At 53.7% G+C, this 62,614-nt stretch overlaps 2 protein-coding genes across 2 annotated transcripts; one reads left to right on the top strand and one right to left on the bottom strand.

The window, feature by feature from the left end:
* Positions 1–3,514: 3,514 nt before the first annotated feature.
* Positions 3,515–32,931, top strand: ASPH (aspartate beta-hydroxylase). Its single transcript, XM_078862761.1, has 15 exons — positions 3,515–3,715; positions 10,579–10,608; positions 11,674–11,871; positions 15,492–15,644; positions 17,861–17,952; positions 18,164–18,250; positions 18,730–18,880; positions 24,427–24,563; positions 24,949–25,047; positions 25,653–25,745; positions 26,070–26,207; positions 27,944–28,079; positions 29,654–29,745; positions 29,966–30,099; positions 30,393–32,931. The coding sequence occupies exons 1-15, from the start codon at positions 3,646–3,648 to the stop codon at positions 30,541–30,543; spliced, it is 1,761 nt and encodes a 586-aa protein (XP_078718887.1). The 5' UTR covers positions 3,515–3,645; the 3' UTR covers positions 30,544–32,931.
* A 3,011-nt stretch (positions 32,932–35,942) lies between these two features.
* On the bottom strand, positions 35,943–45,525 carry LOC144935901 (chymotrypsinogen A-like). The gene is made up of 7 exons (XM_078862762.1): positions 45,224–45,525; positions 43,845–44,007; positions 42,431–42,469; positions 38,877–39,081; positions 38,264–38,520; positions 37,317–37,459; positions 35,943–36,307 (listed from the first exon to the last, which is right to left on the bottom strand). The coding sequence occupies exons 1-7, from the start codon at positions 45,284–45,286 to the stop codon at positions 36,083–36,085; spliced, it is 1,095 nt and encodes a 364-aa protein (XP_078718888.1). The 5' UTR covers positions 45,287–45,525; the 3' UTR covers positions 35,943–36,082.
* Between the last annotated feature and the right edge of the window lie 17,089 nt (positions 45,526–62,614).

Raw genomic sequence — 62,614 nt, 5'->3', positions numbered from 1 at the left:
TGTGACGTCATACTTGAGGGGGGGGTCTGACTTTTTGTGACGCCGTGTGACGAGGGGGGGGGTCAAAAATCGTCCAAAATCGCGTGACGTCATTTATGGACGGCCCCTAAACGCGTGACGTTGATTTTAAATTCGGAGGGGAAAAGCCGGAGGACCGGGAGAATAATCCACGCGACCATGGGGAGAACATGCACACTTCGAATACGAGGGCGTCAGGGTCGGGAACGACCCAACGACCTCCTGTGTACCAGGCGAGGTCGTCAACATCTCACGACCGTGGCGCCCCCTTGCGGTGAGTGTGGTTGGGGTGGTTGGTGTGGTTGAGATGTTAGTGTGTGGTTGGGGTGGTTGAAATGTTCGTGTGTGGTTGGGGTGGTTGAGATGACAACCTCTGCGTGATGAGTGTGGTTGTGTTGATAACCTGTGTGTTGAGTGTGGTTGTGGTGTCCACCTCTGTGTGTTGAGTGTGGTTGTGTTGATAACCTCTGTGTGTTGAGTGTGGTTGTGTGGTCAACCTCTGCGTGTTGAGTGTGGTTGTGTGGTCAACCTCTGCGTGTTGAGTGTGGTTGTGTTGACAACCTCTGTGTGTTGAGTGTGGTTGTGTTGACAACCTCTGTGTGTTGAGTGTGGTTGTGTAGTCAACCTCTGCGTGTTGAGTGTGGTTGTGTAGTCAACCTCTGTGTGTTGAGTGTGGTTGTGTAGTCAACCTCTGTGTGTTGAGTGTGGTTGTGTAGTCAACCTCTGTGTGTTGAGTGTGGTTGTGTGGTCAACCTCTGTGTGTTGAGTGTGGTTGTGTAGTCAACCTCTGTGTGTTGAGTGTGGTTGTGTAGTCAACCTCTGTGTGTTGAGTGTGGTTGTGGTGTCCACCTCTGTGTGTTGAGTGTGGTTGTGTAGTCAACCTCTGCGTGTTGAGTGTGGTTGTGTGGTCAACCTCTGCGTGTTGAGTGTGGTTGTGTTGACAACCTCTGTGTGTTGAGTGTGGTTGTGTAGTCAACCTCTGTGTGTTGAGTGTGGTTGTGTGGTCAGTCTCTGTGTGTTGAGTGTGGTTGTGTTGTCCACCTCTGTGTGTTGAGTGTGGTTGTGTAGTCAACCTCTGTGTGTTGAGTGTGGTTGTGTGGTCAGTCTCTGTGTGTTGAGTGTGGTTGTGTTGTCCACCTCTGTGTGTTGAGTGTGGTTGTGCTGTCAACCTCTGTGTGTTGAGTGTGGTTGTGTGGTGGACCTCTGTGTGTTGAGTGTGGTTGTGTGGTCAACCTCTGTGTGTTGAGTGTGGTTGTGTGGTCAACTTCTCGCCCCCTGCCGGCCGCTTCGCCCACTCTTTCAGTTCCCATTCCCTCACCCACAAAGACAAAGATCCCCCGTATAGCCTTAACACACTTTTGGGGCAAGTGCTGTTAAAGAGTAGCACTTATGAAAGCCAGCACGGCACGCGAGGCGATTGGTGGCCAGTAGCAAGCCCGGCCGCCTGTCTCCCCAGTCCCAATACCAATACCGTCCCAATACCAATACCGTACCAATAGCAATACGGTACCAATACCGTCCCAATACCAATACCGTACCCACCGCAGTGGATCGATCAAATCTTAAGTGTTCATATCGTGAAATCGATTGTTGAGTCATTCGTGAATGAATAGTTAATTATTATATTATTAATACATTTTGATTTGAACCTTTCGTCACTGCAGGAATCCATACTCTTTGGTTCTTTCGGTAAAGTCACGTGGGTATAAAATAAAATAATTGATCACTACGTTTCGAAGGCAACACAACCGCGTGGAACTTCATGCATCCAACACAACCGCGATGCGATCGAACCGTCGTGATCCATGATCTTTCTCCCAACGTGACTTTACTGAGCGAACCAAAGAGTATGGATTAACGATTGGATGACGATGGCGACGATGGTCATGCATCGTCACAATTCCTTCGAAAGGACGTCCATCGAAAGAGACGGAGCGATGACATCGGCTCCTGTGCAGTAGGAACGAATCGCTTCATCCAGCAGTGAACAGATCACGGCTGCTGCTGCTGCTACTGCTGATGATGATGAAAGCCAACCGGAACCCCTCCCGTTCCCGCACGAGGCGGGGGTTGTCGTCAGCCAATCGGATTGCGCGATTTGCTGAGCCGCCGGATGTGACGTCGAGGGAGGGACAATGGAAGGGGCGACGCATTCCTTCGCGGGGGGGGGGGCGGAGGATGACGGAGAGGGAGGGGCTAGGGGTAAGGGGAGGGGCTAGGGTGAGGGGGGGGCTCGGGGGGAGGGGAGGAAGGAAGTCGTTAGTATCGATTCACTGGATGCATGAAGTCCCGCGTGTTTAATCGATGAGTCACGATTATATTTTTGTGTCGGATGGAGAGCTGACGGAGGGGGAGGGGCGTCGTTATCGATTCGATTCCGCGCCGTCAAGTCGTATCGATTAATCGCTTCGTTAGTCGATTGGGTGGGAGTTTACCATAAACACAACACATAGAGGAGTCGTGACCGGATCGGCAGCGTTCCTGTTCTTTTGCAGCGCCCCGCGCTGTTTGGTTTAGAAAAATAAAAAAAAATCTGTTCCAAAGCTTCCCATCCCACCCACCCCACCCACTACCACCCACCCCATCCACTACCACCCACCCCACCCACTACCACCCACACCCCACCCACTACCACCCACCCCACCATCAGCCCCCCCACCATCCACCAGCACCACCCACCACGACCACCCCCCACCATCAGCCCCCCCACCCCATCCACCACCACCCGCACCACCCCTTCACCACCACCCGCATCACCACCACCCCCCGCCACCCGCACCACCCATCCCACCCATCCCTCCGCCCCTCGGGCTAATCATTACAAAAACGAGCAGGGTGTGCGAGTGACAGCCTCCGTTCTTCCGACACACCACGAGTCGTGGTGTTGGCCACGGTGGTTGTTGATGCGCCTGTAGTCGTGTGTGTGTGTAGTCGTGTGTGTAGTCGTGTGCGTGTAGTCGTGTGTTTGTGTGTGTGTTGGCCGTGCAGGAGAGTGTGAGTGTGTACAAGGACAAAGACACACACACAACTTATTGGCACGCAGACACACACAGACACGTGCACACACACACAGACACGCATCTACACAGACAGTAGATACACAGTGCTGTTAACACGCTCTGCTGCTTACACACCCACAGACAACAGGCAGTCAACAACAGCAACCGCCATTCACCACGAAGTGTCGGTGACGTCAGCACAGCCGCCTTGTGCCAGGCTAGGTGCACTGTGGGTCGCGTGTCAAGTCTCACGAACACACGCACACGGGATACACACACACACGCACACACACACACGGTACACACACGGGATACACACACACGCAGCACACACACACACGCACAGCACGCACACGCAGCACACACACGCAGCACACACGCACAGCACACACACACGCGCACGGGATACACACACAGCACACACACACGCACACACACAGCACACACACAGCACACACACACACAGCACACACGCACACACAGCACACACAGCACACACGCACACACAGCACACACACAGCACACACGCACACACAGCACACACGCACACACAGCACACACGCACACACAGCACACACGCACACACAGCACACACGCACACACGGCGAGGGAGCGGAGAGGAGCGGAGATGAACGCGGACAGGAGGCGAAAGAAGAGCAAACTTAGTCACGGAGGAGGAGGCGCAGTGACTCAGTCAGGTATCTCACTCAGTCACTCACTCGGTCACTCACTCAGTCACTCAGTCAGTCACTCAGTCGCTCACTCACTCAGTCAGTCACTCAGTCACTCATTCACTCAGTCACTCATTCGGTCACTCACTCGGTCACTCACTCAGTCACTCATTCAGTCACTCACTCGGTCACTCACTCAGTCAGTCACTCAGTCAGTCACTCAGTCACTCAGTCACTCATTCACTCAGTCACTCATTCGGCCACTCACTCGGTCACTCACTCAGTCACTCATTCAGTCACTCACTCGGTCACTCACTCAGTCACTCATTCAGTCACTCACTCAGTCACTCACTAAGTCACTCACTCGGTCACGAAGTCACTCGGTCACTCAATCCTCACACTCGGTCACTCGCTCTCACTCACTAACTCGCAATCTCAGTCACTCTCTCACTCCTCACACTCAGTAGTCAGTCACTCACTCAGTCACACGCTCACTCAGTCACTCACTCCTCACTCACATCTCGCTCACTCAGTCACTCGCTCACTCAGTCACTCAGTCACTCACTCAGTCACTCACTCACACTCAGTAGTCAATCGCTAGTACCGCTTCTGGGACCCAGGGTACCGGGTACTGGCACGAGTCTGGGTCTCTGTGTGAGTCTGTGGGTCTCTGTGTGAGTCTGTGGGTCTCTGTGTGAGTCTGTGGGTCTCTGTGTGAGTCTGTGGGTCGCTGTGTGAGTCTATGGGTCTCTGTGTGAGTCTGTGGGTCTCTGTGTGAGTCTGTGGGTCTCTGTGTGAGTCTGTGGGTCGCTGTGTGAGTCTGTGGGTCTCTGTGTGAGTCTGTGGGTCTCTGTGTGAGTCTGTGGGTCTCTGTGTGAGTCTGCGGGTCTCTGTGTGAGTCTGCGGGTCTCTGTGCGAGTCTGTGGGTCTCTGTGCGAGTCTGTGGGTATCTGTGCGATTCTGTGGGTCTCTGTGTGAGTCTGTGGGTCGCTGTGTGAGTCTGTGGGTCTCTGTGTGAGTGTGGGTATCTGTGTGAGTCTGTGGGTATCTGTGCGATTCTGTGGGTCTCTGTGTGAGTCTGTGGGTCTCTGTGTGAGTGTAGGTCTCTGCGTGAGTCTGTGGGTCTCTGTGTGAGTCTGTGGGTCTCTGTGTGAGTCTGTGGGTCTCTGTGTGAGTCTGTGGGTCTCTGTGTGAGTCTGTGGGTGGTCTGTGTGAGTCTATGGGTCTCTGTGTGAGTCTGTGGGTCTATGTGTGAGTCTGTGGGTCTATGTGTGAGTCTGTGGGTCTCTGTGTGAGTCTGTGGGTATCTGTGTGAGTCTCTGGGTCTCTGTGTGAGTCTGTGGGTCTTGGTGTGTGAGTCTATGGGTCTCTGTGAGTCTATGGATCTCTGTGATTCTATGGGTCTCTCTGTGAGTCTATGGGTCTTGGTGTGTGAATCTATGGGTCTCTGTGTGAGTCTATGGGTCTCGGTGTGTGAGTTTGTCTCGGGCCAGATGGAGGAGCATTCCCAGGCGAGTGTCACAGCGTGCCACTGTAAACACGTGACAACTGCCTTCAGGAGTACCTGCCATGTGCCGCTGCGGGGAGCGGTGGTGTAGTGGTTAGCGCGCTGCGCTATGAACCCGGCGACCCGAGTTCGATTCCCGCCCACGGCCAACACAAAGTGACGATTATCTGAGCTGTCGACTGGGCCTCAAAGGAGGTGTGATGTGTAAAACCATTGCCAACGTGAATCCAGTGTCGTGGATTTTCTCTCCAACACACCGGTGGGCTGAAGTAGCGACTTGTTAATCTTGATTTGAAGCTTTCGTGAATGTACTCTTTTGTTATTTCGATAAAGTCACGTGGGTAGTCAAATAAAAAAATAATATAACACGACGTTTCGATCGCAACGAAGCGGAAACCTTATTGAAGTAACTTATTAACACTATCTCACTCACCCACTCACTATCTCACTCACCCACTCATTCAGTCACTCACACACTATCTCACTCACCCACTCATTCAGTCATTCACACACTATCTCACTCACCCACTGATTCAGTCACTCACTCATTATCTCACTCACCAACTCATTCAGTCATTCACACACTATCTCACTCACCCACTGATTCAGTCACTCACTCACTATCTCACTCACCAACTCATTCAGTCACTCACTCACTATCTCACTCACCCACTCATTTAGTCACTCACTCACTATCTCACTCACCCACTCATTCAGTTACTCACTCACTACCTCACTCACACACTCATCAGTCACTCACCCACTATCTCACTCACCCACTCATCCAGTCACTCACTCACTATCTCACTCACCCACTCATTCAGTCACTCATTCACTATCTCACTCACCCACTCATTCAGTCACTCACTCACTATCTCACTCACCCACTCATTCAGTCACTCACTCACTATCTCACTCGCCCACTCATTCAGTCACTCACTCACTATCTCACTCACCCACTCATTCAGTCACTCACTCACTATCTCACTCACCCACTCATTCAGTCACTCACCCACTAGCTCACTCACCCATTCATTCAGTCACTCACCCACTATCTCACTCATTCAGTCACTCACACACTATCTCACTCACACACTCATTCAGTCACTCACCCACTAGCTCACTCACCCATTCATTCAGTCACTCACCCACTATCTCACTCATTCAGTCACTCACCCACTAGCTCACTCACCCACTCATTCAGTCACTCACCCACTAGCTCACTCACCCACTCATTCAGTCACTCACCCACTAGCTCACTCACCCATTCATTCAGTCACTCACCCACTATCTCACTCATTCAGTCACTCACACACTATCTCACTCACACACTCATTCAGTCACTCACCCACTATCTCACTCATTCAGTCACTCACACACTATCTCACTCACACACTCATTCAGTCACTCACCCACTATCTCACTCACCCACTCATTTAGTCACTCACTCACTATCTCACTCACCCACTCATTTAGTCACTCAATAAATAACTCCCCACCACCTCACTCATTCGCTCACCCACTCATTCACCCACGAATTAACTCACCTAAACACACGAATTCACTCACCCACCCACTTGCCTCACCAACCCACTTAACTCACTCACCCACTATCTCACCCACCCACCAATTCGCACACTAAATCACCCACTCAATCATTCACTCACCCACCATTTCACTCGTTCCACTCATTCATTCACTCGCTCTTGCAAATTAGACTATCCTGGTATTTGAAGTTGTCACATTGTTCGACAAATTACATAGGAAACTTAAACTCACTCAATTTACCCCCTGCAGTCTCACTCACCCACTCATTCACTTACTCAATGATTAATTCACCCACTCAATCCTTCACTCACCCACCATCTGACTAATTCACTCACGCACGTATTCAGTCACTCAACCACGATCACACTCATCCCCCTCATTCACCCACCCACCATCTGACTCATTCATTCATCCACTTATTCAGTCACTCAACCACTATCTCACTCACCCCCCTCATTCACCCACTCAATCAGTCACTCACCCACCATTTGACTAATTCACTCACGCACGTATTCAGTCACTCAACCACGATCACACTCATCCCCCTCATTCACCCACCCACCATCTGACTCATTCATTCATCCACTTATTCAGTCACTCAACCACTATCTCACTCACCCCCCTCATTCACCCACTCAATCAGTCACTCACCCACCATTTGACTAATTCACTCACGCACGTATTCAGTCACTCAACCACGATCACACTCATCCCCCTCATTCACCCACCCACCATCTGACTCATTCATTCATCCACTTATTCAGTCACTCAACCACTATCTCACTCACCCCCCTCATTCACCCACTCAATCAGTCACTCGCCCACGGTATCACTCATTCACTCACCCACCCACCATCTGACTCATTCACTCACCATCTTACTAATTCACTCATCCACCATCTCGCCCACTTATTCACGCTCTCACCCACTCACTCTTGCAATTGAAACTCTCCACCCTGGTCTCTTGAGATTATCAGTTGCAGCTTAAACCAAACAAACTCGAATCTCGATCTTTTTCACCACAATCCCCGATCGACAGAAATATCTAAAAATAGAAAAGAAATAACAAAAAACACTTTTACATAACCCAGGGTGTGGTGGTGGTGGCGGTGGTGAACTAAGCACGCTATGCCGTGAACCTGGCGACCTGAGTTCAATCCGCCCACACGACGACTAATGTCAGTGGCCGGTCATATCTGGACCTGTCCACATTCCTTCGCCGACCGACAATGAACGAATGAATGACCGGCGTGGTGAAGTATGGTCAAACAGGCGCCATGACGGACAACAGTGTGTGGGGGGAGTGGTGTGTAAGCCAGCGGTGAAAAACGGCTGAAATGTAACTTTTTAATATTGAGAGCAAAGAATTTGTTTTTTGCTTAAACGAGACTGCATAAAGGTGCAGCCCCGCAGCATCTTGATCACGTCACTGCTGGCGGAAGCACCTCCGCTGGGGAGGTAGCCCTGCAGTGGCTACGCACGCGGCTGGCCCCGTGACCCAGCGCGGTGTGGAGGCAGCAGCAGCTAGGGTTGGTGGATCACCGCGCAGATGATGTCGGAACAACACGGAACTGATACACGGCTATCGAAACCCGCAGGGATTCGCAGCTATACAGCCCCACCTCTCCGTCCTCTCTATGCAAGTGCTCCGAAGAAGGGCCATTCCCCGAAACGTCACCTATTACAGTGTCAATATTTTTCCAAATAAGGCCACAGGCACGCACTCGGCGTTGGTGTGCGTCCCGCTGACTGGGAGTTGCAAGTCGAGCGTGCTAACCATCGCGCCCACCGCTCCACCACCTTGGTGACACATTCGTGATTGTTGTTCTTGATAGCCGCATGATGTTTACGTTCGTTTTCGATGCCTCGGGGTGGCGGGGGGGCTTTGTTGCGGCGCGTTCTGAGAATCGTGGTGGTGGTGGCGGTTGCGGTATTTAGGTGCCGAGGCAGTGGCAAAACCTGCTTAGACCCACCACCACCACCATCCACCAACACAGACAAAGATCCCCCGGGTAGCTTTCACAGACTGGTGGGGCAAGTGCTGTTAGCGAGCACCTATGAAGGCCGGCACGGCACACGAGGGGTGGGTGGCCAGCGACCACGCACGGCCGCCTTTGTCTCCCTCGTTGCAAATGTTTTTACACATCGCACCAGGTACTCTATTGAGGCTGAGTCGACCTAGGGGAGGCGCAGGATGGGTTCCAATAATCGTCACTTGGTGTTGACCGTTGAGCGGGAATCGAACCCGGGTCACTGCCGGGTTCGTAGCGCTAACCGCTACTACACTAGCGCTCCCCCCCCCAAACACCACCACTACCACCACCACCACTACTACACTACCACCACCGCCACCACCACCACTACTACACTACCACTACCACCACTACCACCACTACCACTACCACCACCCACCCACCACTACCACCACTACCACTACCATCACCCACTACCACCACCCACACACCACTACCACCACCCACCCACCACTACCAACACCCACTACCACCACCCACACACCACTAACCACCACCCACCCACCACTACCACTACCACCACTATCCACACACCACTACCACCACTCACCACTACCCACACAACACTACCACCACCATCACCACCACCACCACCACTACCCACACAACACTACCACCACTACCACCACTACCACCACTACCACCACTACCCACACACCACTACCACCACCCACACACCACTAACCACCACCCACCACTACCACTACCACCACTACCACCACTATCCACACACCACTACCACCACTACCCACACACCACTAACCACCACCCACCACTACCACTACCACCACTACCACCACTATCCACACACCACTACCACCACTACCACCACTACCCACACACCACTAACCACCACCCACCACTACCACTACCACCACTACCACCACTATCCACACACCACTACCACCACTACCCACACACCACTAACCACCACCCACCACTACCACTACCACCACTACCACCACTATCCACACACCACTACCACCACTACCACCACTACCCACACACCACTAACCACCACCCACCACTACCACTACCACCACTACCACCACCCACACACCACTAACCACCACCCACCACTACCACTACCACCACTACCACCACTACCCACACACCACTACCACCACTACCCACACACCACTAACCACCACCCACCACTACCACTACCACCACTACCACCACTATCCACACACCACTACCACCACTACCACCACTACCCACACACCACTAACCACCACCCACCACTACCACTACCACCACTACCACCACCCACACACCACTAACCACCACCCACCACTACCACTACCACCACTACCACCACTACCCACACACCACTACCACCACTACCCACACACCACTAACCACCACCCACCACTACCACTACCACCACTACCACCACTACCACCACTACCACCACTATCCACACACCACTACCACCACTACCACCACTATCCACACAACACTACCACCACTACCACCACTACCACCACTATCCACACACCACTACCACCACTACCACCACTACCACCACTATCCACACACCACTACCACCACTACCACCACTACCCATACACCACTACCGATAACCACCAACTACCACGCCCCAGCACCACCCACTACCACCACCCACCCACCAATACCCACACACCACACACCAACCACCACCACCCACCACCGGCTGCCACCAGCCACCACCACCAACGTCGCAACATCGCCATTGTTTCGTGACTGCGATTGCTTGTTTTGTCGCGTGCGCTCATTGCAACGTTCTCTCTCGCCCTCCCCTCGGTGTCTCCCTTCAGGCACCCCGAAGCAGCTCCAACGGAAGCAAAGTACGCGTGTGACTCCCGCTCCCTCGCTCTCTCTGCCCGTGTTCACCACGCCACCGCTCACACGTCCTCTGCCGCACTCGAATATTAATAAGAGCCAGGAAGACGATCCGTGCGCGTGTGTGCGCTCTGTAAACGCTTTTTCTGTACCTGTCTGGGTCGGTGAGTGGGTGATTGAGTCGGTGGGTGATTGGGAGTGTGCGTGAGTAGGTGAGTGAGTGGGTGTGGGTGGGTGTGTAAGGGAGTGAGTGACGAGTGGGTGTATGGGTGGGTGGGTAAGTGAGTGAGCGAGTGGGTAAGTGAATGAGTGGACGAGTGGGGGTGGGTGGGTGGGTGAGTGAGTGAGCCAGTTGATGTGTGTATGCGTGGGTAAGTGAGTGAGCGAGTGGGTGTATGGGTAGGTGGGTGGATAAGTTAGTGAGCGAGTGCGTGGGTGGGTAAGCGAGTGAGTGAGCGAGTGGGTGTGTTAGTTGGGTAGGTAAGCGAGTGAGTGAGCGAGTGGGTGTGTTAGTTGGGTAGGTAAGCGAGTGAGTGAGCGAGTGGGTGGGTAAGCGATTGAGCGAGTGGGTGTGTGGGTGTATGGGTGTGTTAGTTGGGTGGATAAGCGAGTGAGTGAGCGAGTGGGTGGGTGGGTGAGTGGGTGTGTGGGTGGGTGGATAAGCGAGTGAGTGAGCGAGTGGGTGTGTGGGTGAGTGAGTGGGTGTGTGGGTGTGTGGGTGTGTGGGTGGGTGTGTGGGTGGGTGGATAAGCGAGTGAGTGAGCGAGTGGGTGGGTGTGTGGGTGAGTGAGTGGGTGTGTGGGTGTGTGGGTGGGTGTGTGGGTGTGTGGGTGTGTGGGTGGGTGTGTGGGTGGGTGAGTGAGTGGGTGTGTGGGTGTGTGGGTGTGTGGGTGGGTGTGTGGGTGGGTGAGTGAGTGGGTGTGTGGGTGTGTGGGTGTGTGGGTGTGTGGGTGTGTGGGTGGGTGTATAAGCGAGTGAGCGAGATTTAACCCATCATACTTCACTTACACGCGCCTATTTTTCCCGCGGGACTTTAACGCCGTCTCTCGTTCTCTCCGCGTCCCCACTAGATGGGAGCCAGCCGGGCACCTCCTCCACCTCGTCGGGGCTCCCCACGGCCTCGCGGCGAGCTGACAACGAGGAGGGGGCGGGGGTCGGGCGACGATGGCTCACCCTCACCGCCGTCGTCACCGTCGCAGCCGTGCTCGCTGCCGTCCTCGCCGTCGCGATTATCGTGCTGGGGTGGGCGGATTCCGGCACGCTCTCCGGTAGGCCTTGTGGGGGGCTGGGCTGGCGGGGGCGGGGGGGGGATCGAGTGTTGCCCCCTTGCACAAGACGGGGGTTTTGCCCCGGTGCTCCGGTTTCCTCCCACGTCGGTATAATAACAATAAAAACAACCGTACATCGTTAAATCTGCTGAAAGCCCCGTGACGAGTAAAGCCTCGATCCAGCAGCAGCAGGACCCTCCTGGCGTGGCTCTCCGGAGAGAATGGAACAAGCCGAGTGAACGAATGGCGGCCTGACCTCCACACGGCCTCCCCTCCTTTGACTGCAATTCTCTGTGACGGACCTCGCCCATCGGCCACCCTCCAGCGCACCACGGACCCCTTTGTCCTCGGAGCGCGGACGGAACCGGTGTCCGCTGATCGCGAGGGGGGCGGGTGGTGGCACGATGGTGGCGTGGCAGCCACGTACGCACACGCGCGCACAGGACAAAGATCCCCCATTTCGCTTCGAGAATTTTGGTGCAGGTGCCTTGATCGAGTAGCACCTATGAAGGCCGGCACGGCACACAAGGGGATGGATGGCCATCACCACGCCCGGCTGCCTTTGTTTCCCTAGTGGCGATTTTTTTAAACCACGCCAGGTGGTCATCTGACCCAGGGGAGGCCCGGGGCCGATTAAAACAAATTGTCACCGGTGTAGGCCGTGAGCAGGAATCAAACTCTGGTTGCAGGGTTCGTACGGCAGCTCTCTAACCGCTACGCTACCGCTTTCCACAAAGTGGGGTGATGTCACCACGGCGCCTGTGCCAGGCTATGTGCACTTTACGGCCACGTGAAGTGTCGAACGCCCGCTGGCAGGAGACCACGGGACGGGCCCAGGTGCCATTGGTTGACTGACACGCACACACGCACACACGCACACACGCTCACACGCACACACGCAGCCCCTTCCCACGCCCTTGCGCGCGTCGCGCTCCACCGACTAGCCGAACGCAAAACAAACTCTTTTTGTCACCCGCGTTCGGATATTTTTACGACCAGCATCGCAGATGCGGGAGTGTAGCCCCCCTTCCACCCCCTTCCCACGCACCCCGCTTGGACCGACGCAGTGACGCGCGGCGTCACGGGCCAGCGGTCGTTACAGTCGGCCTGCATGCGGGCGTGGGCGTGGGTGTGTCCGTGGGCGCGTGCGTTCATTGTCTTGGGGAAGCCGGGTGGTCGGCACGTCACCTGGACCAGCACGGCCGCCCGCACGGTTGCGCCACGCCGTCTTGTCGCCCTGCGTCACCGTCTCCGCCCCGGAGTGGAAGAGCGGCCTTGACGCGGCCACACTCTGCCGAGTGAGAGCTCGCGACGAACGCCATCAACGCGGCGAGCGAACATCGACCGTCGATCTCCTGGTCTCCAGAGCAACAGCACCGAGCCATGGCAATCGCCCTGCTCAAGGCCAAACGACGATGTGCCAGATAGGCCCTGGGGAAAGGATCCTCCAACTGAACATTGAGGGAATCTCCCGGGTGTCTAAGCCGTTGGTGACTTCGCGGGTCAAGCGCTGGTGGCTCGGACCCGGACATGACCCCCAGGATCTCGACATCTGTGACCCCCGCCTGAGCCACGCTGGCCACTTCTGGGAGGGCCCTCTTGTCAAGTGGCCTCGGGGTCAACGACTCTTGACCCCCTCTCCACATCTCCCTGAGCCGTGGAGATCATTGCCCTCTCTCACTCCCCCTCCCCAACCGCGCTTGTGAATCAACAACCAAAACACGTGGCACGAACACTAGTTATACATGTGTTCGTATTTATCACGATTAAAACGTAGGTTCTCGCGACCAATATTTTCCATGATAGAGCTTTTATTCGGTTAGATCACGGAAATATAAATGCGTCGTTAAACTCGCCACCACACGACACTCAGATTGTGAACGTTGTGGCTTGGCTCTCCAACACACCGGTGTTGCTGTACTAGTGACGAATTGGCCACGTTCTGTTCACGTGACAAACCCCTTACTAGTTGGCCGTGTCGGGTGGTGGTGGGTTTAACGACACATTTATATACTTAGGTGATCTAACCCCCCAAAAAAACCTCTTATAGTAAAGTTTGTCACGAAAAACAAAACATGCCAATTAGTTACGAGTTCAGCACACCGGTGTGTTGGAGAGTAAACCCGCTACAACATTTACAATTCGAGTGCGACGTTTCGCCGGTAATTATAACTGCCTGATTTTGATCACGTGACAAACCTTACTATCTGGACGTGTCGGGCGGTGGAGGGTTATGAATATGTTTATCCTGCTTCTTTAACCAGTGGAAGGCCTCATCCAAGAGCTTCGTACCTGCTTTTCAGGAGGGAGCTCTGCCACGTGTTTCCTACTCAGGGGCGGCGGTTGCTGCGATGCGTAACCCGGATTGATTGATTGATTAACTCGGGGGGGGGGGGGTGGGGGTGGCATCATCCGTCCGTCCGTCTGGCGGCGGTCAAATAAACGAATAACCACTTTGCGAAAACGGACGCCCTGTGGAATTCGACTCGCCGCATCTCGACTGCCGATGAAGGACCCAGCGATCGCTATCGCTGCTTTTGTTTCACTTCCTCTCTCCACCAGTCGCCCGCTCTCTCTCTCTCGTGCAAACCGAACAACATATCTTTAGATTCCAACCCATTGTCCTGCGAGTTCATTGACGGAATATTTCGCAACCGCGGACGTTGACCCGCCACTGTGACGCTCGCGTTCCGCGCGCGGCGAGCTGTCGAAGCTGAGCCTCCGTCTCCTTCACTCCCGGCGTGAGGGTGCGGCCACCGCGGCAGAGGTCGCAACCGGGTACCCGATACCCGTACCCTACCCGATACCCGGCTACCCGTACCCGGCCGGGTACGGGTATCCGTTTGCGACCCTGGTGCGGCCGGGTACGGGTACGGGTAGACCGTGAGTCACTGGTGAGTCACCGTTTGTCACTCATTTCCCAACGTCTTGTCTCTTCTCACAATTCAAGTTCCTGGAATCAACCCACCCGCGCCTGCAACATGGCTTCATCCCAGAGGTCGCAATCAGGTACCCGATACCCGTACCCTACCCATACCCGGTCGGGTACGGGTAGGGTACGGGTACCCGTTTGCGACCCTGGTGCGGCCGGGTACGGGTACGGGTAAGGAATCAAAACCCGTTTGTGACCTCTGCACCGCGGTGCTCACAACAACGAGCGGAGGGCCGGGCGGATAAAACGCAGCGACGTGGCGCATTGTTGAGCACGGGTGGTGCATCTGCCAGTCGTCATCTCGGTCATCTCAGTCGGTCGACCCGTGGCATTTGGGTTTGTTCCGTGACCTGCCAGCAGCAAGCCTTCCACTCCTCACGTGGCCTCACGGCGCACCTAGCCTGGCACAGGCACTCTGGTGACATCACCGCAACTGCTGCGAATGGCGGCAGTTGCGGTTGTTTTTGCCCCGCGCGACAAACCCGGCAACCGTGGTTCGATTCGCGCCCGCGTGGTGCGGTGAGTAAAAGATCATCGCCACTGGGGAGACAAAGGCAGCCGGGCGCGGTGCTGGCCACCCACCCCTTCATGTGCCGTGCCGGCCTTCATAGACGCTCGCTCACAGCACTTGCCGCAACAGTCTGTTAAGGCCTCACGGGGGATCTTTGTCTTTGTCTCCGACCCCCAGGGCTCCATGGGGGTGGTGAGAATGTGGACCCCTCACCCCGCAAAGCGGGCCCCCCAGCCCCCCCCGTGACCTTGGACCCCGGCGACCCCCAGCCACCGCACGAGCCGCCCGCCACGTCGACCCCCCAGGACTCGGCCCCCAAAGCGCAGCCCGGTGAGTACCGACCCCCACCCTCGCCACCCCCACGACTCTCCCTGTGTCTCCCTGTGTCTCCTTGTATCGGAATCCATGCGTAAGCATGATTTTTCTTCATTTGTTCCTCGCTTCTGCTTTGCGTCCTCTCTTCTCCGCCCGTTGGCCCTCGCGGCCCTCCCTCTCCCGCCCTCCCTCTCCCGCCCTCCCTCCCTCTCCCTCTCTCCCCCTCTCTCCCTTTCCCGCCCTCCCTCCCTCCCTCCTCCCTCTCCTGTCCCTCTCTGGCCAGGAGGTGGCAGCACAGCAACGCATCCCAGAGTGTGCGCGCGCGTGTGTTTGTGCTGCTTTGGGTGTCTGCTCCTGGCGAGTGTCTCCCCCTGGTGGTGCGCGTTGCTCGGTTTTTCTCCGGTCTCCTGCCGCGCGAAATCAAACTCTCATGGCCCAAAAAAAACATCGCCAGTGTAGCAGGGGGCCTCCTGAGCAAGGGGCCTATTGGGACTCGGCGAGTTCTTTGCTGGGTAAGTACAGGGAAGCGTTGTACCAGGGAGGTTGGATTTATTTATTTGGCGATGTCCAAGTGTAACCGCATTTCAGGACGCTTCGACAGAAACGGTGGATGCTTTTATTTTATAGAGGTGGTCAGTCATAGGTCTCTGTGAGTCTTTGGGTCTCTATGTGAGTCTTTGGGTCTCTATGTGAGTCTTTGGGTCTCTATGTGAGTCTGTGGGTCTCTATGTAAGTATTTGGGTCTCTATGTGAGTCAATACGTCTCTGTGTAAGTCTGTGGGCCTCCATGTGTACATCGCTATGCGAGTTTAAGGGTCTCTATGTGAGTCTATGGGTCTCTGTTTGAGTCTGTGGGTCTCTGTGAGTCTGTGCATCTCTATACGAGTTTAAGGGTCTCCATGTGAGTCAATATGTCTCTGAGTGTGCATCTCTATACGAGTTTAAGGGTCTCTATGTGAGTCTATGGGTCTCTCTCTTACACCCCCTATCTCTCTCCTCCCCTTTCTCTCTCCTCCCCTGTCTCTCTCCTCCCCTGTCTCCACCCCACCCATCTCTCTTTCATCACCCTATCCGTCCGAGCCACGTGTCCTTTGATGAAAGGGGCCACCTTTTTATTAACGACAAATTCCGATGATGCTTCCACGCGGTTCTGCCCCCTGGCAACGGATGAACGTGAATTCCTCCCTTGACCACAGAGAGAGAGAGAGAGACGCAGCAGCAGCAGCAGCAACGACATCGCCCAGCGCAAGGGGCGATTATCCTGGCTCTCTCTCTCCCCCCCCCCGTCTCCGCCACCACTTGCCGTGACGTCACTAGTCGCTCCGCGTGTTTGCCCAGGCCGCCTTGGAACAACGACTCTGCTGATGCGTCACGTACAGACCCACAGAGACCCACAGAGTCACGCAGAGACCCACAGAGTCACGCAGAGACCCACAGCGTCACGCAGAGACCCACAGAGTCACGCAGAGACCCACAGCGTCACGTAGAGACCCACAGAGACCCACAGAGTCACGCAGAGACCCACAGCGTCACGCAGAGACCCACAGCGTCACGTAGAGACCCGCAGAGTCACGCAGAGACCCACAGCGTCACGTAGAGACCCACAGCGTCACATAGAGACCCGCAGAGTCACGCAGAGATCCACAGCGTCACGTAGAGACCCACAGCGTCACGTACAGACCCGCAGAGTCACGCAGAGATCCACAGAGACCCACAGAGACACACAGAGACCCACAGAGTCACACAGAGACCCACAGACTCACAAAGAGACCCATAGACTCGCACAGAGACCCACAGAGACTCACACAGAGACCCACAGACTCACACAGAGACCCACAGACTCACACAGAGACCCACAGACTCACACAGAGACCCACAGACTCACACAGAGACCCACAGACTCACACAGAGACCCATAGACTCACACAGAGACCCACAGACTCACACAGAGACCCGCAGAGTCACGCAGAGACCCACAGATTTACTCCCGTGTCTAAACACTCATTAATTGGATGATAACACCTTCATATATAGAGAACCGCAGAGCTTGAGCAATTGCAGGGCTGCACCTTTAGCTGCCATTACTTACCGTTTAGGGAAAAGTGACCAGGACTTGTTTGACCCGTTCGGGAAACGTGTTGGCACTCGCATTTGTTTGCTCGGAGCAAGGAGTAAACGCTGACGCGATTGATGCGTTCGTTTTTACTTTTTGTTTCCGTGCATCTCCCCAGCCCCAACGAAGCCTAAAAAGCCGAAACTCCTCAACAAGTTCGACCGCGCGATCAAGGAGGAGCTGGACGCCGCGGAGAAGCTCCGGAAAAAGGTGACCCGCTCCGCTGACGAGGCACTGAATGTCGACAACCGGTCCCAGAGTTTGCTCGTGCTGAGCCCGCTCCTGCTGACATTGCGCGCTCCCAGAAGGAAGGCCGTGGGGGCCGATGGGACGCGTCGGAAGAAATACTAAGCAAGTCTAACTCTCCTCTCACTGTGCACCCAACCCCTCTGGCCCGGCCCACCCCCCCCGCCTTCCCCAGGGCTCCATGCAGGAGGCACTCCAGGCCTTCACAGAGCTCGTGCAGACCTTCCCCAGCAGTCCGCGCGCTCGCTACGGGAAGGCCCAGGTGAGGCCACCCTGACGGTCACCTCCTCACCCTCGCCACCAGGCCGAGAGACAGGCTCCATGGCGGTGGTCTTCATCGCAAGGCCCGCGGGGGGTGCACTGTGGCCGGGTGGCAGATTGGCCGTGTTCCACCAGGCTGGGCGCCAGTAGACGTCACCGTTCCTGAGTGGCGGGGGTATTAGTATTTGGATTGGTGCCAGCCGTGCATGGCGGGGACCGGCTGGTACCAGGAGCTCTGCGCGGGGTGGCAAGCAGAGGTCGCAAACGGGTTTTGATTCCTTACCCGTACCCGGCCGCACCAGGGTCGCAAACGGGTACCCGTACCGGTACCCGGCCGGGTACGGGTAGCCAGGTATCGGATAGGTTACGGGTATCGGGTACCCGGTTGCGACCTCTGGTGGCAAGGCTGAATCTTATACCGTCATGTTCGCCGCCATCCCCCCACCGTCACCCCCCCCCCCTCCCCACCGCGTGGGACAGGCGGAGGACGACCTGGCCGAGAAGCAGCGCAGCAACGAGCAGCTGGCGCGCGCCATCGCGACGTACGCGGAGGTGGCCGACCTCCCCGATGCCCCGGCGGAACTGGTGCAGCTGGCGCTGAAACGGCAGGCGAACCGGCTGCAGTTCCTGGGTGAGTGGGGGGCGAGTGGGGGGCGAGCGGATTAGTTTACCGGGGCGGCCGCTGCATCGGAACCCGCGGGGCTCTGCGACGGCGTGCTGGGCGGCTGCGTCGCTCTCAAAAAAATGTAAACACAAAGTGAACGCGTGGGCTTGGGCCACCGCTGTTGTTCATGTAAAGGTCAGATCGATGTAGATGCAGATGTGTCGGTAACCCACCTCCACAACTCCGGCGACACTGGTCGTGGTAAACGCCGCAATAATCGTCGTGAACTCAACTTGTCTGGGTGTTTACTCTCCAACCCACAAGCGGTCCGCGCTTAATCAGTAGCTACTTGGCCCGCTTTGTTCACGTGACAAACTACTTGGCTGTGTCGGGCGGAGATGGGCTATGGACACATTTACGCGATCTGGCCCAAAAACCTTTATTGTGATTTTCTTTTTTTTACCAAGAAAAGCCCACTGAGCTAAGAGCTCTTTTTCAGAGGCATACGTGATGGTAGGTCATCATCGAGGGGCCTTGTATCGTCATCGTCATCACATGTGGGCATTATTAGTAGCAGCCAGATCATCTAAATGCGCGTTGTCTCTAAATGTGTAGGAGGGGGGGTTGGGGGCAAAACCGGTGGAGGAACCCAGAGAAAAATCCACGCTGCGACCGCCAAGGGGAGAGAAAGAGAACACGCGGACTCCAAATATACCAAACTATTTAACTAAACATTTTTTATTTTATTTTACCAGATGAGGTCCACTGGGCTATATAGCTGATTTTTTGGAAGTTACCTGGCCACAAATGATAGCCCAACGAGAAGTGGCTTATCATGATCGTGTGGAAAATAAGCCCTCGACACGTGACGTTGATTCTAAACGTGGAGAGAAAAACCACGCGACCACGGGGAGAGAGAGTGAGAGAGAGACACGCAGACCCCAAATACACAAACAGGCATCGCCAGGGTCTGGGATCGAACCCACGTGCCGTCCTGTGTAGTGGGCGAAGGGGAGGGGCGACGCTCGTTCTGGTGGACGGTGCCACTCCCATTGCCACCGCCAGCACCCACAACGTCTGTGGCCACCGCAGCCCAATTTGTCCACTTTCCCGCGGCCCTCGTCTGTGCCCTTTGCGCCACGTGGCCGCTGTTTCTCGAGTGATGTCAACTGAATTGCCACTCAGGAATCGCCTGATTTGGGCGCGGCACGAAGGCAAAGGTCTCCCCCCCCACCCCCACCACCCCCACGGCACCGCACCCGCAGTGTAGCCCACGCAGGCTGTTGGGGCAAGCGCTGTGAGCGAGCGCTTGTGAAGGCCGGCACGGCGTACCTAATGAGGGGCGAGGTGGCGCAGTGAGCGCCACGCCCGGCCGTCTTTGTCTCTCCGGTGCTGATGACGATGTTTGCAGGAGGCACCGAGGTGCAGCGTACTAATTTGAGGCCCAGTCGACCTAGGCGAGGCCCAGGACCGGTGCAGATAATGGTCATTGATGGTGGCCGTGAGCAGGAATCGAACTCGGGCTGCGTGGTTCGTAGCGCAGCACGCCGACCGCTGCACTGCAGCTCCCCACGCACAAAACAAAGACACAATCCCCCATATAGCCTTACAGACTGTTGGGGCAAGTGCTGTTAGTGAGCACTTATGAAGGCTGGAACGGTACACGAGGGGGTGGATAAACCCCACGCCTGGCCGCCTTTGTCTCCCCAGTGGTGATGTTTACACACCGCACCAGGTAGTCACTTGAGGCCGAGTCGACACATTGACACACACACAAGTATGTACACACACACACAAGTATGTACACACACACGTATGTACACACACGCACGAGCACAAAGTAATGTTGCCCAACAGCCGCCGTGCGAAATGTCACCTAGTCGCTTGAGAGAACGCGAATCGTAAGCGGATTCCGCCAGGGTGGCGTGACAGCGGCAACGCGCCGAGCGAGTCTCAAGGCGTCCTCTTGAGGAGGGTCCCGCATGGGACTTGTTTACTTTGGTAACACGAAGATGCTTTCAGCCGATGGAGCGAGCGGTCATGCGCACGGGAGCGGAAAACCCGGAGCGCCCCGAGAAAACCCACGGCGCGTGAGCTTAGCGGGGGAGGGCAACGCTCTATCCCGGTACAGATGGAACAGCTGGAGACTAAATTTCGATTTAGAGCTTTCGTGACTGCAGGGATTCATCTTCTTGGTTCTTTCGGTAAAGTCACGTAGAATGGAAATAATAAAATAATAAAATAAAACATAATAAAATAATTCTCACGACGTTTCGGCCACAACGCAAGCAGCCGTCCTCAGGTGAAGACCAGGTTTGTCGGGGAGACAGCGTCTGAATGAATGAGACAGCGTCTGAATGAATGACGCTGTCTCCCCGACAGACCTGGTCTTCACCTGAGGACGGCTGCTTGCGTTGTGGCCAAAACGTCGTGAGAATGATTTTATTATGTTTTATTTTATTATTTTATTATTTCCATTCTACGTGACTTTACCGAAAGAACTGAGAAGCTGGAGACTAGTCCAACTCAGATCCACGGCGACCTGCTGCGCCCCCCGCCGTGTAAACCTCGCGCGGTACGACCAGCGCAGCTCGTGCTCGGGACGCGTCCCCGAGTCGGAGTGAGTTCTGCAACGGACTCAACACGGTGTTGTTGTTCCGGAGAGCCAACTTCAGTGTGCGACCAGCACGTATTCGTGATGGACTGGACTCATACGAGTGCTCGTTAACAAACTTTCTTACTTTGCTGTAGCGCCTTCACCTGGCGAGCCAGGGAATACCGCTCCTTATCCTCCTTCTCCTCCTCGACGCCCAATGAGTGGAGGGAGTTTCGTACCCACCGCCCGCTGGTACATAATTGCTGGGCCCGGCTGCGGCTGCTGCTGCTGCAGTATTGTACCCAGGGGCGTGCGCTCACCCCACGCCCGATCTTTCTCGAGGGGCACGCTGACATTTTCAAGTGGACAGGGCGGTCGGTCACCGACGTCGTCACCGCCACGGACCGATTGCTCAACTTGTTATTGTCGTCGGGGACTTTATTTTTTTTTTTGCGAACATTTACTCTCGGAGCGTCTCTCTTTTGTTATTTTGACGAGTCGTGCAATTCAGCTCCTGCCGCCTCTGTTTTTCGGACGTGGGGTGGAGGGGGGCGGTGGTGGGGGTTGGGCAATGGGGGGAGTGGGGGCTAAAGAGGGGGAGGGGGCAAGCCAGGTGGGGGGGATGGACGGACTAAGCGTCGTCGGAGTAGAAAGCCCAGGGAGGGTTGTTCTCCACGGAGATGGGGCGATGGAATCGGGATCTCGCGGGGGGAGGGGGTGCGATGGCTTGGGGGAGAGAGGCCTTCATCCAGCAGTGGATAGACGATGATTATGCTGATGAAGATGGAGCTCCCTCCGTTGCGACGATGGCGTCGCCTCACCCTGCTGATGAGTCTCGGAGAAGTCAAAACCAGTCGAGCGCCTTAGCTGCGTAAACAAATTCTGCTGGAGAAGATTACCGGACATCTGTGAAAAAGAGCTTCATAGCTCATCAGATTCCTCCGGAATAAAATACATTCTCTGATTACTGCAGCGGGAGGCCCTACGCTGCTCGACGTACAAATTGAACTCTCGCTTAAAGCGGGGGAGAGACGAAAGGGGGAGAGACAGAGGGAGAGAAAGAGAGAGGGGGGGGCAGGGAGAGTTAGCAAACGAGACGCTAAAATTGGCCAGACATCCCAGTGTAGCGGGACCTGGACTGACCCATAGGGGCAGCAGTCCATGGGGCAAGTTCCCGGTGGGCCAGTCCACTCCGAGTAGCCGTGGGGGCCGGTCTGCCGTGGGGAAATTGCAAATGTGATCAGAGTGAAAAAGTCAAAATATTTTTTATGAAAATATTTTGATCACCTCTGTGTACGCTTGATTGCTTATTTACGCTCTCAGCTGGCATTGAGTCCCCACACATATTCGGCAGCCCCCAAAGAGTCTTCCTCAACCTGCCCCCCCCCCCCATTTGTCTTTTTGGACCCAGTCCAGAAATATGGGCCAATGACACGCCAAGACGTCATCGCATCGCAGATAGAACGACTCGTACTTGCGTGGTTTGCCATTCGCGCAACAACCGTTTAAACAGGATAAAATAACAAAACGATTGCCCCCATAGCCCAAATGTTGGGCCCGGCGCGTTGAAAAATGCCCGCGATGATTTCTGTTGCCCGCGGTCGGTCACTGCGGTGCAAAGCAGCGCCCTCTTGACAACGAGTCTTGAGACTCTTTTTCCCCCTCGACAAGTAAACGGCATCATTCGACCTCCTTTGCCAGTACCAAAATATAATAATAGGGTTTTCCCCTTTTGTCTGGAGGTCTAATGATGTAGATGCTCACCCCACACCCTCGTTACTTTGATAGTGCATTGTCTCTGGTCGAGCACCAATTGGGTCGAGGCTCAAAAGAAAGCCGTCCCTTGGTGTGGACCAATCAGTTTCAAGGACAATGCCACTATATTATCATAGTGTGTGATACATTTTTGGCATTTTGACTGCAAGTATTGTGGTTAATGCAGACATGAATCCTTGTAAAAAGGTTTTCTGTTTTGTTGCCAGCAAAAAGGGCAAAACCCCTATTATATATTTATTATTTTAAGTAACCGGCACTACCAGCAGCAGTGAAATTCTTACTTAGTTTATTACATTTTGTTGCGAGCCAACCACACCCCCACATGCCCTCGGTGTTATTTCGCCTCTGCTCTTTCAAGGTTTGGGCTCTCGTCCGGTAGGCATTCGTTTTGCCAAATGTCAGCCCCCCGCCCGCCCCCCACCCCGTGACAATGATTGATGTTTGCTTAGTTCGTCCGATTTGCATGGTGGAATTGTGATCGCTCACTTGCCATGAAGTCGCATGGCTCCACTGCCGATGAGTCATGTTTCTGTTCTGCATTGCAGCTAAAATAAGTTTTATTTCGGAATGGAAACGGCAGGTTGTCTTTGTGATCGTCAGCGGAGCGAGGCGGGTGGGTGGGGGGGAGCAACGGTCTGTCCCCGTACAGATGGAACAGATGGAGATTAGTCCACACCTTTTTCTGTATCACCTTCTCTTATGTATGTATGAATGTTGAACTTCTTTTGCACCCTACGTAGCCAACCGTGCTCATCGGAGGTGCGGGGGAAGGACAACAAACTGAACACAAAGCAGTTATGAATCGAGATTTAGAAGTGCAGTGCTCCAGTGGATCACGGCTCGTCCTCGACACCCACGGGAAAGGAGCTTCGATTCTCACTCGCAGCCAACACCGGCGACGAACATTTCAACTGGGCCAGAGGCTGGGCCTCCGCTAGGTCGACTCAGCCTCAAATGAGTACCTGACGTGGCATGTAAACGTCGGCATTGGGGAGACAAAGGTGGCCAGGCGCGGTCCTGGCCACCCACCCCCTCGTGCGCCGTGCCGGCCTTCATAGGCGCTGCTTGCCATGCACGTGCTTGCGTATGTTGAACTTAGCTCTCACCCTACGTAGCCAACCGCGTGAATAGGAAGCACTTGCCCTGACATTCCGGGTGACCTTTGTCTTTGTAATCCCCCCGCACCACCGTTCCCCTGCAGGTCGCATGCGCGCGGCCGTGGCGGCGCTGAGGAAGCTGGTGCAGCGGTACCCGGCCGATGTGGCGCTGCAGAACGAGCTGGGGGTCGCCCTGCTCCTGCAGGGCGACAACAAGGGGGCAAAGGTCGTCTACGAGGAGGTCAGCAGGTCACGGCCGCCACAACCCTCCACACCACTCCCCCGCCTCCTCCTCCACCTTCTCTGTCCTCTTCCGTGCGTGACGCACTTGCACCGTGTGTGCGTGCGTGTGTCACGTACGCACGGGCGTATGTACAGTCGCGCACTGCGCTACGAACCCGGCGGCCCGAGTTCGATTCCCGCTCGCGGCCAACACTGGTGACGATTATCCGAACCGGTCATGGGCCTCCCCTAAGTCGACTCAGCCTAAAAATTAGCGCCTGGTGCGGTGGTTATAAACATCGTCACTGGGGAGACAAAGGCGGTCGGGCGTGGTCCTGGCCACTCTCCTCGTGTGCCATGCCGGCAGTCTGTTAAGACTATGCGAGGGATCTTTGTCTTTGTAGGTTCTGGCCAGATCGCCGGACGATGGATTTGCGAAGGTGCACTTTGGGTTCATCCTGAAGGCGGAGAACAAGATCGCTGAGAGCATCCCCTTCTTGCGGGTGAGTCTCGCGCACACACTCGCACACACACACACTCGCACACACACACTCGCACACTCGCACACACACACACTCGCACACACACACTCGCACACTCGCACACACACACACTCGCACACACACACACACTCGTGTACACACACACGCACACACACTCGCGCACACGCGCACACGCACACACGCACGCACACACACACTCGCGCACACACACACACATGCACACACACGCATGCACACACGTACACACACACATGCACACACGAACACCGATTGCTCGATTAACTGATTAATTGATTGTGCACTTGTATGGATGTGCGATTATGTAGTTACATGAATGTGTAGTTGTATTACTGTGGTTGTGTGGTGGTGTGGTGCTGCGGTTGTATGACTGTGGTTGTGGTTGTGTGGTGGTGTGGTGCTGCGGCTGTATGACTGTGGTTGTGTGGTGTTGCGGTTGTATGACTGTGGTTGTGTGGTGGTGTGGTGCTGCTGCTGTATGACTGTGGTGGTGTGGTGGTGTGGTGCTGCTGCTGTATGACTGTGGTTGTGCTGTTGTATGACTGTGGTTGTGTGGTGGTGTGGTGGTGTGGTGCTGCGGTTTCCAGGCAGGTCTGGAGTCCGAGGCCCCAGGAACGAACGACGGCCGCTTCTACTTCCACCTGGGAGACGCTCTGCAGCGCATGGGGGAGCGCGACGAGGTGGGGGAGGGTGGGGGGGGGAGGGTGCACCCACAAACACAAAGACAAAGATCCCCCACCCCGTCTGACCTTAACACGCCGTTGGGGCAAGTGCACCGTGCCGGTTGGGGGTGCTGAGTGAGCGGAGCCTCGCTGAGCCGGCCGCTTCCCGAGCAGTGCAGCGCCATCGTCCTAAGCACCTCGTACGGCTCCCTCCCCTCCTTGCATCCTCCCTCCCTCCCTCCCTCCTTCTCCTTCCTCTCCTTCCCCTCCTCATCATCTGTACTCTATCCTCCTTCACCCTCCTTTATCCTTCCTCCCCCCCGCTCCCCCCCCCCCCCCCAGGCGTACCGCTGGTACGCGCAGGGCCACGAGCAGGGCCACTTCTCCTCCGTGTTCCAGCGCTCGCTCTACAACGTGCGCGGCCTCAAGGCCCAGCCGTGGTGGACCCCGCACGAGACGGGCTACACGGAGCTCGTCAAGGTGGCCGCACCGCACCGCTCGCCCCCTCGCTCGCTCGCCCAAACATTCGCTCACTCACTTGCTCGCTCAATCGCTCACACACTCGCTCACCCGCTCCTTCACTCACTCGCTCACTCGCACACTCACTCGCCCCCTCGCTCGCTCGCCCAAACATTCGCTCACTCGCTCACTCACTCGCACACTCACTCACACCCTCGCTCGCTCAAACATTTGCTCACTCGCTCACTCACTCGCTCACTCACTCGCTCACTCGCTCGATCACTTGATTGATCACTCACGCACTCACTTTGTGTGAGTCTATGGGGCTCTGTGTGAGTCTTTGGGTCTCTGTGTGAGTCTATGGGGCTCTGTGTGAGTCTATGGGGCTCTGTGTGAGTCTATGGGGCTCTGTGTGAGTCTATGGGGCTCTGTGTGAGTCTGTGGGGCTTTGTGTGAGTCTATGGGTCTCTGTGTGAGTCTATGGGTCTTTGTGTGAGTCTATGGGGCTCTGTGTGAGTCTATGGGGCTCTGTGTGATCTACAGAGAGCTCCAGGTCATGGGGCCAGCAGAGGAGAATGAAAAACTTAACCTTAAAAGGACAGAAATATTAAATAAATACTTTTTTACGCTAATTAAAGAGCACACGGAGTTGCTGCTTCAGAAACAGGTTAAGCATCATTTCTCTCTCTTGCTCCCTGTAATTCTCTCTGCGTGTTTCTGTTTCTCCATGTCTCTGTGTCTCTATCTTTGTGCGTCTCTGATTCTCACTCTATCTGTTGTTCTCCATCTCTCTGGCTTTCTGTCACGTCTCTCTGGAGTTTTCTGTTGGCACTCCGTCAGCCTCCATCTCTCGGGGTTATCGTAAAAGGTCACAGAGCAGTCGATGGTCGTGGGTCACCGCTCGGGACACAGCGCTGCACCGCTGGCAGGGCTCGTGCCACGTACATCCACGCGGGCTGCGATTTCCCAACCTCCCCACCGCTCCCGGCACGGTCACCGCCACGCCGGGTGATCGCCAGGGGATGGCAGCACGTGGCCCGCCGCGGTCCGTTTACGGCGATCGGATCCGCCCGTGGATTGAATGCAGCCCAGTGCCACCCCCATGCCACCCTGTAGTGTGCACACGTCCAATTATACACTGGTCAACACACTTTTTCTGGCATAAGGTATTCCAACGGTTTTAAGGTGATTCCAAATCTGGCATTAGTTTTTGTCTATCACATCAGGTTTTTGAGATGTCAAATATTGCATTTTCAATAAAAATTGCAGAAGAAAACTATTAAATAAATGTGGATATCTACATAAAATTCTATTATAAACACACTATCCTAAAAATACAGCACCATATTTTAACACTAAAGCAGTCACTGACTCGCAACAACTTGCAATCATAAGTGACAGAGTTAATTTCGGGTAAAATCAATGAAAATGGGGTATGCCGATAGCATAAAAATTTGATGTGATAGAGCAAATCTGAGATCACATTTGGAATCAGCACCCTGAAATTATTCTAGAACAGCTGCAAAAGTCCAGGCCAGAAAAAAAATGTGTTTTTTTTTGTTGACCATTGTTATTCACCCGGTTCCCACCTCTTTCCCTCGATCGTACACGGGGGTGAGGCGACTGGAGTCATCGTTTTCGTGTCTCCCTCGAATGGGGAGCCGGGGGTGTGTAGACATTGCGGGGGGCAGTGCGTGACCCCCCCCCCAACCCTTGGCCCCTACTCCCACCCGGTGCCCCCCCACCCCCCATCCCAGGCGCTGGAGCGTGGCTGGCGGAGCATCCGGGACGAGGCGCTGGCTGCGATGGACGTCCAGAGCGGTTTCTTCCTCCCCGAGGAGGAGAATCTGCGCGAGAAGGGCGACTGGGCCCAGTTCACGCTGTGGCAGCAAGGTGAGTGGGCCCGCACGCACGCTCACCCACTCACCAGTTCACCCGCTCACCAGTTCACCCGCTCACCCACTCGCCAGTTCACCCGCTCACCCACTCACCAGTTCACCCGCTCACCCACTCACCAGTTCATCCGCTCACCCACTCACCAGCTCACCCACTCACCAGTTCACCTGCTCACCCACTCACCAGCTCACCCACTCACCAGTTCACCCGCTCACCCACTCGCCAGCTCACCCACTCACCAGCTCACCCACTCGCCAGTTCACCTGCTCACCCACTCACCAGTTCACCCGCTCACCCACTTACCAGTTCACCCGCTCACACATTCACCAGTTCACCCGCTCACACATTCACCAGTTCACCCGCTCACACATTCACCAGTTCACCCGCTCACACATTCACCAGTTCACCCGCTCACACATTCACCAGTTCACCCGCTCACACATTCACCAGTTCAACCGCTCACCCACTCACCAGTTCACCCACTCACCCACTCACCCACTCACCCACTCACCAGTTCACCCGCTCACCCACTCACCAGTCCACCCACTCACCAGTTCACCCGCTCACCCACTCACCAGTTCACCCACTCACCCACTCACCAGTTCACCCACTCACCAGTTCACCCGCTCACCCACTCACCAGTTCACCCGCTCACACACTCACCAGCTCACCCGCTCACCCACTCACCAGTTCACCCGCTCACCCACTCGCCAGCTCACCCACTCACCAGCTCACCCACTCGCCAGTTCACCTGCTCACCCACTCACCAGTTCACCCGCTCACCCACTTACCAGTTCACCCGCTCACACATTCACCAGTTCACCCGCTCACACATTCACCAGTTCACCCGCTCACACATTCACCAGTTCACCCGCTCACACATTCACCAGTTCACCCGCTCACACATTCACCAGTTCACCCGCTCACACATTCACCAGTTCAACCGCTCACCCACTCACCAGTTCACCCACTCACCCACTCACCCACTCACCCACTCACCAGTTCACCCGCTCACCCACTCACCAGTCCACCCACTCACCAGTTCACCCGCTCACCCACTCACCAGTTCACCCACTCACCCACTCACCAGTTCACCCACTCACCAGTTCACCCGCTCACCCACTCACCAGTTCACCCGCTCACACACTCACCAGCTCACCCGCTCACCCACTCACCAGTTCACCCGCTCACACATTCACCCGCTCGCCCGTTCACCCGCCCGCCTGCGTGTGTGTGTGCGTGCACGTGTGTGCGTATGTGTGCGGTAGTGTAGCGGTTAGCACACTGCGCTATGAACCTGGCGACCCGAGTTCGATTCCCGCTCACGGCCAACACCGGTGACGATTATTTGGACCGGTCCTGGGCCTCCGCTCGGTCAACTCAAGCCTGAAATGAGTACCTGGTGCGGTGTGTAAACATCGCCACTGGGGAGACATAGGCGGTCGGGCGTGGTGCTGGCCACCCATCCCCTCGTGTACCGTTCTGGCCTTCATAGGTGCTCGCTAACAACACTTGCCCCTACAGTGTGTGAAGGCTATACGGGAGATCTTTGTCTTTGTGCGTGCGCGCAGGCCGGAAGAGCGAGAGCGGCTGCGGGAGGGCGCCCACCACGTGCGCCATCATGGAGCGCTTCCCCGAGTCCACGGGCTGCACACGCGGCCAGGTGAGGAGCCGCCTCTGCCTCGCCCCTTCTGCTGCTGCCACGCGTGTCGCGTGTTGCGTATCGCATGTCGCGTGTCGCGTGTCGCGCGTCGCGTGTCGCGCGTCGCGTGTCGCGCGTCGCGTGTCGCGCGTCGCGCGTCGCGCGTCGTATCATGCTTCGCACGTTGCGTGTCCCGTGTCGTGTGTTACGTGTCACGCGTCATGCGTCGCGTGTCGCGCAGGTGAAGTTCTCCGTCATGCACCCGGGCACACACGTGTGGCCGCACACGGGGCCCACGAACTGCCGCCTGCGGCTCCACCTGGGCCTCGTGATCCCCACGCCAGGGTGCCGCATCCGCTGCGCCAACGACACGCGGTGACCGCACGCACGCACGCGTACACGCACATGCGTACGCACACACACGTACACTCACACGCGTACACACACGCGCACACACGCGTACACGCACACACGCACACGCACACACGCGTACACGCATACACGCACAAACGCGTACACGCACACGTGTACAGGCACACGCGTACACGCACACACGCGTAGACACACACGCGCACACGCGCACACACGCACACGTACACACACCCGCGCATCGTTACCCGTGTTAACCTGCGTGTTGTTACCCCACGTGTTGCCGTTACCCCGCGTAGCGAGTGGCAGGAGGGCAAGGTGCTGATCTTCGACGACTCGTTTGAGCACGAGGTGTGGCAGGACGCCGACCGCGCCCGCCTCATCTTCATCGTCGACGTGTGGCACCCGCAGCTCACCGCACACCAGCGGCGCACCCTCTCGCCCATCTGAGATGGCCACACCGCCGCACCCGCGGTGCTGGTGGTGGTTTGGTGCCGGCCGAACCGTTGTGGGTGGTTGGCCTCGGACACACCGTGGTGGTGGTGGTTGGTCCCAGCCACGCCACAGATGGTTGGCCCAGACACACCGCGTGGTTAAACGGGTTCCAGACACACCACGGTCATAGTTCGTGTCCGCCACGCCACAGATTATTGGACCCGGCCACACCGCGTGGGTGATTGGTACCGTGCACACAACGGTGATGGTCGGATTTCATCCACATCACATGGGTGATTGAGCTTTCTGCCGGCCACACCACGTTGGTAATTGGTTCCGTTCACACCGCAGTGGTGGTTGGTTCCTACCCGAACGCACACACACACACAGATCTACACCAGTGAGTTATGCTCCCGAGATACGACACAGCGTCGAGACTGAACTACCGAGCCACTCTACCCAAATCGACTACGAGTGTGGTGTACGCACGCGCGCACGCGCGCACACGCACGCCCTTCGCGAAAACCAACCCGCCGTCCGTACCCTCTCGCCGCGCGACGGGTTCCCGCCATTTGTATTGTCGCCGACGACGTCGTCCCGTTTTGGCACGCGGTGGTGACGTCACGAGATGCCAACAAGCCCCACGTGACGGGTCTCGTCCAATCACGGCCGAGCCTCGCCGCCGCGGTGACGTGACGGCCAATCACAGTAGCCCGGCTGCCCCCCCGCAGCGCCGGCACGGTGCTGTAGGAGTGGTCGTGATTGTCGTTATGATTGTTATTATTGTCGTCGTCATCGTCATCGTCGATAACAAACGTTCGATTCTTATTATTAAATACTCGTACGCGATGGTCGGTTATTTAAGGGTTGACGCAAGTTTGACGCAGTCGCTTTTTGTTGGTTTTGTTTACGGTCATGCGGTGAGGTGCATGCTGGAGTACGGTTGCTTCACCACACCTCACCATCCTTCACCACACTTCACCACGCCAGTCTGTGCGAGCTGGTGAGGGTGGTAAAAAGGGTGGGGGGTGGGGGCGGTGGGTGGTGGGCCGAGGACCGGTTAAGATTTTTACGACCTGCGCCACCGATGTCAGCCGTGGGCATTCGTCAAAGCACTTCATTTTGAGGCCGAGTCGACCTAGGGGAAGCCCAGTACCGGTTCCTGGTTGCACCTCGCCACCGATGTCAGACGGGGCCGCGGAGTCGAACTCGGGTGTCGCCGGGTGGCATATCGCATTGCGCCAACCACCGCACCACCGCTCCTCTTCCACGCACGATTAGCCGAACTAATATTCCGCGCGTCCGATTCGCACGGTCGGCTACGTACGGCGCGAAATAAGTTCACCACACGTACGTGCGCACGTGTGCACGTGGGTGCGCGCGCGTGGGTTTTCGTCCCGATGTGCGTGTTTACAAGGCTTTCGTGTTGTCGTCAGAGCCAAGTGGGCGACGTCGATTATTTGGCGACGGCGCCTTTGCCGTCGCTTCTTTTAGCCCGCGGCGACCCCGAGCGGAAGAAGCCCCAGCGGGGAGCGCCGCGGGCGACGATTGGCGTTACCGGGTCGGGTAGCCAAGGAGGGGACCAGAGTCGAGGAGGCCTCATCTACAACGGTGACCTTGGGGGGTGGGGGGTGGGCATCGGTGTGCTGCCAGTAGTAGCGGGGGTGTGACGACGATTGCCCGATGTGCGCTCGCGATTGCCGATCGAGTTGGCGTGGCGGTGCTCTTTCTCACGTGCCAAATACGCAGCCGCGACGACGGCGGCGGCGGCGGCGTGCTCCTGCCGACGACGTCACGGGGATCTTCGACGTCCGCTTTTGAAGCGGGCGGCACGTATTTTTGCGCCCGTCGAGCAGAACAACCGAAGGACTGACGTACGACTGCCGACTGCGTTCCCGTCGCTGTGGATCGAGCTGCTGCTCTCGCCGTTTGCCTGGGTCGTGGTGGTTGCGGTGTAGCGGTTCGCGTGCTCCGCTACGAACCCGACGACCCAGTGTTCAATTCCCGCTCACGGCCAACACCAGTGACGATTATCTGGACCAATCCTGGGCCCAATCGTCTTTTACAGGCTTTGCGTGGGGTCTTTGTATTTGGTTGCGGTGGGCAGAGGTCACACGGTTGGTGGTCGGCGGTCGATGTGAAGGTCAAAAGTGCCAAAATAAAGCGAGGAGGTGTGGCGCGCGTTTGGAAGTGGCGTCGTCAGCAATGAATGATTTTGTTGTATCTTCTTGGTTCTTTCAGTAAAGTCACAGACCTGGTCTTCACCTGAGGACGGCTGCTTGCGTTGTGGCCAAAACGTCGTGAGAATTATTTTATTATGTTTTATTTTTATTATTTTATTACTTCCATTCTACGTGACTTTACCGAAAGTACCAAAAAGATGATTCCCTGCAGTCACGAAAGCTTTAAATCGAGATTTTGTTGTAGTTGAGAACGGCCTGTGGAAGTGGATATGACAGAGCTATTTACGAGGTACCTTCTTAAAGTGACCTCTGGTCCACTCAGAACGGCCCACGGAAGTGGATATCACGGAGTTACAGTCCGGTCCACCGCGTGGCAACTCACCCGACACGTTCTTTAATTCAACCGAAGTGGAATTTAGTCAAATGAGAAGTTCCGTTCTGTCGAGCAGTGCATTGGCCAAGGCCACAAGGGGGGAGCATGGCGGGCTGGAGAAGGGCGTGGTGCAGGAGAGACGTTGGAGCATAGAAAAGTTCAGTCCAACAGTGGACTTTACTGCACCCGACAGCATCCCGACGACGTAATTCAAACGTACCACGCAAACTCATCTTTGTACCCGTTTATTCATTTTATCACGACAATTACACAAACAATGCTACTAAAGACACCACCGTCACAAACGATAATCGTACATTGTGATACTATATTTTAATATACTATGTTTAAAACAAGTTTGCCTGGAGGGAGGGATGCACGGTTACGTCCACAGGACGTGCAGTTTCTGTTTATTATAATATATCTAAAAAGATTTACTCTTGGCCTGGCCTCGTGCGCAGGTGTGACGACGAATGCACGGCGATGACGTCACAGCGCACGTGCGCGCGTTGACGCCGTCCCAGCAGCAGCATTCGATCTGCCGGGTTCGTGCATCGTGCCGACGTCCACCCATGCACAACACCACCACCTCCCCCTCGAACCCCACCGGCCCCACCGCCGCGGCCGTCTATCCCTCGCATGCGCGCGGCGAGTGCGGGCCACAATCGCGCGCGGCGGAGACCTCGCTCGACGCGGCGGCAAGTCGATGCGTTCCCGAAGAGCGCGAGAACAGGACGCAACGACGACGCATGCCTCGCACGCGAGGTGGCGGGGCGGATGACCGCAGCGTTACTCTCATCACTGCCGCGCAGTTCAAGAGAGTAGCTCGTCGTCGAACGCTCAGAAACCGCGTCGTAACAATGCAGGTCGTCCCCGACTTACGATGGTCCGACTTACGATATTTCGATCTTACGATGGCGATATCGATACGACAAAATTGTTAAATGTTTTACATTTCGCGCGGCAGGCAAACGCAGCAGCGTACGCGAGTCTGTTTATTGGACTCTATGTGAGTATGGGTCTCTATGCGAGTCTATGGGTCTCTGTGCAAGTCTACGGGTCTCTATGTGAGTCTATGGGTCTCTGCGAGTCTATGGGTCTCTGTGCGAGTCGATGGGTCTCTGTGCAAGTCTGTCTATGGGTCTCTACGTGAGTCTGTCTATTGGACTCTACGTGAGTCTATGGGTCTCTATGTGAGTCTACAGGTCTCTACATGAGTCTGTCTATTGGACTCTATGTGAGTCTATGGGTCTCTATGTGATCTCTACGGCTCTATGAGTCTATGGGTCTCTATGCGAGTATGGGTTTCTACGTGAGTCTGTCTATTGGACTCTATGTGAGTCTATGGGTCTCTATGCGAGTATGGGTCTCAATGTGAGTCTTTCTCTTGGACTCTATGTGAGTCTATGGGTCTCTATGCGAGTATGGGTCTCTATGTGAGTCTGTCTATTGGACTCTATGTGAGTCTATGGGTCTCTATGCGAGTATGGGTCTCAATGTGAGTCTGTGGGTCTCTGTGCGAGTCTATGGGTCTCTGTGCGAGTCTGTCTATGGGTCTCTACGTGAGTCTGTCTATTGGACTCTACGTGAGTCTATGGGTCTCTATGTGAGTCTACGGGTCTCTGCCCGAGTCACTGGTGACCCTGCCAAGCCGTCACCTCGCTACGCTCGAGAACCCCCGGGGCACGATCGCTGCACACCTTGGCGTCTGAAACCCGGACTCGAACCCAGGCTCTCAAAGTTGCCGGGCTCGGCGTCTCTGACTCTTGAGCCACGCGGTCACCTCTCTTATTGTTAACATATACACTACTCGCTTTACGACCCGGCTTCGCCCGAGACTTGGATTCTTGTCTTGGATTAATACACGGCCTACGTGGAGGGTGGGGGGGGCGTGACGTCAGCAGGCACACTGCGTGACGCTACCGCATGCAGGTGACGTCACAGATGTGACGTCACCGCTCACTTGCCGTGCAAAATAGATCCATTATTGTGCCCCCCCCCCCCCCCAAAACAAAAGTAAATGTTTATACTTTTTGCATTGTGTACAGTCTGGAAGCTGCCCACATGCCAAATGTCAAGTTTGTGTTGCATGTCAGGAAGTATGCTAAACATTTGGAACAGACACACATTCACAAATTTCCCTTTTATATATCTATAGATATACACGACAGGACGGTACCCGTGGCTATAGCGGCCACTAGCGACTGCAGGAGTCACGTGAGCCCACTGCAGGCAACAAGAGGCACGGCAAGCGGCGGTGCATATCGCGAGGGTGACGAGGCAGGGTACACAAACACACAACCCTCACCCCTCCCTGCCGACACGGAGGCCCTTCCTTTTATTCTCGCTAAATATCCTCCCGCTTCCTGGTCAGAGGGAGCGATGGCAGCCCGTGACTTGCGCAGCCGTGGGCGGTAGCGGGATGAGGAATACTGGAGGTGGTATGCCGGGTTGAGAAGTATTTTATTTAGAGTCTCTGACCCGCCTGGATGTAGTTCGCGACGCCCGCGACCACCTGCCAGGCCGTGGGACTTGCCGTCGTGGTCCTTGCCCCACAACTCCCGATGAGCGCGGTTGACCACGTGCGGTGCGGACGAAGTTAAACGCACACAAAGATCCCCCGTATAGCCTTAACAAACTGTAGGGGCAAGTGCTGTTAACGCACACACACGCACGTGCGCGTGCGCAGACACGTGGAAGGACGATGCCGACCACGAGACGCTGTTGATGCCGAGCCCAAGGTCTTCTTCGGCAGCGCGGCAAACGACCGTTGACATGGCGGGGACGTTCTCGTGCTGTCCGTGACATCGTCGGCACCATCGGCCACCATCGCCACCAAAGGCAAAGGTCCCCCCCCCCCCCCCCCCACCGCGACCCCGGTATAGCCTCAACAGACAAGTTCGGGGCAAGTGCGGCGAGCATCGTGACTTACGAAGCCAGGGCACGTTCCAGGAAGTTGAGACTCGAGCGGTCAAACGACGAGACTCAGGGAGACCCTTCAGCGAGCCGACTTGCCGGTCGTTGTTGTTGTGGTGGCGGTGGTGGTTTCGGTTGCCGTGGTGCTGGAGATCCACTGGGTGAAGGCCGACACGCGTGCGTACACGCCGAGGAAGTCCTTGCTGCCGCACCCTTTGCCGAAGCTCGTGACGCCCTCGAGCACCCAGCGGCCGGGCGACGGCTCCGTGTCCCCCGCCAAGCGCACCAGCGGGCCCCCCGAGTCGCCCTGCGACGCGGACCGCAAGAGGTGGCGGAGAACGGTCAAGAGCAGAAGTCGCGTGGCGCAAGGCAGGGGCTTGAGGACACTCAGAGGTGGACACTCAGAGGTGGAGACGAGAGGGGAGAAATTCGGGGGCGATGGGGGGGCCACGTGGAATTCACGTGATTTACGGAAGGCTGGATCTGATGATTGGTTTTTTACTATCTGGCAACAAAACTGACACCTTTTTTACAAGGAGTCATGTTTGCATAGACCACAATACCTGCAGTCATAATGCAAACAAAAAACATAACTCTGATAATGTATGCACTGTCCTTGAAGTTGATTGGTCCACACCAATCAAAGCTGTCTCGGGTGTGGACCAATCAACTTCAAGGACAGTGCATACATTATCAGAGTTATGTTTTTTGTTTGCATTATAACTGCAAGTATTGTGGTCTATGCAAACATGACTCCTTGTAAAAAAAGGTGTCAGTTTTGTTGCCAGATTAAAGGGTAAAAAAACAATTATCATTTTTTTACTGGCAAATGAGGTTCCAATGGTGTAAATGTTTACCCCGAGCTCTCAAACTCTGATGGTGCATTGTCTTTGAGTTGTGCGCCTTTTGGCGTCATCTGGTCCAACACCATGTGAGACTAGACTCTAGAGAAAGCTGTCTCGGGTGTGGACCAATCAACTTCAAGGACAGTGCATCTCATTATCAAAGTTATGTTTTTTGTTTGCATTATAACTGCAGGTATTGTGGTCTATGCAAACATGACTCCTTGTAAAAAAGGTGTCAGTATTGTTGCCAGATTAAAGGGTAAAAAACCAATTATCATATTTTTTACTGGCAAATGAGGTTCCAATGGTGTAAAGGCTGGATCTGGTTTAGAGATAAAAAAAATATGAGAGCAAGAGGGATTCAGAGCCATGGGGGGGGGGGGGAGGCACGGCTGTCACGTGATTCACTGGAGGCTCGAGCTGATTCAGGTGAGGTGATGAGGTTTCCTGCCATGGATTCGCGACGCTCACCTGGCAGGTGTCTGCGTGGGTGGAGACGTCCGCGGCGCACATCATGCTCGGCTTGAGCGGATGGCCGTTGTTCGTCGGTTTGCAATCATCGTCCTTCATGATGGTCAACTGCGCTTCGCGGAGATCCAATTGTTTGGTTGTGTCTGGAGATGCGAGAGTGCAAGAGACGATGCGAGTCTTAGATCATCATCATCATTGCTGTTATCATCATCGGCGTCGCCGCCACTGTATAGTTATGCGGTAAGCGACTTCAGCTCATCAGTTAAAGTCATCGCTGTAGTTATGCGGTAAGCGCACTAAAAACTATAAACTAATTTTATATTTTACCATGTAAGGCCCATTGAGCTGTGCAGCTCAGGAGCGACCTAGCTATCACAAATGATAGCCAACGAAGTGGCTTATCATGGGGACATTTATAGATGTAGCCAAAAAATCGGAATGCATGATGTTGATTCTAAATGTGGAGGGAAACACCGGAGGACCCGGGGGAAAATCCACACGACCCGCGTAATTCCAATTATACGGGCATCAGGGTCAGGATCAAATCCATGATCTGCTGTATACCAGGCGAGGTAGTTAACATCTCATAGCCACCGTGGCTCCCTAAACCCAGCGACCTGAGTTCGATTCCCGCTCACGGCCAACAACATTGACAATTATCTGAAGCAAGTTCCGGGCCTTCCTGAGGTCGATTCAGCCTCAGATGAGTACCTGGCGCGGTGTGTAAACATCACATAGATGGCCGGGCGTGGTGATGATGTTGGTGATGACGGTGATGACGGTGGTGATTATGATGGCGCCAGCCTTTATAGGTACTACTCGCTAACAGAACTTGCCCCAACAGTCTGCCAAGGCTATGCGGGGCATCGTTGTGTTTGGGGTTGGGGGGTGGATTGCCTAGTAGAGCGACCTGGAGATGTCCTGGTCATCCGCCCGCGAGCTCTCACCGTCGGTTGCGGTGAGTCCCCAGCCGGTGACGTAGCACGGCATGTCGGGCTGCGCCGTGCTCGCGTTCACGGGGAGGCAGACGGGCCCCACCGTGGCCGAGAATGCGACGCTCCAGGCCAGCCGCAGCAGCGCCACGTCGCTCGATTCGCCGTCCGGATGCAGCACGATCTCGGCGACGGAAACCCTCTGGATTGCCAAGCTGGTGTCGGTCAGCGAGTTGGTGCCCATCACCGCGATGATTTCGCCCGTGAGGTTCCTGCCCGCGTGTGGGGGGGGAGGGGGGGTGTGCAGAGGGTGCGGGTTTAACACAGAGATCCATAAACTCGCACAGAGAGCCATAGACCATAGACTCACAGTGACCCACAGACCCATAGACTCACACGGAGACCCATAAACTCGCACAGAGAGCCATAGACCATAGACGCACATAGTGACCCACAGACCCATAGACTCACACGGAGACCCATAAACTCGCACAGAGAGCCATAGACCATAGACTTACATAGCGACCCATAGACTCCGAGTGAACCCCAGACTCACACACGAGCTGACGACTGCGAGTTTCCCCGCACCCCCCCCCCCCCATGCCACCATCCCGTTCCCCCCACTCACCGGACGTTGGTGATGCAGTGTCTGGCCGTGAGCAGCCACGTGGAGGAGATGATGGAGGCGCCGCAGAAATGTGTCCACTTGTCCGTCTTGAACTTGTTCTGCAGGCTCACCTGCCAGGGCCAAGCGCTCAAACTCTTCTCCCCGTTCACGATGCGCGTGCCCACGTCGGGGCGCCAACCGCAGCCCTTGAAGCCGCCAGAGGTGCCTGCGAGGAGAGCGAGAGAATCACGCGGCAGATGAGCCCCACTGCGGCCTTTGATCGGGACGATGACACCGCGAGATTTGGAGAGGATCGCAGAGCTTGGGAAATCGTTGTCGGTAGCGCCCCGGCGGTCATTGCTCGCCTGCGGCTCGTCCTCGCGGCGCCTCTGAAGTCCTTTCTCTCCGAGAGCGAGCGGATACCGTAGGGTGGTGGCGCATTGTTACACGTTGGCATTGTTATGAATTGTTGTTGTAGAGCGGTGGCGCATTGTTACACGTTGGCATTGTTATGAATTGTTGTTGTAGGGTGGTGGCGCATTGTTACACGTTGGCATTGTTATGAATTGTTGTAGGGTGGTGGCGCATTGTTACACGTTGGCATTGTTATGAATTGTTGTTGTAGAGCGGTGGCGCATTGTTACACGTTGGCATTGTTATTAATTGTTGTTTGGTGGTGGCGCATTGTTACACGTTGGCATTGTTATGAATTGTTGTAGAGCGGTGGCGCATTGTTACACGTTGGCATTGTTATGAATTGTTGTTGTAGGGCGGTGGCGCATTGTTACACGTTGGCATTGTTACGAATTGTTGTTGTAGGGCGGTGGCGCATTGTTACACGTTGGCATTGTTACGAATTGTTGTTGTAGGGCGGTGGCGCATTGTTACACGTTGGCATTGTTACGAATTGTTGTTGTAGGGCGGTGGCGCATTGTTACACGTTGGCATTGTTATGAATTGTTGTTGTAGGGCGGTGGAGCATTGTTACACGTTGGCATTGTTATGAATTGTTGTTGTAGGGCGGTGGCGCATTGTTACACGTTGGCATTGTTACGAATTGTTGTTGTAGGGCGGTGGCGCATTGTTACACGTTGGCATTGTTACGAATTGTTGTTGTAGGGCGGTGGCGCATTGTTACACATTGGCATTGTTATGAATTGTTGTTGTAGGGCGGTGGCGCATTGTTACAGGTTGGCATTGTTACGAATTGTTGTTGTAGGGCGGTGGCGCATTGTTACACGTTGGCATTGTTACGAATTGTTGTTGTAGGGCGGTGGCGCATTGTTACACATTGGCATTGTTATGAATTGTTGTTGTAGGGCGGTGGCGCATTGTTACACGTTGGCATTGTTACGAATTGTTGTTGTAGGGCGGTGGCGCATTGTTACACCTTGGCATTGTTACGAATTGTTGTTGTAGGGCGGTGGCGCATTGTTACACGTTGGCATTGTTACGAATTGTTGTTGTAGGGTGGTGGCGCATTGTTACACGTTGGCATTGTTACGAATTGTTGTTGTAGGGCGGTGGCGCATTGTTACACCTTGGCATTGTTACGAATTGTTGTTGTAGGGCGGTGGCGCATTGTTACACATTGGCATTGTTACGAATTGTTGTTGTAGGGTGGTGGCGCATTGTTACACGTTGGCATTGTTACGAATTGTTGTTGTAGGGCGGTGGCGCATTGTTACACCTTGGCATTGTTACGAATTGTTGTTGTAGGGCGGTGGCGCATTGTTACACGTTGGCATTGTTATGAATTGTTGTTGTAGGGCGGTGGAGCATTATTACACGTTGGCATTGTTATGAATTGTTGTTGTAGGGCGGTGGCGCATTGTTACACGTTGGCATTGTTATGAATTGTTGTTGTAGGGCGGTGGCGCATTGTTACACGTTGGCATTGTTATGAATTGTTGTTGTAGGGCGGTGGAGCATTATTACACGTTGGCATTGTTATGAATTGTTGTTGTAGGGTGGTGGCGCATTGTTACACGTTGGCATTGTTATGAATTGTTGTTGTAGGGCGGTGGCGCATTGTTACACGTTGGCATTGTTATGAATTGTTGTTGTAGGGCAGTGGAGCATTGTTACACATTGGCATTGTTATGAATTGTTGTTGTAGGGTGGTGGCGCATTGTTACACATTGGCATTGTTATGAATTGTTGTTGTAGGGCAGTGGAGCATTGTTACACATTGGCATTGTTATGAATTGTTGTTGTAGGGCAGTGGAGCATTGTTACACGTTGGCATTGTTATGAATTGTTGTTGTAGGGCAGTGGAGCATTATTACACGTTGGCATTGTTATGAATTGTTGTTGGGCGGTGGCGCATTTTTACACGTTGGCATCGTTGTGAATTGTTGTTGTTACGAGCAGAGTAATGCCTCGCTCGCAGACCGGGTTGAGTCACATTGTGCCGTACAGGAAGAGGTATTTGAACTTTAATATTTTACCAGGTAAGGCCCCCTGAGCGATGTAGCTCTTTTTAGGAAGTGACCTGGCTGTCACAAATGATAGCTCAACGAAGTGGCTTGTCATCATCATCATCATCACGTGGACATTTATAGCAGACAAATACTCTTAAACGCGTGATATCGATTCGAAATGTGGAGGGAAAAAACCGGAGGACCCGGAGAAAAATCTCCAAACACGGGGACGCGCACTAACTCCAAATATACAGCAGCAGGCATCAGGGTCGGGATCGAAGTCACGACCTCCTGTATACCAGGCGAGGTAGTTAACATCTCCTCGCCACCGTGGCACCCACGGTGTGTGTGTGGGGGGGGGGATGCCTTTCGGGTGTCTAAGATGGGACGCGATTTAAGGAGGGCGCTTTGAGCCTCCGAGATATTTAAGCAAAGCGCCGCTATAAGTACTAATTGTTGATTATCATGAGTTTGAGTTTTTCCCTGGAAAAATAAACGACTCTGTCATTTGTACCATTCTTCAAATGTCTAACCCTTCTAGAACATCACGAGAGACAATGGCGTCAATTAGCATCAGATGAACGGTCGGAATCAATGTTGAATGGTAAGGCATCACATATAACGCGTGGATATGGTGTTCAAAGTTACACGTAAAAGTGCATAAGATTATTAAATACGTAAAAGTGGTGCGCGTTTTATTGTTTAGAGAGAGGGTGCCCTTGCCAATATTTGCTTTGTATTTTGCAGCGCACCTAACTGCCGATGAGACCCAATAGGGCGAAACCAGCCTCTAGTTCGAGGAATGGTGCGCGCGCGATGAGGTTGGAAGCCGAGCGGGTGGATGCGGGAACACTTTGCGCGTTATTTGCATGCTCGGTCACAGGACAGGGTGGCGATGCAATTGAATCGTTTACTTCTCTATCGACCCATCAAATGAATCAGGAATAATAACAGCACCACGTGGAGTGTTTTCCCGCGATACAAATCATCGAGATAAAGTGACGGTTATCGGCGATGATTGGATGAGAGTACAGTCACGTGTTCAATTCGCAAGGGGGGGAAGGGATTGCTGATTGGTGTTTACAGGTGGAGGTGAGAGGGGGGTGGGGGGAGAGGGGAGCGATAAAGCGGATCACGGCTTCATGAACTTACTCGGAATTTTGTCGTCAGACATGTTGGCTCGCTGGGCACCTGCAGAGAGACAACAACAACCACAATATCAACAACATTGTCAACAACATCAACCACAATATCAACCACAACAACCACAATATTCTTGGTTCTTTCGGTAAAGTCACGTAGAAGGGAAATAATAAAAATATAAAACAATTTTATTATTCCCCTTCTACGTGACTTTACCGAAAGAACCAAGAAGATGAATCCCTGCAGTCACGAAATCTTTAAATCAAAACAACCACAATATAAACCACAATATCAACCACAACAACCACAACCAGAATAACAACAACAACCACAATATCAACATTATGGTTGTCGGGCCGGTGTCACGGCCCAGAGGCAGTGTGTTCGCCGCTTGTTGCAGATGTTACTCAACTTTTTATTTTATTTTAGCAGATTAAGGCCCACTGGCTATCGCAAATGATAGCTCAACGAAGTGGATTTATAGCAGCAGCCACAGACTCTAAGCGCGATATGTTGATTTCAAACGTGGAGATAAAAAACCGGAGTGTCCGGAAAAAAAATCCACGCGATCACGCGGAGAGAGAGAGACAAACTCCAAATATACAGCAGCAGGCGAACATTTCGCCCGCACTTATAACCGGGACGGCCTTCTGGATTCGAACCGCGAACCACGGTTGGCTACGAGATGTTAACTACCTCGCCTGGTATACAGGAAGGTCGTGGGTTCTATCCAGATCCTGACGCTAGCTGCTGTATATTTGGAGTTTGCGTCTCTCTCTCTCCGTCTCTCTCCCCGTGGTAGGGTGGATTTTTTTTTTGTTGGCGGGTGCAGTGGCTGGCCGCTTGCGCACAATCGCTCCATTGTGTTGGCGTGTGCAGTAATTGGCCGCTTGCGCACAAGCGCTTCCACGTCCATCGCCCACCCTTTTGGCCTCGCCCCCCCCTCCCTCCCGATACGTTCCTTTCATTGGCTACCATAGTCTGATGAGCTCCCCCCTCCCTCTCCCTCCCCCCTCAACTCGCTTTTAAGGGATTACATCTTGAATCATTGCCTCACTTGATACAGCTAATCTGGCTGTGACGGTCCCACCTGATGACGGAGACTTGTGTTGCCTCCGAAACGTCGTGATTTTTGTTTTTATTTTATTTTACTTTCTACGTGACTTTACCGAAAAAACCTAAGAAGAAGAAGGGTGGATTTTTCTCCGGGTCCTCCGGTTTTTCCCTCCACCTTTCTAAAACACGCGTGTAGAGTGTTTGGCTACTGCTATACACGTCCCGGTGAAGATGAGCCCACTTCGTTTGAGCTATGATTTGTGATAGCCAAAGTCGTTTTTCAACAAACAAACAAAGCTGCCCAGCTCATTATTACAGGATTTTCATTTTAACAAAGTCGAGGGCCGGGCTCGTTCCACGGGCTCACCGAACACGCCGGCGAGGACGCCTGCCGCAACCAGGAGCAGGCAGAGGGTGACAATGCAGGCCACGACGACCTGGTGAGACCCCAACCAGGAGCAGGCTCCCGCACAGGGGTTCCCCGCCTTGCCACGCGGCTCCGACGGGCGAGTGATCGTCTCCACGTCCACCTGCGTGTGTGAGTGTGTGTGTAGGGGAGCGGTGGTGCAGCGGTTAGCGCTACGCTGCGCTACGAACCCGAGCCAACCGATGTCGCGTCCCGCTCACGGCCAACACCAGTGACGATTATTTGAACCGGTCCTGTGCCTCCCCTAGGTAGACTCAGCCTCAAATGAGTACTTGGTGCTATGTATAAGCATCGCCACTAGGGAGACAAAGGCGGTCGTGCGTGGTGTTGGCCAACCTCCCCCTCGTGTGTCGTGCCGGCCTTCAGAGGTGCTCGCTAACAGCCCTTGCCCCAGCAGCCTGTTAAGGCTATACGGGGGATCTTTATCCGTGTCTTATGCGTCATACAGAGCCACGTACAATGAGCGAATTGCACCATGATCCCAGACAATGAGGTTCGACTCCTGGCCATGACGAACAACGTCAGTTGCTCATCTCCATTAGCGGGCCTCAGCCAGCGGTGGAAATTCCATATTTCCATGACGAGAACCGTCCCATCATGAATGAACACAAGTACAGCGTGCTGATAATCGTACGCATGTTAATGTCGTATTGGTATTATTTATGTTATAATTATGCACATGTAGAGGCCCTGTCGATTCCACTGCTGGATGAGGGCCTCCCGACGCCCTGCCAGTGGTGGGAGTTATTTGACCATACTTCACCACGCTGGTCAACGGAGGAAACGGAGGAGGTGGAGGTCTTAGAGGGATAGAGGAGGTGGTAGTGGAGGTTTCGTAGTAGGTGATTTGGGAGTTAAACTACTAAACTTTTCTTATTTTACCAGGTAAAGCCCAACCGAGCTATGTAGCAATTTTTTTTAAAGCGACCCGGCCACAAATGATCGCTTAACGAAGTGGTTTGTCGTGTGGACATTGAAACCAGCGCATGTCGATTCTAAGCGTGGCGATAAAAACCGGAGAATCCGGAGAAAAATCCACGCGACCACGGGGGGAGAGAGAGAGAGAGACACGCAAACTCCAAATATACAGCAGCAGGCGTCAGGGTCTGGATCGGGATCGAACCCACGACCTCCTGTATACCAGGCGAGGTAGTTAACATCTCCTAGCCACTGTGGCACCCCTATGGAAGAGGAGGTGGTAATGGAAGAGGAGGAGGAGGTGGTGGTGGACGAGATCGAGGTGGTGGAGGAGCTGGTAATGCAAGGGGAGGACGCGGTGGAAGAGATGGAAGAGGTGGAGGAGTACGAGAAGGACTCACGGTGATCATCAGCTCCGTGGAGTTGCGTCCCTGGGTTCGACCCTTGCTCTTCATGACATCCATCGTGAGAAATAGGCGCTCGCAGATTGGGAAGTCGACAGACTTTCGTGATCTCTGCTGTCTCTCTCGCTCGCTCGCTCTGTGTGTCGTCTACTCTGCGCGTCTGTTTAAATGTCTGTCTGTGTGTCGTCCCGTTGATATGTTTGGTTAAATATCTGCCTGTCTCTCTGTAAAATTGTCTGTGTTGTGTAAAGGTCTGTTCCGATGTCTGGTGAATTTTCTAGCAACGGTTTTATGTATACATATATACCCACACGCGTGTCTATCTATGATAGATATTAAATTCTGTGTGTGCCGGTCTGCTAACCTGTCTCGGACTGTGTCTCTGTCTCTCTGCCAGGGCTTTATAGTTGAGTTCCAAGCCACGCCCACTTAATGTTCCCCCCGCCCCCCGCCCGCCCCCGCCGTCACCCCGCCCCCTGTCCCATTCATTGCCCCAGGTATCAGTGACGTGACGTAGCACGAATTTCGACTATTTTCGGCTGCGGTTAATTTCCACGCGGCGGTAATTAATCGCACGTCGTGGAACGATCATTTGTGATAGCCAGGTCAAGTTCAAGCTTCAAGTTTATTGATTAGGTATAGCCCTGTGAGCCATTCGGCTCTTGAATCGGGTGCAACCGCAACAAACAAAAAACAAAAACATGAACAAAAAACATCTTAAAGTGAATATGTGACTAAGTGCAAACAGAAAATCCAAGAAAAGACAGCAAAATATTGCAGAAAAATCACCGTACACCAACACTGTGTGCAAAAATCCCAGTGGGATGCAAGTCAAACAACAACAACAACAACCACAAGACAACTTAGATTAAGGCCATCAGACTAACTCTGTACGACAACGAACACACATGGCCAAATCAAAAAACTTTTCGAAAATCACCAAAATAAAGCCATAAAAGCAATGAAACAGTGGTCATAGGAACTGTGACGAATTTTCACAATAAACGACGGTAACAACATGCACTACTAAACTCTGCAGCCATAGCTGGCTGCATGAGTCACTCCACAACAGGTCGCGTCTGGGGAGGAACGAAGAAGAGCTACGTAGCCCTGTGGGTCTTACGGCGGATAAAATAAAAAAATAGTTAAACATTATAATGGCGTTTCGATTCATCTCATCGTCATCAATAAGTAACCATGGTCTATCCACTGCTGGATGAAGGCCTCTGCCCCCAGCTGTCATCATCTCTCCAAGGTCTCGGGGTGCACCAATCCATCAGCGGCTCCTGCGCACGAGCGGGATTCCATAGCTCCATCTCCACGGTGGACGTTTTCTCGGTGCCGTTCTCTACTCCTTTGGGTGCCACCCTGGTCGTTAGTCTCGACCACTGGACATCATCATCACTACACCCATCATCATCACCCATCATCACTACACCCATCATCATCACCCATCATCATCACTACACACATCATCATCACCACCCATCATCATCATCATTATGCCCATCATCATCACCCATCATCATCACTACAACCATCATCATCACCCATCATGATCATCACTCATCATCATCATCCATCATCACCCATCATCACCCATCATCATCATCATCATCGTCCATCATCATCACCCATCATCATCATGATCCATCATCACCCATCATCATCATCATCATCATCCATCATCACCCATCATCACCATGATCCATCATCGCCCATTATCATCACCCATCACGCCGGCTCGCTTTAAGCCGCAGTCGCCGTGATGTCTCCAACCCCCTGCGTGTGTTCCCTGGATCTCGATTGGAAACTCGTTTCTAGAGATCACTCTCTTCCTTCTGCGTGTTTATTTTGCTCGTCCTTGCCCCGCACCTCCATTCGCTGCACAGACCGTGCCAGCAGACGCGGTAGCTGATGATGCACAAATGGAAAACCGCAAAACTCTGCGGCAGCAGCAGCAGTAGTAGTGGTGGTGGTCGTGCGACTGTGGTCATCCAGAACACACCGCGAGTGCAACGCGTAACGAAGCAATGCCCCGATCCACATACACGAAGGAGGAGGAGGAGACATCATCACAGCGGTACCACTCGGCTACCGCTCTCCTGCCGTCTGGCCTCACCGCCCTGGATGTGAAATCGTCGTCGTTGCCATCGACAATCAGCAGCCTCTAACGAGCATCGGCTACTCATTTGAGGCTGAGTCGACCTAGGGGAGGTCCAGTTAAAATGTTCGTTGTCAGTGTTGGACGCTAGTGAGAATCGAATCTCCCTTCCCGTGGGCGTCGAGGACGAGCCGTGCTGCTTCCTGGCTCGCCACAACAAGCCACTGCATCGCTGCACTTTGAAACCTAGATGTAGAGCTGCTTGTTGCGATTCGTTTGTCCTTCCGATGCACCTCCTTATTAGCACGGCCGGCTACGTACGGTGCGAAAGAAGTTCAGCGTACACTGACATGCATCGTCCCAGCACGCCGCTCATTCTCTCTCTCTCTCATTCTTTCTCTCTCTCATTCTCTCTTCTCTCTTCTCTCATTCTCTGTCTGCTTCTCCGCTTCTCCGCGCACGTTTCAGATTGTGCACCACCATCACCACCACCACCATCACCACCACCATCACCACCACCATCATCACCACCACCATCACCACCACCATCACCATCACCACCACCACCATCACCACCACCACCATCACCACCACCACCACCATCACCACCACCATCATCACCACCATCACCACCACCACCATCACCACCACCATCACCACCATCACCATCACCACCATCACCACCATCACCACCACCATCACCACCCCCACCATCACCATCACCACCACCACCACCACCATCATCACCACCATCACCACCACCACCATCACCACCACCACCACCACCCCCACCATCACCATCACCACCACCACCACCACCACCACCATCATCACCACCATCACCACCACCACCATCACCATCACCACCACCACCACCACCATCATCACCACCATCACCACCATCACCATCACCACCATCACCACCACCACCATCACCACCACCATCACCACCCCCACCACCACCATCACCACCACCACCACCATCACCACCACCACCACCATCATCACCACCATCACCACCACCACCATCACCACCACCACCGCGGCTCTCTCCGATCCAGACGCACATTCACGTTCGCTCTCTTCACCTTGAGCCACATCGGCTCGCGCTGTGCGTGTGCGTGTGTGTCCACTCAGCCTCAAATGAGTACCTGGTGTCGGTGTCTAAACGTCTTCACTGGGGAGACAAAGGCGGCCGGGCGTGATGCTGGACAACCACCCCCTCGTGTGCCGTACCTGCCTTCATAGGTGCTCGATAGCAGCACTTGCCCCAACAGTATGTTAAGGCTATACCGGAGATATTTGTCTTTGTGTGTGTGTACGCGTTGAACTTATTTCGCGGCGTACTAGAATGGAATGTAGTAAGTGGGAGAATACTTTAGCGGGGGGGGGGGGGGCTGAACTTGAATCTGGAGTGGCCTATCTATGTATGTGCTACGTAGAAGGGTCCTTGCCCGAACCGTCGCCTGTTTTAACTGTACGATATACACATTTTTTCTTTTGAGGCCACAGTCGTTGTTGAAAAATGTAGAGTTATTGTTATATTTATTACGTAAAAAAATATATTCTTTGTCAAGCTCTGCGACGTTTTGTTTCTAGACCTTGGCTTTCCTAAAAGTGGTCACGACTGCGTCACGCAAACACCGAATCCATTACAGAGGTTTTTGGGTCAGCTCGCGTAAATGTGTAAGCGTGTGTGCCGTTAAGCCCTCCACCACCCGACCAGATCTCTTGTGAATGAGATTGGTCGCGAAAGGCTGCTGCTGCTGCGGGTTTCAACACATCGAATCGTCCACGTGGCGTGCAATGGGTTCACGTGGCCAGCCGCGAGAGGCCGCTACGTCCTCCGCAACGTGGAACCCGCGCCCTGTGGCATCTCGAATCGATTGTGCGACAACGCGCGCATGGCAGAGGAGACGGCATCTCAACACAATCGGATATGCGGAACTTCCTTGCACACAAAGAGAGATGTTGCGGTTGCGGACAAAGGACCTCATTCATGGGGCGATTAGCAAGAGAGAACGCATAAGGTCGTCGTCGTCGTCGTCGTCTATTGTATGTTGTTTTATTTTCGTGTGCAGTGTTGTGTGTGTGCGTCTGGGCCTCTGTGCGTTATTTGTGTTGGGGAGCGGTAGCGTAGCGGTTTGCGCGCTGCGCTACACAACCCGGCAACCCGAGTTCGATTCCCGTTCATGGCAAACACCGGTGACGGTTATCCGGTCCTGGGCTTCCCCTCGATCGACTCGGCCTCAAATGAGTGCCCGGTGCGGTGTGTAAAAGTCATCGCCACTGGGGAGACAAAGGCGGACGGGCGTGGTGCTGGCCCACCCACTCCCTCGTGTGCCGTGCCGGCCTTCATAGGTGCTCGCTAACAGCACTTGCCCCAAGAGTCTATTACAGGCTATACGGGGCATATCTTCTTGGTTCTTTCGGTAAAGTCACGTAGAAGGGAAGTAATAAAATAATAAAAATAAAACATAATAAAACAATTCTCACATTATGTTTTATTTTTATTATTTTATTACTTCCCTTCTACGTGACTTTACCGAAAGAACCAAGAAGATGAATCCCTGCAGTCACGAAAGCTTTAAATCGAAATATACGGGGCATCTTTGTCTTGTTTGTGTGTCTGTGTGTGCGTTATGCAATGCTTCAGCACCGCTCTCAATGCAGCAGCAGCATCACCAAATAATTTGCATCATGACTGACAAACTTGACTTTTAAATTATTCCTTCAAGAGGGGAGTGCGGAGGAGTGGGGGAGATGTTTGATAAACCTCTAATCTATATATATACACACACAATACAAACATTAATTCGTTGTCTGGAAACCCCTTCATATTTATAGAACAGCATTTGGCACCGACTCCTCGCTGCTGCGTGGCTGCTGCTGCCTTCCCGCTCGGCTGCGTCTCCTCCTCCCCGCGCCTCTGAGTCGTCCTCTCTCTATCACTGAGTCGTTCTCTTCTTGAGTCGTCCTCTCTCCGAGTCGTTCTCTTCCTGGGTCGTCCTCTCTCTGTCTGAGTCGTCCTCTCTCTATCACTGACTCGTTCTCTTCCTGAGTCGTTCTCTCTCTGAGTCGTTCTCTTCCTGAGTCGTCCTCTCTCTCTGAGTCGTTCTCTCCCAATCACCGAGTCGTTCTCTTCCTAAGTCGTCCTCTCTCTCTGAGTCGTTCTCTCTCTATCACTGAGTCGTTCTCTTCCTGAGTCGTCCTCTCTCTATCACTTAGTCGTCCTCTCTCTCTGAGTCGTCCTCTCTCTCTCTATCACTGAGTCGTTCTTTTCCTGAGTCCTCCTCTCTCTCTCTCTCTGAGTCGTTCTCTCTCAATCACCGAGTCGTTCTCTTCCTGAGTCGTCCTCTCTTTCTCTCTGAGTCGTTCTCTCTCTATTACTGAGTCGTTCTCTTCCTGAGTCGTCCTCTCTCTCTCTGATTCGTTCTCTTCCTGAGTCGTCCTCTCTCTTTGAGTCGTCCTCTATCACTGAGTCGTTCTCTTCCTGAGTCGTCCTCTCTCTCTCTCGAGTCGCCCCATCTCTCTGAGTCGTCCTCTCTCTCTGTGAGTCGTCCTCTCTCTCTGTGAGTCGTCCTCTCTCTCTGAGTCGTCCTCTCTCTCTGAGTCGTCCTATCTCTCTCTGAGTCGTCCTTTTTCTTTCTTGAATCGTCCTCTCTCTCTCTCTCTCTCTCTCTGAGTCGTCCTCTCTCTCTGAGTCGTCCTCTCTCTCTGAGTCGTCCTCTCTCTCTCTGAGTCGTCCTATCTCTCTCTGAGTCGTCCTTTTTCTTTCTTGAATCGTCCTCTCTCTCTCTGAGTCGTGCTCTCTCGCTACGAGAGCGTGCAGTGTTACAAGTTAAAGTCATCATGATATTTTAATTTAAAACTTTCGTGACTGCAGGAATTAATATTCTATGGTTCTTTCGGCAAAGTCAAGTAGAGAGAGAAAAATAATAACAATACAATTACTAAATATTATTCTTTAAACTTTATTTTCATTCTTATTTTGAAATTTGTATTGTTATTATGTTTTTCTATCAACGTGACTTTACCGAAAGAACCACCGAATATCATGATATCATTATATATATTTAATTAAGCAGATATTGTCTTAAATAAGCGGATACTAAATCGCATTCATATCGTATGTCTGTCCCCCACCATGATACAAACGAACAAATTATTTATCACAGCGCAATTGGCAGTGCCTGTCTGACGAAGGGGGGGGGGGGGGGGGCTCTTCACTCTAATCGCCTGGCAGTTCACGATCATTGGTTTCGAGCAGAGCCCGACTGCTGCTGCTGGTGGTGCTGCTGGTGAAACACTGAATGTCGAATCCCGTCGCGAGCTTTGCCTGTGTTGAGCCAATGCTGCTGCACATGGGAATGATGCACTGCCAGAAAGCCCTGTGCCTGATGGAATGCGTCAAAAAAACAATACTTGCATACGTATTTATTTGCACGCGGAGGGACAGATATAATGAAGGGGTATTGTGTTTGCTTATTTGTCTTGTTGTGTTTTATGATAAAACATCCACGCCGAACGGTGATGTTGTTATGCTACATTCACCTATCTCGCTCGCTCGCTCCTCCTCCTCCCCGTGTTGACCCCCCCCCCACGCCGCCCGTCATCCCGAGGCGATGGAGCCAACCCCGAAGAAAAATGCAGCTGGTCACGTTTACTCAAAGCGCTGGTCTCAGCAAAAACCATCGATAATGGTAGAGCGAGTGTGCCCACGGCCATACAGACGCAGCGGTGCGGGGAAAACCAACATTACGATATCCACGCCCGTGTGTGTGTACGTGTGTGTGTGTGTACGTGTGTGTGTGTGTGTGTACGAGTGTGTGTGTGTGTGTGCGTGTACGTGTGTGTGTGTGTGTGTACGTGTGTGTGTGTACGTGTGTATGTGTGTGTGCGTGTGTACGTGTGTGTGTACGTGTGTGTGTGTACGTGTGTGTATACGTGTGTGTGTATACGTGTGTGTCTGGAAAAACAACCTCCTACCTCCTTGCGGTGCCGGACGGGCAACACTGTCGTGGACATTGCTATGGGGGGAGGGTCAATGCCCATTGGCCTCTCCCCTCATGGCGTCTGTGACCACCACAGTGGCTGAACGGGTGCGAGGGGCTGGTAACCCCTCCACCTTCAATTCATTACCACTAAACTACGATATAAACATACAAATGTAACTAATAAGCTTGTGCCGGAGGCCTCGGGGGGACAGGCTTCTATGACGTCTCCTGGACAAACCCTAATTGGCGGAGCCAGGAAATTGAATCTTCACCCTCGGGGCTCCTCCAGAAACAACGAAAAACCACTGCGGATGGCCATGTGGAATGTTCGAACGCTCACTGCGGAGGAGAGGCTGCCACTCTTTTGTCTGGAGCTGGACCGGTACCGCCTGGATCTCTGTGGCATTCAGGAGGTCCGGTGGACCGGTTCTGGCTCCTGCCACCATGAGGGGTGGACAGTCCTCCACTCGGGGCAGGAGACTGCCAAATAACAGGGTGTGGCTCTTCTTCTGAACAAAAGAATGAAGGGAGCATGGGAGCGTGGCGGTGAGGTGTGGGAAGCTGTAAGCCCCAGGCTACTTTGGGCTCGCCTTCCCATCAACCGGAGGCGAGGAATGGTGGTCGTGGTTACTTATACCCCCACTGAAGACGAACATCCGTGGAGGGATGCAGGCAAAGCCGATGAGTCAGATGCGTTCTATGACCTCCTGTCACAGGTGCTGGCTAAAGTGGCCACTCGGGACAGAGTCATCTTGTTGGGTGACTTCAATGCCCGAGTTGGTCATGATGCTGGCACCTGGTATGGAGTGATTGGAAGGCATGGGCCAGATCAGCTCAATAACAACGGTAGGAGGCTGCTAGATTTTTGTGCAGCCCATGGGCTTGTAATTACCAACACGCTCTTCCGACATCGGCGCATCCAAGTTGGCACAGTAGGGGGCACAGGTGGTGCATCAGCCTGTCATCTCGGTCATCTCGGTCAGTCGACCCGTGGCACCTGGGTCTGCCCCGTGACCTCCTGCCAGCGGGCGTTCGACACTTCACGTGGCCTCAAGGTGCACTTGGCCTGGCACAAGCGTCGTGGTGACGTCACCGCCACTTAGTGGCGAATGGCGGTTGTTGTTGTTGTGAGTGTTTGTGTTGGCACAGCAGCGGGCACAGGTGGGGCATCTGCCAATCATCTCGTTCGGTTAACCCGTGGCACCTGGGCCTGTCCCGTGCCTTCCTGCCGAGCGAGCGTCCGACACTTCACGTGGCCTCAAAGTGCACCTAGGCTGGCACAGGCGCCGTGGTGACGTCACCGCCACTTAGTGGTGACCGGAGGTGGTGGTTGTTGTTGCTGCTGATATACTAATTTAAGGCCGGAGTTGACCTTGATAATGCCCAAGACCGGTTCAGACAATTACAAGTTCTTGCTACCGTATTGGTCGTGAAACCGAAATCGAACTCAGACCGTCGGGTTCGTAACGCAGCGCGGCGCCAACCACTGCGCCACCGCTCCTCCGGTTTCCGTTGCGGGGCGTGGCGCTTGGCCTTGGGAGGCAAGAGGTTGGTGGAGCACGCGGAGATTTGCGATTGACACTGCCAAATCCCGCCACGTCTCGGGAGATGTCGCTTCTCCGGTGCATGCGATGTCCTCCCAAAACAAAAGCGCGTTGACCGGAGCATCCCCCGTGTGGCAGGAGCCGCCTCGCACTATGAGCCTTGGAGACTCGCAGAGTCTCTCCCCGGTCAGTTCACAGCCCCGCTGTCAATCCACCGTGTTGGGCCATACTTCACCATGCTGGTGAGTGCGGTGGATGAAGCGGTGGGGGTGGGGGGGAGACGCTTTGAGGCTGTCCTGGATACATCGACGGACACCGCGTGGGGAGGCACTTCATCCACGGCCGCTGCTGATGATGCTGACGATGCTGACGATGATGGCGAATGACGGATGTGATGTTGTTGTTTTCAAAACAACGTTTGATCATCGGAGAGTGTACTGACGGCCACGGTGCCTGCGACCTCGGTTCGACTCGCGGTCGTGGGACAACAAGCAGAGGTCCATCGGTATCAGAAGCGCGCCTGGACCTCCCCTAGGTCGACTCAGCCTAAAACAATTGAATATATTAACCCGGTCTTCTGGAATCTCCACCAACCCCCACCTCTCCAAAAACTTCGCGACACGCATGATTGCGGTTAATGCCCAGCGCTGGGGAGACAAAGGCGGTCGGGATCGTGCAGGCTGAGAACACACGCCACGTGCAAGTGGACACAAAGCGAGCCGACGACGATTGGCGACGATTAAATAATAAAATACAACAACAGGCGACGTTTCGGCCAACGGCCCTTCTTCACAGCAATCGCCGTTCCACTGCCACGGAGTAGGTCCGTTCCTCGAAACGTCGCCTATTATATGTATATCTATCTTTTCAAGGGCCGCGGTGTTCGTGAGGAATGTTCCGAGGCGGTGTTGATGTTGGTTGTGGTTGTGCACCACCGCCAATGCATTGTCACAACATGACGATTATTCGTATTCTGACGCTGCTGCTGTTGTATTGATGTTGTTGCTGTTGCTCATGATGATGATTGGGGATACTAATTATGGTAGTTGCTTGATGATCATGACGATATTCTGCTGTCTCTACTGCTGCTGCTGTTGTATTGATGTTGCTGTTGTAGCTCATGATGATGATGATGATATTCTGCTGTCTCTACGGCTGCTGTTGTTGTTATATTGATGTTGCTGTTGTTGTAGCTCATGATGATGATTGGGGATACTAATCATGGTTGTTGCTTGGTGATGATGATGATATTCTGCTGTCTCTACTGCTGCTGCTGTTGTATTGATGTTGCTGTTGTTGTTGTTGATCATGATGATAATTGGGGATACTAATTATGGTAGTTGTTTGATGATGATGATATTCTGCTGTCTCTACTGCTGCTGCTGCTGATGATGGTATTGATTTTGACGACGATTCTGATGATTCTCTACTGCTACACAATTGTTGCTGCTGCTGATAACATTTTTTTAATGATAATTACCACAATTCTTCTGCTATTTCTCTACCACTGAGAACGCTGCTACAGCACTGCTGCTGCCGCATCTCGCCTCGATGCCAAAGTCATCTCGCGGTGCCGTGACTTTAATGCCGTCGCCTAAGGCTGGAGCCGCCAAAGTCCGAATCCCGGTCACGGCCAACATCAGTAGCGAGTGAAACCTGAACTGGTCCTGGGCCTCCCCTGGCCCCCCATCACAAGCCCGCACCGACCAGCGTGGTGAAGTATGGTCAAACAACCCGCTATGGCCTACACCGTGGGGGGCAGGGGGGGCTTCATCCAGCAGTGGATTGATAAAGGATCTGCTAAACAATTCATGTATCGCGACTTTGCTGGCCTAATACATGCAACACACACACACACATCGCTAACGATTGGGTAGTCCGACGTTCCGGCGTTGTGCCAGATTTGTGAACACAAAGTAAAGCAACATGAGCCTCGCGTCTTTAATGAGCACGTGACATCACGCCGGATGAGGAAATTCGACAGAATAAAATGCAAATGCATGCGCCGCGGGCTAAGGCATTATGATAGTAATTTTAATAATAATTTGAATTATTAGAATGAGTAATTGCACGATATTAGCAACCAAAAGTGAAGTCATCACATCCACCGCTCTCAGGAACGAAACAGGAGGGGGATGTCTCCACAAGTCTGGCTGTCACTGATGGTGAGAGTTGTAATTACTGGCGAAACGTCGTACTCAGATTGTAAATGTTGTGTGCTGTACTAGTAACGCATTGGTCACGTTCTGTTTACGTGACAAACCTTACTCACTGGCTGTGTCGGGTGGTGGCGGATTTAACGACACATTTATATATTTACGCGATCTAAACTAAAAAAAAATCAGAGATTACTAATGATATTGGTTGCGAAAGCCTACGTCTTCTTGGTTCTTTCGGTAAAGTCACGTAGAAGGGAAAAAATAAAATAATGAAAGTAAAACATAATAAAATAATATAATAAAATAATATCATAAAATAAAATAATAAAATAAAATAAACTAATCGCCAGCTGTTTCCATCTGTACGGGGATAAAGTGTTTCCCCCTTCGCCACAAGGCATGGGTTTTCCTCCCACGTGTGTGTGTGTATATATATGGTGAATAACAATCATCCATTCAATGGCTGAAAACATCTTTAAATAAAAATCCCAAATGCAGCAGCAGGACGCTGCTGGCAATAAAGAATCGTTCTGCTAAGTGCATAGGGGGCATCCGGAGGGATACACGGAGACACGGAAAGAGAATGAACGATGAGTTGTGTTTATTATTAATTTCGTGACTATTGCTACACACGTGGGGAGGAAAACGGAGTAGCCGGAAAAAACCCCACGTCTTGCGCGAGGGGGAAACACTCAATCCTGCTCCCCCCATACAGATGAAAACAGATGGCGATTCGTCCACACTCGCTGTACTGACTTATCGTGGCGTGCCAGGGGTACGGCTCGTACTTAACGCCCACCCACACGGCAGGAGGGAGTTTCACACCAGCAGCGGCGCAGTGATCCAACAACCCTCGCTGCCGCTGCCTCCACGCGGAGTTGGATTACAGGGACAGCCACGTGCAGCAGCGCCGCCACCACCACCACCACTACCGCCACCACTACCTCCGCCACCAACACCACCACCACCGCCACCACCGTCTCCACCACCGCTGCCACTACCGCCGCCACCACCGCCGCCACCACCGCCTCCACCACCGCCTCCACCGCCACCACTACCTCCGCCACCAACACCACCGCCTCCACCGCCTCCACCGCCACCATTTCCGCCACCACCGCCACCACCACCACCACCGCCACCACCACCACCATTTCCGCCACCACCGCCACCATCGCCGCCACTACCGCCACCACCGCCTCCACCGCCGCCACCTCCACCACCACCGCCACCACGTGGCTACGGACACGGAACGTGACGATGGCCCTTCTACACAGCACGTGGATCGTGCGATGAAGTCGAGTTGTTGTTGTTGACGATGTTGTTGACTGTGCTTGTGCATCACTGCCAAAGCAGCAGCAAACATCAGTATCAGCATCACCACCAAAATTAAAACATTTTATATCATCAGATAATGCTGCAGTCACCAATTAAAACTACTAAACATTTTTTTTATTCTACCAGGTAAGCTTTGTAGCTCTTTTGCAGAAGCGACCTGGCCACAAATGATAGTTCAACGAAGTGGCTTACCACGTGGACATTTATGGTAGCAAAATACTCTTAAGCCAGTGGTTCTTCTTAACGTGGAGTACACGATGCACCCCCTGGGGGTGCGAAATGACCTTTCTGGGGGTGCGAGACACGGCCACATTTTTGCTAGAAGGCAAATCATCGAAAACACAAATTAAGCACGGGCACGCACATACAATTGCTTTGTTTCATAACACCCGATGTGTTTATTAGCATTATTAAATGTTGCATGGTATTGATTGACAACCAACGGTGTCCAAGGCTGCAGTAAAGGTTAAGTACTACTGCTCGAGACGTGCGTTGACTCTAAATGTGGAAAAACCGGAGGACCCGAAAAATATCACAACGCCCCCCCTCCCCAGGGCGATCACGGCGAGAGAGAGATAGGCCAACTCCAAAAGGCTGCCTCTGGTGCAGGCCAATCGGTTCCAAAGACAATGCATTTATAATTATCAGTGCGTGTTTATTTGCATGTTTTGCCACACGTATGTGCAGATAATGCATTCTTGACGTCTTGCGAAAGGTATTTAGTTGGTGTTTGAATATCTTAGCATCCGTTGTATTGCCAGAAAGGGCAAAACCTAGTCTTATTTGTGCAAACTCCAAATATACAGCAGCAGGCGTCACGGTCGGGATCGAACCCACGGCCTCCTGTATACCAGACGAAGTAGTTAACATTTCCTAGCCACCGTGATACTGATGATGATGATAATGATGAAATAGAGAGAGACACGAAAACTCCAGATATACAGCAGGCGTCGGGATCGAACCCACGTGGTCCTGCGTTCCAGGCGAGGGTGTTAACCACCTCCAATTTGCTCACTTGGTGAGTTACACTTCACGCCCTGGGACATTAACAATGAACGATCGTGATACCAATTACTTGTGCACGATAAATGTATTATGTATGTTTAATTTATTTCGCACCGCACGTAGCCAACTATTCCAATCGGAGGTGCGGTAAGCATGTGTCTCTCTTTCTCTCTACACTGTACAGAACGAGAAAAAAGATGCTGGAAGGTGACACTGACGGCTGCTCTGTGCTGCTTCCAGTGTTCAGGGACCTGCTTAAGGCGCGGCTCCGGCTGGAGCACGCGTACCACACACATGTCGGTGATGTGCAACGTCTTCTTCGAACGATGGGGAGCCAGCGTGGACGACACCCTCGTGGTGTTCACCTTCTGAAGCGCTCGCTCGTCACCGTGGCGTGCGCGATGACCACCACCACCACCACGTGACTTTTCTTTTGTGTTGTGCGCGCTGCATTTAGCGCCACAGCGCGTGGATTTATAGCGTTTCTTTGGTTTTGTGTTGCTGGTGACTTTGTGTTTCATATCGGAATCGCCTCCAGTGCTGTTGCTGCTGGCGGCAATAAAAGTTGTTTTAAAAAAAAGTCAAAAGTCTACACTCACTGTGCGCCCTAACAATCGCCCCCTCCCCGCTCTGCACGGCCACTCATTTGACTGAACACGTAACGAGTCGCGACACCTGGCGACGTGATGAAGGCGAGTTCGACACCCGCCCACGGCGCTCGGGTAACGTTCCGCTCACTCCCGAACTCCCTTCGCCAAGCCCGGCGCAGCTGACTGCCACGCGGTGCGGGCAACTGCGGTCCCCACGAGGTTCATCCAGCAGTGGATCGAGGACGACGGTGGTGGCGGTCTGTGAAGCCAGAAGATTGCGGCGGCTTTTGGTTGAGCGCGGTCCAGATGTCTTGTGAAGCCACCGCCCACACCCCTCCCGATTTAATTTTCTAAAACTGAATGTGTTTAAAGGTAAGGTTTATATTAAAAAGAAATACATATGCAAAGGAAAACAATGCAAGGGGTCATTCCATTGGGGGTCACACGATATGTGGATCACCCAGTACACCTGCAATCATCATCATCATCCGTGATCAATCCACTGCTGGATGAAAGCCTCCCCTCTCCCCCCCCTCCCCAAGTCTCACGATTCCGCGATGCAGCTGCGCACGACCTGACTTCGTCGCTCCATCTCCGTTCCGGGACGCACTCTCTGGCGTGCATGATGTTAACAATCATCACAATAACCATTTACATTCGTAAAGTGGGGCCTTTTGTATCCATAGATCCACATCAATGCCCCCCCCCCCACCGTGAATGGGAAGCAAGGAATTCAACAGAAGCCTGCCGGGTGCACGGCCATCACTAGGCGGGGGGAAGGAGAGGGGGGCAATTGAAAGTAGCAAGTTTTTAAATACAAATTAAAATATTTTCTAACGATTCTGATTGTCATAATGAGCAGCGAACCTCCTGCGAAGTCAAGGCGATCCGCAGATCGCAGTGACCTCGTCGGTGCATCAGGATGGATCAGCCGCTGTCCAAGGTACAACGCGCCCGTGCTCGTCATCGGACTCCGACCACGGCGATGCCCCCGAATGTCACTTTGATGCCTCCCCTCTGCGCGGCCGTCTCCGATGGTCCGGCTCGGCTCGGCTGGGCGCGTTCGTCGCTGAACGCGACCGCAGAGTTTGGTAGTACATGTTGTTCACGACGTTTAATGTGAAAATTCGGTCACAGTTCCTATGACCACTGTTTCATTGCTTTTATGGCTTTATTTTGGTGATTTTCGAAAAGTTTATTGGTTTGGCCATGTTTGTTTGTTGTAGTACGGAGTTAGACTGATGGCCTTAATCTAAGTTGTCTTGTGGTTGTTGTTGTTTGACTTGCATCCCACTGGGATTTTTGCACACAGTGTTGGTGTACGGTGATTTTTTCTGCAATATTTAGCTGTCTTTTCTTAGATTTTCTGTTTGCACTCAGTCACATAGTCACTTTAAGATGTTATCTTGTTCATGTTTTTGTTTTTTGTTTATTGCGGTTGCACCCGATTCAAGAGCCGAATGGCTCACAGGGCTATACCTAATACATGAATGAACTTTGAACTTTGTCTCGCGCGAGCGGCGCGCGCGCTCCCGCGCTTTTGCGAGGGCCACCCTCCGAAACGTCTCTGCCCGAACGAGATTTGTTTGTTAGTTTGTTGTTGTTGTTGTTCCCATCTCGCTCGGAGCCGCATGTCGACGTCCCTCGCGCCGTCGTTCCTCTTCGCGGCGATCGTCGATTCGTGTCCCCAGCGCGCGCGGTGCTGAATGACGCGACGTCACCGGCAAATTGACATTCTTCCGATTCTTTGTAAATGTCACAGGTAGACAGTGTGTCTTTGTTTGTGTGTGTGTGTGTTTGTGTGTGTGTACTTGTGTGTGTGTGTGTGTTTGTGTGTGTACTTGTTTGTGTGTGTGTTTGTGTGTGTGTCCTTGTTTGTGCGTGTGTGTTTGTGTGTGTGTGTGTGTGTTTGTGTGTGTTTAGGCTGGCCTGCCTACGATCCATCCTGGGTTTAACCAGGCTGGATTGTGTGAGGAGCTCACAAGTCCTTGAAAGATCTGGGCAAAGTCCCATCAGTGAGCTCCTCCGGCAGGCAAGGCTGCGTTGGCTGGGTCATGTAGCCCGCATGCCCAGCCACCGCATGCCTAAACAGCTTTTGTTCGGCCGGATCGAGGGGGCTAAGCGGGCGCGGCACGGGCTAGAGAAGAGATGGAGTGATGTGGTACAGGAGGACGTGGAGCTGAGTGGACTTGCCGATGACTGGTACCAGCGGTGTCAAGATCGGCCTCAGTGGAGGAGGCTCGTGAAGGACGCTACTGGGCAGTTGGAGGCAGTCGCCCTCCAACAACAACGGAGGGCGGAGGAGCGACGCTCACAACAACGAGCGGAGCGCCGGGTGGCTAAAGCACAGCAAGTTGGCACAGTAGGGGGCACAGGTGGTGCATCAGCCAGTCATCTCGGTCATCTCGGTCAGTCGACCCGTGGCACCTGGGTCTGCCCCGTGACCTCCTGCCAGCGGGCGTTCGACACTTCACGTGGCCTCAGGGTGCACATGGCCTGGCACAAGCGTCGTGGTGACGTCACCGCCACTTAGTGGCGAATGGCGGTTGTTGTTGTTTGTGTGTGTGTCCTTGTTTGTGTGTGTGTGTGTTTGTGTGTGTGTACTTGTTTGTGTGTTTGTGTGGCTTTGTCTGTGTGTGTGTGTTTGTGTGTGTGTTTGTGTGTATATGTTTGTATGTGTGTACTTGTTTGTGTGTTTGTGTGGCTTTGTCTTTGTGTGTGTGGCTTTGTGTGTGTGTGTGTTTGTGGTACTGGGCCTCCCCTAGGTCGAATCAACCTCAAACGAGTACCTGGTGCGGTGTGTAGTAAACATCGCCACTGGGGAGACAAAAGCGGTCGGGGGTGGTGCCGGCCACCCACCCGCATCGTGTCACGTTTCGGCCTTCAGCACTTGCCCCCCAAACGGCGTGTGCGGCCTTCCCGGGGGACCTTTAGCTCTTTGTGTCGCTTGGCTGATGAGTGCGGCCCATCTCTACCAGCTGTTCTCCCGTGACGTCGAGTCGCTACTGCACTTCTCGGCCGTCTTTGTCTCTCCGTGCGGGTCCCCCCTGTCACTGGAGATGAGCCCAGGACATTTGAAATTGAGACAACTCCAGGTCGATAAAACGAGGCCGACCGGAAACCGTCACGAGAATGTGGAATGTCCACCACTGGCTCAAGTTCCGCAAGGAACGACCTCCCCCAGCCTCCCCCCACCATCCCATCTCGCTGTTTTTACCCAGCTGAGTGCGACAATGGGGCCAGACTTTTCCTTTTTGTTTTTTTCCGGACGTGAGTAGAGAACTCTGTGGTGGTGAAGACCAGACTGCTGCGACGTCAATCCTCTTTTCACGAGCCTCATGTCACAATTAATCACGTGTCTATATTAAGTAAGATTGCTAAATTTGAGAGAGAGACAAAACATAGACACGGAGACACACAGACAGACACACATGCAGAGAGAGACTCACACAGAGACAGAGAGAGACACACACATAGGCACATTCATTTGTACCTGATGATGGCTGCTTGTGTTGCAATCGAAACGTCGTATTCTATTATTATTTAATTTCTTTCTACGGGACTTACTGTTATACTTTACTAGTAGTATTGTTTATTAATGGACTTGAGATAAGTGTTTTGAAGTAGGCTCTCATCCAGCAGTGGAGTGAACTT

Source organism: Lampetra fluviatilis, chromosome 14 (assembly GCF_964198595.1).
Source record: "Lampetra fluviatilis chromosome 14, kcLamFluv1.1, whole genome shotgun sequence".
Lineage (NCBI taxonomy): Eukaryota > Metazoa > Chordata > Hyperoartia > Petromyzontiformes > Petromyzontidae > Lampetra > Lampetra fluviatilis.
This window is presented reverse-complemented; position numbering and strand designations above follow the sequence as displayed.

Excerpts from the sequence above, each read along its gene's own strand:
- ASPH (XM_078862761.1), top strand. The coding sequence starts at position 3,646 with ATGAACGCGGACAGGAGGCGAAAGAAGAGCAAACTTAGTCACGGAGGA. Across the intron at positions 11,872-15,491 it reads GGATTCCGGCACGCTCTCCG|GGCTCCATGGGGGTGGTGAG; the intron begins GTAGGCCTTGTG and ends TCCGACCCCCAG. Across the intron at positions 17,953-18,163 it reads CGGAGAAGCTCCGGAAAAAG|GGCTCCATGCAGGAGGCACT; the intron begins GTGACCCGCTCC and ends CGCCTTCCCCAG.
- LOC144935901 (XM_078862762.1), bottom strand. The coding sequence starts at position 45,286 with ATGGATGTCATGAAGAGCAAGGGTCGAACCCAGGGACGCAACTCCACG. Across the intron at positions 44,008-45,223 it reads CCACGGAGCTGATGATCACC|GTGGACGTGGAGACGATCAC; the intron begins GTGAGTCCTTCT and ends TCACACACGCAG. Across the intron at positions 37,460-38,263 it reads GGGACTCACCGCAACCGACG|ACACAACCAAACAATTGGAT; the intron begins GTGAGAGCTCGC and ends TCGCATCTCCAG.